Below are 60948 nucleotides of genomic sequence, written 5' to 3' on the forward strand. Positions count from 1 at the left end.
CATGTATGTGTGTGTGTGAAGATATCATAATTAAATGTGAATGTACAAGATGGTGGTCTGTGTGTAAATACAATGCATAATCTGAGTGGTTTTTCTTTCAGCTAAAAAAAGGGACCTTGAAGACCTATGTTAACTTGTTGAAAAGGGCTCAAATATGCCCCCTTTAAGTGCCCCCACAAACCTTAATGCAATGCACACTTGCTAAGTAGAGAACTATTGACTATGTTTCTCACTAAACAATGCATACGTATTTGTCAGTAAGAAAACATCTGAATAATTTTCAATGGTGTATATACGTGGATTATGATCAGAGTACTCACAGTAATTTAATCTGCCTATTTTTTATAATATCATCACAAAATTGTATGAATACATGTGCCATCTCATAATTAGAAAATTAGATCATTGGTGTGCAAATAAATGTAGCAACTGATCAAACCCAAGTTGTAACTGAGGGGTACAATTCCCTGACTGTATTGTTAGATATGATACTTACTACCACTACCTCTTGTACTTTAGACTCTGGCCACCCAGTACTAGGTATAAATAATTATGATAAACACTCCCACCTGATGAAACGGATCCAACACAAATGTACCAAGTCGAAAGTCTGCGTTTAATAATAATACATAGCAAAAGGTATGTACAACGATCACTTAATTACATTTATGATTTGAAATAGTATGCACTTTTATGGCAAATGAGTATTCGTAGGTAGATCAATATCGAATGTCCAATCTCTGATTGCGCAGGAAGCAAATATACAACCTGGAATATTTAGGGAACAATAGCAATGATACTTGAATGATTATATAGCTGGATACACTAGGGGAAGGTTCCGACTGCTTGTAGGACAGCTGGAGGGGGGGGGTAGAGTCTGGCTGTATCCCGTCTGGCCGAGGGTATCCTGGGAGAGCCCACAGTCGTGCGACCCGGTGCCCAGCGATCCTCGATCCACAGATGAAAGCAGTTGGACTCTCTGTGGCCGGCGTCCTCCGGTCCACGATGGAGAGACGTGAGGCGACCTCGTCGTGTAGAGCGTCTTCTCACCTGTCGTCCTCTCCGGGGGGGGGGTATTTCCAACACACCGCAGTGTTGGCCTTTATCCATAGAATAATCAAAGTACTCAAAGCATAATCCAAGCCGGGGAAGGCTAGCCGTCGTCGGTAGAATAATCCAATATACAGGTCCACTCGCTCTTTGGCCTGGAGCTCCTCGGGTGCAGCTTCACGTGGGGTCAACCACCCTGGATAAGCGTCCAGCTGATGCCCGAAACGATGGGGGTGCTGATTACTATAGAACTCTTACCGCACGAGGCACTACATATGAATAGATTATTATTAGCTTAATAGAATACGTCCAACTCGACGATATAGTGCCAAATATGACTATTCAAATATTAATATACACGATGTCTCAATGCCGATACTGGGCCGAATTGGCCTTACTGCCCACACGTGGTTCGCGGGGAGGCTTTTGCGTCTGTCACTCTGTTGGAGGGTAAGGAACTGGACTAAAAGAAAGCTCTACTTTAATAGCGCAGTATATATACGCACTATGAACAAATAGTACCATTAGTGGTGCGGTAGACATATTCCTACGCGGAACTAGGACTTGTCCATACATGTTGAGCGGTACGATTGAACCTGGTCTGAGGGGTATGGCGACCTGGCACCAAGGTCTCGTCCAATGGTAGAATGGAGACTATTATGGGATGTTCAGTAGACTAGAAGGGATATTCAATGCATATTGTACAAGGAATATACAAGGGATATCAGGGGATATACAAATACAATTAAATATATATATATAAATAAATATATATATTCGGTTTAATCTGATCCTTCAGAACAGCCGCCCCCTAATTGGTCCCAACCCAATTAGTTAAGCAGAGACAGATTAACCGCACTGTCTACCACTCAAGGGTTCGCTGTAAGGGTCAGTCAACTCACAAAGTCATAGGGTCATGGTCATCATCGATTGTGTCTGGGAGTCGGGGCAGTTCTATGAGCCTCGCCACAGGACGGGTGTAAATGCGCCCCTGGACGAGTACTTCAGCTGCTCGGACCTTGCCATCGGCACCGGTGATCACTTTGCTTACGCGGCCAGCCGGCCACATAGCTCTGGGTAGTGACTGGTCAATAATCATGACGACTGTTCCTTCCGTCAAATTGTCTCTCTCTTTTACCCACTTCTGGCGGGTCTGTAGAGACGGTAGGTAGTGCAGTAGGAAACTGCTCCAAAACTTGTCGGCTAATACTTGGCTGTACCTCCACATTCGTCGGCCGTTCGCTTCTTCAGGCCGGTACATTGTCTGGGGTAACGCGGGATCTAGCCGCCCCATCAGGAGGGTGTTGGGGGTGACTGGGTCGACATCTGCTACATCACTGGAGACGTAACCGAGGGGCTTTGAGTTCAATACTCCCTCAATCTCCGTGAGGACTGTCATTAGGACTTCTTCCGCCACAGTCTGGGCCCCAAGTACTGCGTACAGGGCTGTCTTTATAGAACGTACTTCTCGTTCCCAAGTTCCACCGAAGTGGGGTGCGTTTGGGGGGTTGAATTGGAAGTCAATCTGGGCCGGAGCGAGGTGGGTCTTAAGTTCTGGGCCCATAGCTTGGAAGCTCTCCCTCAGCTCTCTTTCTCCGCCTTTGAAGTTTGTCCCGTGATCGGACAATAATGTAGACGGTTTTCCTTTCCGTGATGTGAATCTTCGGAAGGCCATAAGGAATGAGTCTGCGCTCATGGTCGGAAGGAGCTCGATATGTATCGCTCTGGTGGTCATGCATTTGAATACAATACCCCACCGCTTCTCGGTGCCTCTTCCTTTCTTTATGTGCAGCGGGCCAAAACAGTCCATGCCTGTTGAGTGGAATGGCTTGTCGCCGAGTCGGAGGCGACATGGAGGTAGGTCAGCCATCCGTGGTATGCTGGGCTGCGCGCGCCACTTTCGGCAGTCTAGACAGGTTCGCTGGAAGCGTCGCACCGCCTCTCTTCCTTGAAGTATCCAGTAACGACGTCTGATTTCCGCGAAGACTCTCTCTGCTCCTGCGTGGTGTACATCCTCGTTGTATTTCTTTATAATCAGCTCTGTGACCTTGTGTCGGCTGTTCAATACGATCGGGTACTTAATGTCATCCGGTAAATTGGGGGCTCTCCGCAGGCGACCACCCACTCTGATGAGGGTATGTGTGTCACTCTCGGGGGCCAGATGAATCAATCTGCTGTCTGATGGGACGGGCTTTCCTCCCTGTAGACAGTCTAGTTCATCGGGGAACGAGTCTCTCTGGGCTCGTTGCAGTAGAAGCAGTTCTGCTTCCTCGTAGTCAGCTGCTGACATATCAGCGGGGGACTTAATTTCTGGGTGGTGCCGCAGGAATGTCCGTTGCTGCGCACTCTCTATGGTAATGCAATCGTCTATGTTGGGGTCTGCGGAGACAACAGTGCTCAATCCACAGAACATGGGTTTCTTATTCTCAGCCTCCTCGTCACTTGCTTCCCTCGGGGTGGGCGTGGGCCAATCTCCTTCCGGGAGCTTGAGGAATGCTGGTCCGTCACTGTAGATGTTATGACGGGTTAAGTCATCTAGGGACATTCCCCGGGTGATGACGTCAGCTGGGTTGTGTTTTGTATCAACATAGCGCCAGTTTGCTTCTCCGGTTAACTCTCCGGTTAACTCTTGAATCTCAGTGACTCTGACTCCCACGAAGACTTTGTATTTGCATGAATCCGATTTGATCCAGGCGAGTACTGTCGTGGAATCTGACCACAGGATTGTTCTATGCACCGGAATGGTGAGCTCACGTTGGATGAGCGTGGCTAGATGCGCTCCTGCGAGGGCTGCGCAGAGCTCTAGACGTGGGATAGACTGTTGCTTGCGTGGGGCTATTCTCGAGCGGGCGAGGATGAATGCTGTGTAGATCTCTCCCCCCTCTTCTTGGGCCCGCAAGTAGGCTACTGATCCGTAGGCGACCTCGGAGGCGTCACTGAAGACGTGTAAATCCATTTTACATGTCTCTGGCCTCACCGTGGGTGGGAAGTAGCTTCGGCGTATATTAACGCCTGGGAGTGAGTGGAGTTCCATCTCCCACTCTCTCCAGGTGGATGCAAGGTGTGCGGGAATGGGGTCGTCCCAGCCCTGGTCCTTGTCCCACAATGCTCGTACAATCATCTTTGCCCTGGTGGTGTACGGTAGTATACATCCTAACGGGTCATATTGTCGGGCGAGTGTTCTGTACACACTCCGTCTGGTGGTCGGTATTGCCGTCGACCTTCCCTGCTCCGTGGTCAGGGGTTTGTGTCTATAGTGGAGCGAATCTGTTTTGAAGCGCCACACTAGTCCTAGTGTCATCTCTTGGGCTTCTCCTGGGATTGTGGCCATCCAGGTCTCGCTGCTCGCTGCCTTGTCCTCGGAGGAGAGGCTGCGCAGTACGTGCGGATCGCTGCTGGCCCACTGCCTGAGATCAAAGCCGCCTTTGATCAGAGAGGCGCGGAGTTTAAGTAGGAGAGCCTCGGCTTCTTCCTGGGTCGAGACGCTTTGTAGACAGTTATCTACGTAGAAGCTGTTCTTCACACTGTGTCGGACCTCTTCGTCCGCTGCTGGGTCCTCTGCGACATGTCTCTGTAGTGCAAATGTAGCACAGCATGGGCTGCATGTAGTTCCGAAAGGGAGGACTTCCCATTGGTAGATGGCTGGGTGCTCATCTCCTGGCCTCTCTCTCCATAGGAACCGCAACAGGGGCTTGTCCTCCTCTACTAATCTCACCTGCAGGAACATCCCTTTGATATCCCCGCTGATAGCCACCTTGTCCTGGCGGAAGCGGAGTAGTACGCCTAGTAGGGAGGGGCCGAGTGTAGGACCGGGCAATAGCTCTTTATTCAGATTTTGGGATCCGATCTGGTAGCTGCAGTTAAACACGATGCGGTCTTTGCCGTTGTGATGAACCTTGTGGTGGGGCACGTACCACGATTCAGTCGTCTGGTCGGCCTCTTTAATGTCAATCTTTGTGACGTGTCCCGCTGTGATGAGCTTCTCAATCTCAGCGCGGTATACGCTTTCTTGGGCGGGGTCCTTGGCTAAGCGCCGCTCTGTGTTTAGTAGGTACCGCTCTGTGGCGTCTTTCTTTGCGTGAAAGGTAGGCATCCCTTCCCGCCGCAGGAGTGGCGTGGCGTATCTCAACACGCCGCTGACTGGGACTCTCTTTGTTCCCGTCTCGAGGAGGTTAATGGCGTAGATGTCGTCTTTAGAGCGAATGTCTTTCTTTTCGTTCTTAAAGGGCATTTGTTCTAAGGTCCATAGCCTCTCTACATGCTGCAGGAGTGCGGTGTCTCCCTCTGTGACTCGGGAGTGGAGACAGCTGGTGGCTGTGGTTCGGTTGAGAGATTTGGCGAGTGGGCCTTGGAGAGTCCATCCTAGGCGGGTCTCGACTGCTGCAGGACAGCCTCTGGGTCCGGTATGAACCCGGTCTATCGGGACAATGAGGTCTGCATGGTCGGAGCCTATCAACAGTGTCGGGGTAGCACCGTCTATGAGTGGGATCGGTAGCTTGCGTAGATGTACATATTTCTCCATCAGCTTGGCTACGGGGTATGTGTACCGCGAGAGTCCTATTTCTTGGCTGGTGAAAGTGTCTGTAATCCTGTACCGTCGCTCGGGCTGGCCGCTTGCTGCGATAGAGAATGAGACATTCTCGCCCTTTATCGTTTTCAAATCTCTTCTTATTGTCCGAATTGTCATTTGGTTTTCGCTCCCCCGCAGCCCTAGCTGGGCCGCAGCGGACGCGAGCAGAAGGGTCTTCTCTGACCCGTCATCAAGGACGGCGTAAGTGTCCATGACTTTATTCTGGTAGCTCAATGTCACACGGACTACCTTTAAGAGCACTCTGGCTCCGCTGCTGCTGGCGGGGTCGATGTACATGACGCTTGCTTTGCTGCTTGATGGTGCGGGTGGAGGCCGCCGTCTGTTACTGTCGTGGAGTATGTCCAGATGGGCTCCATCGCACCGACTGCACCTTTTCTTTAAGCGGCATTCGGCTGCCATGTGTGATCGCGCACAGCGAAAACAGCGTCTGTTGGACTTTATCCATTGACTCGCTTCCTCCGCATTCATCTTGGGGAATGAGTCATATTGTGACAGCCAGTGTTCTTTCTCACAGTAGGGGCACACTATCTTCCACTTCTCCTTTCTTGAGGGGGTACTGTGGCTCCTACTGCTTGGCACTGACTCCGATTGGTGCATGACAGTCACCGATCTTCTTCCATCATTTAGTCTCCTGGTTCCTTCTCTGGAGCCAGGGGTGCTCCGTCCGAATGTATCTAGCCGTAAGCTGCTGACTTCTCTCGCCAGGAAGTCGGCTAAATCGAGGAGGTTCGGTTCGGGGCCATTAGGGTCTCGGTGGTCTCTCTGCCGCCTAAAGCGCTCCTGTCGGGCGGGCGGTAGCTTCTCCAAGATCCTCTCTACATTTGAGTTGGCGTATAGTTCATGCCTACCCTTTTCCCTCTGCGCTCCCAGCATCCCTACTAGGGACTGCACTCTGATGGACAGGTCGTCCAGTGCTCGATTGTCTGTTGCTGGGGGTAGGCGGTCGATGTGCCTGATCTCCTGGATCACGTAATCCCATATACGTCCATATCTCTGGTCCAACGCTACCAGCGCTGCGGTGTATGGGGTCGTGGAAGTGGCGTAGGCGAGCGCTATGTTGTGCGCGGGGGGTACCTTTAAATGCTTCAGTAGTATCGCGTATTTATGGCGTTCATCAATGACATCCACCAACATTGTCTCCAGACACATGCGGAGCTCCGTATACTGGGCCCGGTTCTCCTGGGTCTGGTACCATAGGTGTGCCAATGTATGACGCGGATTGTTGATACATCGGCGAGCGTTGGGGGAGAGGCCTCCTAGGCGAGTCTCCTCCTGCTCCTTGGCGTGGGCTGGTACCGGCTGTGTACCATGGCCCGCTGGTCCAGGTGCTGTTCCTCGGTGCAGGTCGTGCGTCGTGCTCACCCGTGAATAGCGTCGGGGGTCTGTAGCGCAGCTCCGCGGGGGTATAGCCTGGGCTGTACTGGACCTCTTGGTCCGGTAGAGTACTGTGCTGTCGTCGGGCGTGGTTCTCCTCCTCTTCCTCTTCGTCTTCCGTTAGGTCATCCAGGGCTTGTAGTCTCTGATTTAGCCTCTCCGCAGTGTATGCTGCTCCTTCCCGGTGGCTGGGTCTCGCTTGGACCTGTTGGGGAAGGGGGTCTGCGGGGGGTATAAACCTCGTCTGTTGGTCAAGTTCAGGGTCGCTTACTCGGCTAGGGGATGCCGCCCTGGAGTGATGTCTAGACGAGTTCCTGGAGCCTCTGGTGGAGGGAGGGGGTGTTGTCCTTCTGATCAGCTGTTCTATTAGTTGCGCTTGTGCTCTGTCGCGCTCGGCTTCGCGCTTGGTGAGATCCGATTCTCTCTGGGCACCGGTGGCGGCGCGCTGGGCGTCGGCCCGGTCTCTTGCCACATTCTCTTCCATCTGAATGCGTCTTATTTCCAGGCGTATGTGCTCTTCTTCGCTCCGTTGCTGTATCTGCAATCGATCGCGTTCACCCTGGAGTCTATCGCGTTCAGTAGAGGCTTTCAGGCTGACGAGGAATGCCTGCTGTAGTGTCCTCTCTGCCTCGCTGGGAGAAGACGGTTGTATAGGGGAGCCGTCCCTTGGGGTACTCCGTGCGGAGTCTTGGAGCTCTATCTCCACGGTGCTCTCCTCATCTTCTTCCGTGCCGAGTTCTCTCTCGGTAGTGTTGTCTTCCTCCCGGGACTCGTCGGGGACTACTTCTTCGGTATTGGCGGGGTGTAAAGTCATGTCTGGTTCCCCCTGGTCCCCACCGTGAGCTGGGTCAGTTACGTTAGAACCCATAGGGGCCTCTATGGTCGGGGTAGCCTGGTCGTTAGGGTTAGACATAATTTTACTTTCTAGTTTTACCGCGTTTACTGTTGGTAGAAGACTAGGTTGTTGACTGACAGCGTAAGCCTCTAGGTACTGGGGGAGCTGTCGTTTGCGCCGCGGGCGTTGTTGGTTAGGAGGATCGTTTCGTGGAGTGTTCATCATAGGCCATTTTAATATTAATAACACTATATTAATATTACACTGATTACCCTCCGGCTCGAAGGACCAATTGTAACTGAGGGGTACAATTCCCTGACTGTATTGTTAGATATGATACTTACTACCACTACCTCTTGTACTTTAGACTCTGGCCACCCAGTACTAGGTATAAATAATTATGATAAACACTCCCACCTGATGAAACGGATCCAACACAAATGTACCAAGTCGAAAGTCTGCGTTTAATAATAATACATAGCAAAAGGTATGTACAACGATCACTTAATTACATTTATGATTTGAAATAGTATGCACTTTTATGGCAAATGAGTATTCGTAGGTAGATCAATATCGAATGTCCAATCTCTGATTGCGCAGGAAGCAAATATACAACCTGGAATATTTAGGGAACAATAGCAATGATACTTGAATGATTATATAGCTGGATACACTAGGGGAAGGTTCCGACTGCTTGTAGGACAGCTGGAGGGGGGGGGGTAGAGTCTGGCTGTATCCCGTCTGGCCGAGGGTATCCTGGGAGAGCCCACAGTCGTGCGACCCGGTGCCCAGCGATCCTCGATCACGCGATCTCCGGTCCACGATGGAGAGACGTGAGGCGACCTCGTCGTGTAGAGCGTCTTCTCACCTGTCGTCCTCTCCGGGGGGGGGGGGGTATTTCCAACACACCGCAGTGTTGGCCTTTATCCATAGAATAATCAAAGTACTCAAAGCATAATCCAAGCCGGGGAAGGCTAGCCGTCGTCGGTAGAATAATCCAATATACAGGTCCACTCGCTCTTTGGCCTGGAGCTCCTCGGGTGCAGCTTCACGTGGGGTCAACCACCCTGGATAAGCGTCCAGCTGATGCCCGAAACGATGGGGGTGCTGATTACTATAGAACTCTTACCGCACGAGGCACTACATATGAATAGACTATTATTAGCTTAATAGAATACGTCCAACTCGACGATATAGTGCCAAATATGACTATTCAAATATTAATATACACGATGTCTCAATGCCGATACTGGGCCGAATTGGCCTTACTGCCCACACGTGGTTCGCGGGGAGGCTTTTGCGTCTGTCACTCTGTTGGAGGGTAAGGAACTGGACTAAAAGAAAGCTCTACTTTAATAGCGCAGTATATATACGCACTATGAACAAATAGTACCATTAGTGGTGCGGTAGACATATTCCTACGCGGAACTAGGACTTGTCCATACATGTTGAGCGGTACGATTGAACCTGGTCTGAGGGGTATGGCGACCTGGCACCAAGGTCTCGTCCAATGGTAGAATGGAGACTATTATGGGATGTTCAGTAGACTAGAAGGGATATTCAATGCATATTGTACAAGGAATATACAAGGGATATCAGGGGATATACAAATACAATTAAATATATATATATAAATAAATATATATATTCGGTTTAATCTGATCCTTCAGAACACAAGTGATTAATACTTGAGAGAAACATTGTATGTGCTGATATTAGTATTTTGTTAACCATGGTTATGGGGGGAAAAAGTGTTGGTATTTTTTAACTACATTATATGTAAATAAATGATATTTAGCAGCTGCCAAGTTAGGGGGTTATCTTTTTGATTAATTCCACAACTAATTTTGTCATATAAGCGATCACCCGAGTACAGTAGAATCACCACCTGAGACCATAAGGCCAATTATATAAGAACATTGGGTCTCATTCCCGAAAATTTTTCAAAGATATATTCTGGAAGATTTATCTTGGAATCACTGAGACATAATCTATGACAAGTACACTCTGAGTCCTGAACGTGCTGGAGATATGTCTTAAGTGGCTGAAACGGTCGCAGAAATTATATGATCTGATATCTGCTTGGAGAATGGCATTCTGTTGTAAACTCCAAAGCGCGTTCCCGTTCAGGTCATTTGCATACAAACTACGCCCCCGACAGTCCTTATAAAGCAACTGGTGACGCAGCTGTGTGAAATGGAATGGTGGAAGTGCTTTGAGAGCCGCATGATTACGAAACCTAGCGTCAGTCAGAGAGCGTCTCCGAGAAATGCGGCTAGGTTTCATAATCACGCCTGCGCCCATCAACCCCCTCCAATGTACAGTAAATGACCAAGTATGGTTTTGTCAATATTCCAATGTACAGTTTTGCTTGTACAGTGTAAGTCTACCACCCCTCCTACCCAACCTCCTCCAACATTTTCTACATCAAATGTACTCTCTTTTCTGGACTCTTTTTGTATCACAAACAGTACTGTATTTGCAAATCTGGTATGTCATAAATGTATAGATGTAGCAGTACTGTCTATCTGTGTCGTGTGTGTCATGTTATGATGAATTGAAAATGGGGGACCCTGATGTAAACAAGACGAAATTCTTTCTCTGGTCTGCATCCCCTTATGTAATTGAGCTGTACTGTACTGTACCCATTCTGCAATCTGTTAATAAAGTTTTCAATCAATCAATCAATCAATCAAACAAAGGTCTGTCCCATTGTATACCAATCAATGGGATACATTGCATGTTGACCTGCATTCTTTCAAATGTATATAATTAATCATTAAAACAGATGTGTAACAAATAAGAAATGCAAATTCCACAGAAGGCATTAAATTATTATTATTTTCAATAATTTCACAATAATTGCATAATTGTGCTTGAATATCTGAGTAATTAAAGTAATTATACATTTGTCCAAAATAGCTGGTTCAGATATGGTTAATCCAGCTGCCCTGTGATCAGATGAATCCATATTATTTATTTTTCCGACATCAAATGCGTAATTTCTTATCGTACAAATATTGTCATATTTATTTTAATTATGATCAAGTAATTAATTCCAAGGAGGCCTGTAGCGTTAACATGACGGAATCACTATGAGAACACAGTCTGTCAAGTTATAATAACATTTTAAATTAGTCAATCAATCATGAGATTTGATCGTGGGCTGAGAGCATATTTAAGTGTGCTCCTCAGCACTCTTAGATCTGCTCTCAAATAAGATCTCAGGAAAATTTGAGGACTCCCACTCCCAGCCCTAATATGTCTTAAATAGGCCGAAATCTGGCTAAGACTAAATATTTTGTCGTAACTTCGTTCGAGAATGAGACCCATTGATCTTTCTCAGATACACCAATCTTTGTCAGAGGGTTTTTCCCATCCAGAGGTAATTAATGACTAAACACGGTAAATGCAGTGATACTGAAGATCACAGAAGAAAACATGCGGTTTGGTTGGAATGTTAAGTAAGAATGTTGTCCAACCGCATCCCCACATTATCACTCCTACCTTTACCCGCAGGCACCTCGTCATCATCTGGTTGCATAAAATTATGAAAGAAGGCAGCAACTCACAAAAAAACACCATACACACCATTTGACAGGAAAAGCACAGACATTTCTATTACTGTATGCCGTTTACTATATATGACTTAATTCACATGAGAGATTGCAATACACACAAATCAAAGTGAAACCCTGAACAGAAATATCTACCCCTCATCTGTCTATTTATTCTCTAAAGATAATTTCCTATAGCAATTATCTATACAATTGAATACATACATCAGACACTGACAGAAAAAACCCACATTTCAAGAATTCCTGAAATGACATAAGACAATCTGCCAAAAAAGATGATTGAGCTTCAATCACCTGCTTGCTTCTGCATACCAATCAATCCTGGAAGAGTAGTCTTGACATTGATAGAACACATGACAGCTAGAGTAAAGGAATGTGTTGGCATAGAAAGACGATATCTCTTGGAGTAGGAGTTCTCCTTAGCCCCCATAATTGGGCCCTCTGAAATTAGTGTAAACCTGAAGACAGATGCCTTTCACACACTCGACTACTGTACATAATACTCCTCACTCAGGTAGTATGTAGGTTCAATTTAAAATGTTACATTTGCTGGCCTGCATACAGTAGCTATGTCCATAATAATAATGTCCATGTAATTTCTCAATTTGAAACAACTTTGGTCCAGAAAATAGCTGATGTTTATTTTGAAGAGGATGCTTGGATAAGGTTACGAGTCTGTGTTTTATACGTACAGGAGAAACACATTATTATCTTCTTTAGTTATATTCCACCATGAACATTACTTAGTTTTTATGGACATGAGAGGTGGGGGAAACACTGATGGCTGCTAATACATGGAGGTCAAGGATCTACTCTAAGGAACGTTTTCAGACTTTATGGTGGATGTGTAAAGAAGATGCTTACAAGAAAAACAGTGCTATTGTTTTTCCACATTTATTTACTTATATTCTCAAACCTTTCATTATTAGGTTGATGAAGTTTCACATAATTTGTCAAAATAACCACTTAGATGATTATGAAAATATAATGATTTAGTGGTTAAGTTTGCCTTACCATTAAAAGGAAAATACTGCCATTATAAAGTATTTGCCTCATCTGATAGAAGCCTATTAGCTTACAAAGACACCTGCTTCAGTTTGTTTATTTAGCAGTAGTATCGGCTATACTACTATTACTACTAATACTAATCGTTGCAAGGTAAACACATTTTTGTGTTTACCATTGACAGTAAACTTCAAAAGTACTTCAAAATCCATCGAAAACAATATGAATAAATTGCATGCATCTTGGGAGCATTAATAATTGGGAGCAATGTTTGTCGACACAATGGGCGGAACTTAAGTTGTTTGGGATTGATAGAAACTATTTGTTAGCTATACTGGAGATGGACAAAACACTTGGTAATGCTAATATTTAATATATTTGCTAATATATTATATTCAGGCTGCATTCGAAAGGACATGATCTGGGGATATTTCTGAAACTTACCTTGCCCTTTTGGGGCCTGTTTTGGATCTGGTTGCATTGTAGCGTCTTCAATTACAGGCCAAATAAGATAATTCTGTATTGCTTTGCAACTGAAACACAAATGTATTGACAGTATAATAGATGTATTGTGAACATACAACAGTCAAGTTTACTGTAATTGACAGTTGACATTGCCTTCCATTGAAATGACATTGCAAATCTTAAAATGTTTCATGTGATTTTTGTGATGCATGTTACATGTCAGAAGTCCATGTACTGTAGATGATGGGGAAAAGGAAGTTGTTACACCCCCCCCCCCCCATTTTTATGATCAATTAAAAAAAATGAAATTGCAAAATTGATTCAAAGAGATGCTTGGCCTACAAGTGGGAGATGCAAGCTTTGTTCACCTGCATGTTTCTTTAAAAATGGAAAACTTCCACCCAGCAGCTTGATGACACAAAACCCACTAAGCATACTGTACAGTATGTGTGGAAATGCATTATGTATATCTACCTGTATATACAGTTATCATTGACCAGCAGTTTTTTGTGCCCTCTAATAGTTAACAGGGTTGAAATTGTGCATAATTTTCATGCATCTTAAAGGGGAACTATTTAGCTATTTCTTTCACTATTTGGGCAATTTTACACTATTCCTGTGAGTCTATGGAACACATCTGTAGGTTTTTTTTCAATTAAATTCATTGTTTTGTATTTTTAATCAAGTACTTTGGTGCACCACTTTCTGCTCTGCCAGATTCCAAGCTGTTTTTGGCTGGGCTCCGCCCATACTCGCAATGCGCTTTGAGTGACAGTCACCTCCACTGGCAGATAACTTTTGGGGAGAGAGAGATAGAGAGAGAGAGGGAGAGACAGAGAGAGGGAGAGAGAGATAGAGAGGGAGAGAGAGAGAGGACTGCTCCGAGTGCGCGCATGTACGTGTGTGCGGCTCGAGTCGTGAGTGTGTGTCAAATGCAGGGGGAGAGACAGAGGAGAGATCGCTCCGTATTAGCCTCTCTCTCTCTCCCTCTCTCTATCTGTCTCTCTTTTTCTCTCTTTTGGGGAAGTGCAAGTGTCTGACAGGGAAACCGCTTCCACATTATTTCCACTTGCTCTGTTTTGGTCATAACTTCAATGTTACACTAACTTCCTCGAATTGTTGATTGTGGACGGTGGCTACAACCACAGAAGGAGCTGAGGTTATGCAGATTAGCAGCGCATTACTACGTAGCAGTGTTTCCCACAGGATTTTGTGAGACTGTGCCCCTCTAGGGGGGTCCGGGGACATGCATCAGATATGCATCAATCTGGTGCACTTTGAGAGCAAAATAAAGAGGCTAGATCTATGATGAACTTTGTGCTCAAAACACAAAATCGACTAGACTAGTGCTTACCTATCCTCTCCTTGAAGCACCCCAGCCGTTCATTGTATTTGTTAAATTCCACCACCAGCACACCTGATTCATCTTAACTAGCCCTTTATTAGTTGAATCAGGTGTGCTGGTGGTGGAATTGAACAAATACATGGAACGGCTGGGGTGCCTCGAGGAGAGGTTTGGGAACCACTGGACTAGAGCATACATTTGAGCCATCAAAGAAATTAAGAAAAAGTGGTTACCTGTGTTGAACTGGTTTATTTTTTAGAAAATAAAAATATATACTGGATTACTATTACGACTACTACCACTGCCAATACTACTGATACATCCCTATTGGCAAACTTTATATTTAAAAAAATAGTAAAGAAAAATTATGGGAAACACTGTACGTAGGATAGCGAGTCAATTCTGAATGGCTTAGTTCACTGGGGGAGGATCTTGTCTCATCTGAACTGGAGGAATGAGACTGAATGAGAATGTCACATCTAGTCAGTGTTGGTACAACCCCACATTGCTAGAAAGCAATGCAAACCACTGGAAAAGGCCATTTATAAGATAGTTCCCATTTAAATCTTGGTGTCAGGAATTTGCGAACCAGCCAAACAATGTGGATAACTCCTGTCCTTCAAGTTTCCCAGCATGTGACACCATGTGGTTACTGTACGGCATCACTCCCTCTAAGCAGAGTGCCTTGACTTGCTGGGTGAGTGACCCAGGCAGACATGCTGAGATTGTAAATGGGAAATGTGAAACGGGTTTATAGTACTCTGCCTAACTACTGAGTCAACTGGCTAGCAGTTTAATTGCTATAGACCCAAACATATAGAGCAATTTAGGATTACAGTAACTTTCTAAACCGATGTATGTCTCTGTTTATCCCTTGTTGTTTGCCGCCATCTCTTTCAGTGACATCCTGGTAAGTGAGGATTCAACTAATTAACTTGAGGATTCATCTAGACTAGAGTGTGAATATCTAAATCAATGTAAGTGAGCAAGAAAGTGTTCAAGTGAATGAATGTACAATATGTGTACTTGATATATATATATATATACAAATATATATCCCCCCCCCCTGTACTAATATTAGATAGAGTAGTGGCAGGCTTGTTTGCTATTCAATATGTTTGGGCAATGATGTGTAACATATGTTCAATCTGGAATAGCACATTCAGTCCAGACCTTTGTTCAGATTGTTGTAAAATGTTGTTTCCTCTAGATGAAATCTGTTCCTATTTTCTAATTTTCACCATAAATATAACGCAAGTTATACGGCCGACTAAACAACAGCAGGTTAATTTACCTTGGACTGAAGAAATATCAAATATAAATAAAAATGGAAGTGTTGTTTTTCACCAATAGCCACAGTTTGGAGGCAGTGAAATGTCGCTGAAATAGATTATACGCCATAACTACGACGCACTGATCACTATCATGCTGTTAATTTGAAACTTATTGAAACTATACTGGAAGCTATTTATTGTTTCACGTCACACTGCCATTTGCTTGGTCACAATGTGCTATGTTAGGAATAGGTGTAAAACTATTCTTTTTGACAAATAATGTCATTAGGATTGAGCAAAAAAACACTGGTGTTTGGAGAGGCAGTATTTACTTGATTTGATATAATCACTACCAACATTAGCAGCATTGCCACTTGGGTAAACAATACGAGTGCTCACAAAGTAAAGATAATTATCTTTGTCTAACAGATTGGCCTCTCTGTATGGTAGTAGCACATGTCTACTTTGTATAATCTTTTCACATAAATGGCTCATTGTCACTGGCACCAGTCTATAATATTAATACAACACTATTGATAATAGTGCTTCTATGCACCAAGAGTGACAGGTGGTTGCCAAGCAGTGAGCAAAGCACAAATAACATATGTCTTTGTATTTTACTATAGAAAATGTCAGTACAAGGTGTGTGGTTATCGAAAAATAATTTGCAGAGGCAAATAATGTGGCTTAGCCCACACGTCATGCATGGCTTTTTGATAACTGCCCACCTTGTTGTATTATCACTTATTTACGTTTTCACTCATTATTATTATTTGTATTATCATTATTATTATTATTGCTGTTATTATTATTATTATTATTATTATTATTATTACTACTACTGTTGTTGTTGTTGTTGTTGTTGTTACAGATGGTGCTATTCTATACTTCTAGTGTCTTAGTAAGTTAGTATATATTATTCATGATGACAACACTGAACACTTGAGAATGGAAAATTTAAGCAGACTGAGGTTAAATATAACCTTCTCAGCTCAGTTATACAGTATTTGACCTTTTCAAACTATAACCATTAAATGTTGATGTGTTGATTTGATTTATCACATATGCAGTAATGCTAAACTGAAAGTAAATACAGTTATATGATTCTCTTTGACTTGATCCTATGCTGTCTTACCATTACCATACTGAATTACCAACAGCTGAATGAGTTTAATAGGTCACATGCCTCGTAAAAATAATACTATCACTATCACAATCTTTAACATCAGTTATATTGCATAATCTTGAAACGTATTATTTTATTTTGATTTAATTTAGACTTTATTCATCATTGCATGAGTATTGTATATATACATGGGAGGAACAGCATAATACGTTGAAATCAAGTTTTTTAAATTATTTCCAGTGACTAAATGAGCTACTTTAGGCATGATTCAACTATTATACAGGTAGAATTTCAGCAGAATATCTGAGGAAAATGAATGCAAATCTTAAAATGTTTTGATGGTCTTGGTGTATCACCTCTGTCTGTGCAGTCTACTGTGATTAAAAATGTCACCCGTTATACCGGCATATCGCCCACTTCACTAGTATTAATGTGGTGCTTTTTCATACCTCTAGTCACAAACATTTTGAGCAAATTGACACCATGTCATTACATTTGTCTGTAAGAGATGCAGATGATGGTTTCAGATGATGAGCCATATTTTACAACCTGACCATATTTCACAAGGTCCCTTGGAATAGCTAAATCAGTTTCTGTCTTAAACATCAGAATGAAAGATATTCTGGGTTCAATCAGTCAGACACTACTTACTTCTCAATTCGACGTTCTCTAGATCCAGATCTTCTCCTTCAGCTTGAACTCTTCTCACTATCCTATATTTCAGCCCGCACCGCTTTTTGTTAGGTCATAAAGTATTAAGAGGATACGTAGAAACCCTTACATGGTGGAAATCCATTTAGTAAAAAATTGTGTTGCAGCGATGATGAGGGGCGGAGGTTCTTCATACGTCATCCCTATAAAACCGATCACTTCACAGTTGGCATTCGAGATACATTATATCCTTGGATAATCGGATGCAGTCAATAGTTTCCAACAAGCAATTCACAGTATAATACTGTACCAATATCAGATACCTATATCAACATTGGCATTCCATTAAAATGAAATAAAACCATGACATTTCCCATCACAACTTTCCCTCAGTATATAGTAGTAGTAGTAGTAGTAGTAGTAGTAGTAGTAGTAGTAGTAGTATTAGTAGTAGTAGTAGTAGTAGTAGTAGTAGTAGTAGTAGTAGTAGTGATAGTAGTAGTAGTAGTATTAGTAGTAGTAGTAGTAGTAGTAGTAGTAGTAGTAGTAGTAGTATTAGTAGTAGTAGTAGTAGTAGTAGTAGTAGTAGTAGTAGTAGTAGTAGTAGTAGTAGTAGTAGTAATAGTAGTATAGTAGTTTTATTCAGTCATCACCACAATATAATATGCACAATCATTTAACAATATTTGATTTGGCAGTGACTGAAAAGGTACAGATTGAAGCATAATACTTATGCATGTCCTATATATTCTTAACAAAATTAAGACTCCAAAACAGTATTCTAAAAGAAAATAATGTTGTAGTGTAAAATTATGGCTTTACAATAGCCATATAATGCACTTTTCTGGGAATTGGCTAAGAAATGACTCTATGAGTGATCCACAGGAGCTCCAGTAATATGATCACTCCACAACTTTGTTTATTCTGCCCTACAAAGGCTAACCATAGTAACTGCCGTTTTGGTCAAACTTGAGTTATGACTGAAATTGAACCTTTGGATATCTGTTTTATCTTGTGACAGAATGTCCTGGTCCAATCGTGTTCTGTTCTAGAGACGCCTTGGTTTCCCTGAGCTCTGTAGATTGTACCGGGCCAAGTCAAACTGCAGTGTGCAAGTATAGTTGCAGTCACAGAAGATGCAGTCCCAGTAGTAGTAATAACTAGGGATGGGTACCGAATTCGGTACTTTTAAAGGTACTTACCGAAACACGTCTGTACTACCGAGTATCGATTAACGTGAGAAACACTTTTTTTTTTTTTACACTTTTTTCTTTTCATTTCAACGTTCACACGCACAATATACGCTTACCTAGGATTTGACTTGATTCAACAACAAAGCAGTCGGGGCAATGGCAAGCCGAAAACGGTCGAAAATGTACTTATTTGAAGTTTGGATTTTTTTTTCACGACTGAGGTAGGTAAATTATATTTTTAGAGACTAAAGTACCGAAAAAAGGTACCGTTGGGTACCGGTATCGATTCACCGGTACCGTATCGGTTCAAATGTGAAAGGTACCCATCCCTAGTAATAACAGGCTGGTTATCTTTGAGAAGCTAACACTAGTAGTAGCTATAGCTTGCGAGACAGGACTAGTCAGCGCATCAGAGTTCTATTAGCGGCACACTGGCAGTTGTCCAAAACAGATTTCTCTCTTTCTTTCTGGCTGACTTTCTCTCTTTCTCGCCTTCTTTAATTCGCTACATGTGCTTTCACCTCCCTTGAATAAATAATGTTCATATTTTAGATGTTACTGGGAGCAGATGGTACACCTATAACCAGATATTAAATTTTTTTTTTACTACTCTTTCAACTTAGAAAATGCAGACTTATATAAATAAAACAATTAAATACAAATGGTATGCTGTAAGATTAATCAAAACTGTTTTCCTTATACTGAATAGGCATTACAATTGTAGTTACTGCACCTTTACTTTGTATTACCTATAACTATATATAATTAAAGTAATGCAAAGGTAGAGTGCAGTATTTGGTTTTTAGGCATAACAATTACTCAATGAATACATATTTAATAAGTGCATTACCACCTTTCTACCTTAGGCTGGATACAATTTTTTTTTTTCAGTTTCAATGTTGGCATAGTTACTGCGGTTAGCCTTTGTAGTGCAGTATTGGTCTATAAACTTCAAGATGAGACATATTATGAAGTACGGTAAACTAATCTCTGGTTGATGCTGGTTACTCATGCTACTTCAAAAGTATTAACCATCCAATTTCTTTAGAGGATTCTCCAAAGAAAGTGAACAGGGTTGGAAAGAATTCAGTGAGTCACCCTGCTTCTATCCTATGGCCTCATAAAAAGATAGTTGTGCCCTGCAGCTTGGTCTGCCCGTCAACACGAGGGGTTTAATTTCACATTGAAAGAAGAAGACCAGGCATGACTGACATGCCCAGACAGTTTGAGTAGCGCCAATAGCCACCTTGGCCTCATAAAAGACAACGCTGTGACCTAACAGGTGGAAAAGCCTAAAGACAACGAGAGGAGAACAAACACAAACATCACCCTCTGACCTGACAGAAGTAATAGGGTAATCACACTTCTATAAAATACATGGACAATACATAAACACCTGCACAAAATATCCCAGTATAAAGGATGTTGTTATATCAGAGACACAGAGGAAGCAAGACGTTGGCTACTTCCATCATCAGCTCTAGAAAAATAAGCAGACCAGAGATCTCCGAAATGAATGGAGTGGGACGTTAAATTGCCAGTAAAATTAGAGGAGGCTCATTTGATTGAACAACATATTTGCTATATGTTTAGGATCTCAAAAACATATTGACATTTTACACTTTTTTAAAGATTTTAAATAAAATAAGTTTTATTTACAATTTAGAAATTGACATTCCTGATATTTAAATGTACAATATGTCATTTTCTCTCACTCAAAATAATAACAAAATATGGCGTTTGATGACGTCGTGAAGGAGCACGTGATTGATCATGGAAGTTGTCTTCATTGTTAAAATGCACTGCACTTTTCTTTTTAGCTAGAATGATAATTCAAATTAGCCTGACATGGTTTGAAAACTACTGGCAGACTGGGGTACATCACCCAAATCACAACATTTATAAGTAGCTCAAAAGTGTTAGCACATCAAAGCTAATCCTAACTGTTTCATGTAAGTGGATTGCAAATCCTAGCGCCATACTCCGGGAGATATAGTTAAATAAAAACACAGATTTGGGTGATCTTAACCAAGTTTATTAGTTAGGGATTAGTCAACCAGTAGGGTTAGATATGGTAGTTTATTGCAAAATTTTAGTTTTTGAATGGAAAATTTAATTATAGCTAATTCCGCTAAAAGGGAGCTGTCAATCAAGCGTGATCTGATCACACCCCTAAAGAGCCAATCGCCCAATCACAGCACAATATCAAAGGCCTGGCAGTTCGTCACACTATAGGGTGGGTTAAGGGGATATGATGCGATTGAGAGGGGACCACAGTACCAAAAAGGAAAGCAAAAGAAGAAGAAAACCACAGAACATGCTCTATGTTCTTGGTTGAATTTGCGGATTTATCTGGGTTTGAACATTGTTGGAAACATTTGGGATAATGTGAGTACACAATTCAACAAAATATATAACAGGTCTAGTCGTTTTTAGACATTTTAATGCAGAAATGTTACATATTATATAGCTTTAAGCAGTTGATTGCTCAATAGACAATTGTGGGTGTGCACATAATTTGTGCGTCAAGATGTGTTGATTTTTCAGTGAGGACATTGCCTCCCATAAATTTTTTCTGTTGATTTCCATCTTCCTACTCTAAGCACTTTGGTTTTATTTCATGTAAATGGTATGTTCATTTGAGGTAACACTATTTGTCTAATCAGGCTACATGTTATAAGGCCACAACTCGTTTTAATATATAAGTCAAAGTATAAATAATATCAAGGTCTTGTATATGTCAGATTTTTAAATGTGAGCAGGAGGATGTGAGTAAACTTCTATGTATTTCTCAATGTCTCTGGGTTTTTTTTAGTGGTCGTTTGACTGAAAATGCTAAACGAGCTAATTCTATATCTACAGGCTATATGATCTACTCTCAGAAGATTTATTTGAGAGCTGAAGTGGATATATTTGGAAAAGCAATGAAAACTATATGTATACTTGGCTCATGAGGGAATGTATAACTGAGATTAGCATGGTGATATGAGCTAGTGGACCCATGCTGAGTCTGCCCCTCCTGCTGGGACATTGACAGCCTCTCCCTTTCTCCCCTGCTCTGCCATGGACATTAACCCCCCCTTCTCTCTCGTAGTCCCTCTCTCTCTCTGTCTGTTCTCTGTCTGTCTGTCTGCTCTCTCTCTCTCTCTCTCTCTCTCTCTCTCTCTCTCTCTCTCTCTCTCTCTCTCTCTCTCTCTCTCTCTCACTCTCCTCTCTCTCTCACACTCCCGTTTTTGTTTTACCTGTTTAGTTTAGTTTAGTGTTTTACTGTCTAGCTCTAGTTCTTTGTATTTTGTTCCATGTCCTGTTCCTTAGTTGTAGTCCTTTCAGTTCATGATGTACTGTAGTTCCCTGTACTCCCAGCTGTTTCATTACAATCACCCCGCTGTCTCGTTTCTCATTTGCCCTTTTGTATTTGAGTTCCTTTGTTCCTCTTCACTGTGCTTGTCCATTGTATACTGTTGTCAACGTTTTTCTGTTTGGGGTCTTATGGATTATGTCGATGTAAGTTTATCCCTAGACTTTGTCACACTTGCCTCTGAAGAAACCTCTAGACTTTTTTGTCTCTAGTTTTATCCCTTTTTCATGCATGTTGTATTTTAGATTTTTGCTTTGAATAAACACCCTTGGAAACTCCCACTTCTGTCCTGCTCTGCATGCATGGTAATCATATCATAGGTGCCAAACCCAGACATTAGAGATACAAATATTATTTGTATCTCTAATGTCTGGGTGTGGCACCTTTGACATTGCCACTGAGTTCATTCTTGTGAGTCAGGTCAGAATATTTGTGATAATATTAATGCTGAGGCTGAACTGAATGATAACGAAGTGATAAAAAAAACACTGCACAAAAATTCCAATTTGTTGATTTATTGCTGTTGTCCAAAGAGCATTCCCCCATCTAACTTTTGCGAGAACATTTTGAAATAAATATTTGTATTAGATACAGTATGTACTGTATTAGGTACAGTTTTGACTCTTTGACCTGGTCATGAATACATAATTTATGGTTATAGGATAACTAAAATAATATAATTTAACCAAACAAAATACAATAATAAAGTTGTGCCAGATCTAGAATTTCTTCGACCGGAACTTATAACAATAATACACACACAGTCTACATAGCCTATGTAATAAACATTATACTTGCAAACTCCATACTCTGTTGTAAATACACCTGTAGTGAGAGGAAAAAGCTGTGCCTTTAAAGCAAGTCTTCATGCTTGTTCAATCTGTGGAGAAATAACAAGGACATGACGAATACCATGAAGAAGTTGACTGTCTAATTCAAATGTATTCACATAATGAATGTCAATTTAATTAAAACCTTACCTCTAACCACAAGTTTAGTGGAGCACTCTGCCCTGCCAAAGGAGTTGACGGCAACTACTTTGTATTCGCCACTGTCCTTGGGTTGGACTCTGAGGATGTACATGGAGCATACGCCGACTGCGTTGGTGATGTAGTAGTTGCTGTCCGAGTCGATGCTGACATCATTAAGGGACCATGTGACGGTGGGTGTTGGGAATCCTCGGATGGCACAAGTCATGAAGAGCTGGTAGCCTTTAGGTGGTGTGTGAACTTTCAGCGGGACCAGGACAGATGGGGGTCTCTCAAAACTGATCTCTCCTAGGTTACTTCCAGATGATACAATTTTAACTATACAGGGGAAAATTCAACAAGAGAAAATCAAAAATTATGATTGATGTACTGTCTGTAAGTGATCTCTTGTCATTGCTTGAGAGTGCAGGATCTATCGTACATAGTAAGTAAGTAATTCACTTAAGTACTTCAATGGGTACATACCAAAGTATGAGTAAGGAAATATAATGAATTTAATTGAATTCAAACAAAGAACCAATACGTCCATTCAGAAAAGGTTAATTTGAGGTTTTCTGTTGATTTAAAATAGTGTTTACTGTCGAGTACATTCATAGTAAAACAAAAAAGAGAGAAATGACAAAAAAATTGCACTTTCAGACAATATACACAGTAATATTAAGACTTGAATTAATTTGTATTGATTATACAATTGCAATAAAGTTGGTGGTTGACAATATTTGAAAATGAATGGTTTTACATGGTTTCAATTGCCAATAGTTTGGCTCCATTTCCTGTTCAAACTCAACCCACATCTTGAACGTAACCCACCTCTGTTGCTGTTGATGCCCCATGTAGGAGAGACTGATGGCTCAGAGGGGCCCATGTCATTCTTGGCATAGACACGGAAGTGGTACTCTCTCCCAGCGTTAATGTTGATGGCAGTGTATGTATTGGTGAAGAGGCGGTCTCCCACGGTTTTCCAGTTCCGTGTCTCTGAGTCATGTTGAGCTACCGCATAAAACAGGCGGTCATCCAACTCCTGGTCAGGAGAGGGGGCCCAGGATACCACCACTTTGCCTTGAACTGTCTGCTCCAGTGCCACTGGACCTGGGCTCTTGGGTTCATCTAGGACATAAGCACATTATGAAGACCTATGTAGAAAGCTTGTAAAATACCCCCCTGCAGGATTCTTGTATGTATTATATGGTAATTATAAGTAATGCTTCACTAGTTTATATGGTGACTCTTTGTAGGTAGCTCTATGTCACATGTGTTGGGGGCACGTGTAGTCTTTTACCAACAGGGAATATGTCCCAAAAAAATAAAAAAGTATAATCTAAACAAATCTAATAGAATTGTAATCATCTAAATGTGGTTACTTCACGTCATTCATTAGTGGATTCATTAGTGGATCTTCAATATAATTACACTATAAGGGAGGAGTGGGCATGGTTCTGCTAGAAGGGATTCTGATTTCAGTTCTCTGAGGTGTCGTTCGGTATGCAGAGCACCTTTCCCATATGAGCTCAGCATCAAAAGCTATAGAGCTATAAGCCATACTTTCAAATGAACCTCCGTTGTTTTGTCTAGAGGAGCGCCGTTTAATCCACCTGTGTCCTTCCAAGATAGTAGTCATACAAGTGTAGCGAGTGTAGCGTGAACATTCAAACATCCACCGTGACCTCGTACTTTCCTGTTGTGATGCCTGTGCACAAGCGTGCCCCTTTGAACCAGAGGTAAAAGATGCATTTGATCTAATCCTGACCCATATAACTCAGACACTCTTGGCTATATGTTCCTCCTCCTGCATCTCCAGCGGATGTGTTGGCAGAGCGCCATTCCCACGTGTGAGCGCCGGAGGATTTGATCCACTCGAGAGGGATTTAAGCTCTGTCTATTGGTATTAAATATAAATCTCTCCTCGTGTCGCTGTTACATTATTACGTTTTGCCTGGAAGGCTCCCCGGCGGCGTGTAGTTTTAGGCATAAATAGGCGTAACACGATTGGCACAGAGGTGGCCATCAGATCGCGGAACCCGAACGAGGAACTGCAAGTGTGTTGGTAAAAGACTACACGTGTTGGGGGCATACTACTGTATAAATGACGCAACGCATTGGGAAACTTAAATGGAATACAGTATGTGTATGTCAAATAGTAAAGTGGCTGTATTCATGTAAAATAGCTGTATGAAAATGGCCATATTCATATCGGATTAGAAAAAATTAAACACATACTCTTTTTATTTAGGATATGAGATATTGTGTGTTGCCAATAATACCTGTATTATGATAATATACAAAACAAATAATAAAATCACACGCTGTACACAGCAAGGCTACAGTGGTTCTGTCTGCAACATTATTGTGCTTACCTGTGACTCTGACCTCAATGTCGAAGGAAGTTTCACCCTCTGAGTTTTTAGCTTTAATGGTGTAGATGGCTGAATCAGAGCGTGTTGCATTTGGGATCACGAGCTGAGACATTCCTTCTGTATTGACGATTGTTACCCAGGGAGATACTGTATCATCATCTTTCAACCAAGTAATCGTTGGTGGAGGCTCAGCCTAAAGATATAAATATTAGATATAATCACATATAAAGCTTGTATCATCACCTCAATGTAAAACCATGTCAAAAGAAAAATCTCTTTATGATAATATGTCTGGAAATGGAGACCAAAACATGGAATGTGAAATATACTTGCATTTAATCTCAATTTACGTGTGTGTTAAATTGTAGATTAAAATATTGACTTTTAAGTTTTATTAATTTATGTTTATCGTTGGTATGGATAAAAAATTCTTGAAGGTTTTGACTGCAGATGCAAACTATGCTTTTTGGAATGTTTGCATCTAACTGCAAGTATTGTATTAGTTTGGTTTACATTCCAAGTTAAAACAAGCATTTTAGAGTTTTAAAATAAAATAAGATGCCTCCCCCTGGATACGATTTGGAGAAAGGATGTCCCGGAGTTGGATGTAGATTTTGATTGGGATACAGTCTGGGAGAATGTCCGGCTATCCTCACGCAACCCAGATCACCAACAGATTCATAAAAATTTTGTTCACAGAACTTATCTGACCCCTAGACGATTTTTGTTTTGTGTTTTTTGTATATGTTGTGGGATCACTGCACGGCACCAGCTGGACCATCAAGACCTCCTGATTTTACAGTTTTGAGATCATCAATACATTCCCTGAGATCCATAGATGTCCCTAGAATCTGATACCAAGAACATGCAAATGAACCATATTAAAAAAAAGTCTGTAGATGTGTATTCTACGTTCTTATGGAATGAATGAGATAAAAAAATCTATTTATTTTGTTATTAATTAATTTTGAGTTAATTTTCACAACGCGATAATTTGCGGTGTAATTAATTAATCTAATTAACACGATAAACTGACAGCCCTACATTATATCTATTCTTTTAATTTTTTCATTTAATTATTAGGTGTTTCGTTTCATGTAAAAAAATAAAATAAAAAAAAATAATAATAAGATGCATGTGTTTAGTTATCACATTCTGTCAGTCAACACGTCAAAAGTTGATCAAGTAATTTGGTAAAAGGACAACTGTTAGAAAGAAGAGGTTGGGCCTTTAAGATAGTATGACAGAATTAGGAGAAGTGAGGAGAACTCATTTGGAGTTTGTAGATATCTGGTCCATACTGTACCTCATAGTTTATTATATCTGGTCCATACTGTACCTCATAGTTTATTTTGACACGCACAGAATTCCCAGCTCTGACAACCATGAAGTCCTCCGGGTCTTTAAAACAGGGTTTCACTGGATACACACACACAGACACACACACGCACGCACGCACGCACGCACGCACGCACGCACGCACGCACGCACGCACGCACGCACGCACGCACGCACACACACACACACACACACACACACACACACACACACACACACACACACACACACACACACACACACACACACACACACACACACACACACACACACACACACACACACACACACACACACACACACACACACACACCAATATTCAGAGAAGTGCAACAAACCATCTTGATATGATACAACTGAATAGTAAATTGATAGCACTTCACTTTAGGGAGCACATGGATACCTACTGTAGTAAACTACAAGTTAACAAAGCATAGGATCTCATATTAATTAACTAATAATTCACTTTTAGAATTACAGGTAAGCAGGCAGAAAATTGGATTTGAAGGTTAAATGGACAGTTCATGGACAGAATTGGGGAGCAAAGTAAAAGCCATTATGTAAGGATTCTCTGCACTGAGACTGGTTTGGTCTGATTCAATGGTTCATTATTCAGTAGTTATTACTAGGTATATTACTTAATAGGAATAGATGAGTCATTCCACCAATCCAGTCCGATTTGGACTTTGGGATTATTTTTTTACCAATGGGTATTACTTTTCTGAACACCCCTCAAGATGAATGACATATTTAACTTCCAGAAAAATATATTTTCCCATCTCAGGCATGACATCTCTATTATTTTTGGTCATTATTGTATGATATGGACACCATTATTCTTCAACCCCGTTATGGACACTCTGGAAGCTCTCTGAATAAGATTAAAACATGTATTTGTGCTAAAGTCAACATTTCTATAATAATTAGATGTCCTTCACACCATTTCTATAATTGCTCGTCTAAAAATTACGTAAAATCCTACACTTTTGCTATTCTGAACCCTGAAATTTGCCTTTTTTTGACAGCGGCCGCAAGCTTTTTCATCAGAAATGTGATTTGACCTCAGATTTTGAACTAAAATCGTTTGCTCTAAACGTTTCAGACAAAATTATTCAAAAGTTGAATTTGTTTTTCATAAACTTAAAGAAATAATTAATAAACATGTAGCTGTAACAGGGTTGAGTCTAGGGTAACATGTGAGCACACACACACACAGCAACATGCACATTACAATTAATATGTATGTGGCATAGGCATGTTGAAAAAGCTCAATAATTAATTTAACTATTATTGTATAACTTCAAAATCAGTGTTAAAATCACAACCCCGTTACATTCAAACGTTACATTCAAATATAACGGGGTTGAGTGTAACAGGGTTGTGATTTTTTGCACAAAATGGTTGCTACTCCACATGTGGTGAATACCAGGAGAGCACATGGCATGCATGATATTAAGAAAGCATCTAAAAAATTTTAATAACAAAGATCATATTCACAAGTAATAGTTTGCTATATTTTTTTCAAGTAACGGTGTTGAGTAATTATGCTTGACTACCATAATATTACATGATAAATGACTGAAAACATAGTACAATGAGGTAGCTATTGCCTGTTCCGCGTGATTACATATGCACGCCGCATTTCTCTGAGACGCTCTCTGATTGGCCGACGCCTGTTTCTACACTGGTTAAGTTTAGGCAGTCTTCGAAGTTGGTTAAGGTTAGAGTTTGTCTTAGAGCGTGACGGCAAGTTCTTTCGACGGTTAAGCTTAGGCACTCTTTCGAAGTTTGTTAAGGTTAGAGCTTGTCTTAGAGCATGGCGATAGAACGCCAGGTAGTTTGCAGGCTGTTTGACGAGGAAATGGGCAAAGACACAGCTCGTCGCGGATTGGGCAAACGTGTCAGTGGCCAATCAGAGAGTGTCAGTCAGTGCCAATCAGAGAGCGTCTCCGAGAAATGCGGCGTGCATATGTAATCACGTGCCTGTTCCTGGTGTTGTGTTTTCCAAAAGACTTCAAAGTTGTCACTTCCTGTTTCACATGCTTCTATGGATTGAACCATTATTTTTGTGGGGGGGAGAATGCTCAGTGTAACGGGGTTGAGGGTTACTGAGGGACTGACTGAATAATGTTATTTTAATGAATAATTATTCATTTATTTTGAAATAAATCATTACGAGCATTAACAGCACAGATGGATGTGTATGTTCATGGAAAAAAGTATGGACTTTTTACAAATTTTCTTGGTCATATCCCAAATACATTTTCATGAAATGCCACGAGGGACATGTCAAAATACATGGTGTCAACTGAAATAATAACATAATGCATAATAAAAAAAATTACATTCATGCAATGTTTTTACACTTTATTAAAGAGGACATTGCAACTGAAATAAATAGCATTTCAAAGCACATTTTGGTAACTGATTAGATAAAAGACACTTAAAAACATCAGAGGGACTCAAATCGGACCGGATTGGTGGAATGACTCAGATACATGTTATTCTACTGTAGTAGCAATCACAAATTGGATGACTTGCCAGTTGGCAGTTGCCTATCACTTTTACAAGCTCTCAGTCATCCATTACACAGTTTGTACAGCAGAGGGCGCAATCACCATTTTATATAGAATACATTTTGTTGATATAACATCATCCCTTCAAAAACTCCTTATCATGGTTGTATGGAATCGTGAACCCTAAATTGTGTATTGAATCGTATCATGAGATGAGCGCATTGTGCCATTCATAATACTTAAGTACATTATTATTGTGCTCCCTAAAGAACAGTGTTACTGGTAAACTACACACTGAGTGATCCCGATTACTTACGGTTAGGATTCTTTGCACACACCATCACAGAGGGAGGGCTTAGATCTCCGGCTCCAGACTTGTTGATGGCTGAAACCCTGAATTCATACTCGGATCCCTCTGTGACATCTTTAACTGCATACGTTTCACCTGGAGATGTATGACAAGACATTTTTATTTTGTACATGTTTTACGTTTTATAACCTATAACACTACGTCAGGGCATATCATTAACTGGAGAAGAGAGTAATGTTTGAATCACTACAGCAAAAACTATTTCAGGAGGTGCCTAGCTTCCATCTTCCTGAAATCAAAATTATACAATTATGCTGTTGTTCCAACACACCTTCTATAGGCTCAATCAGCTGATTCAAGGCAACCCATTGAATTGTGTCCTTTTTACGTTTCTCGAGCTGGTAACCAATGATTGGTTCTCCTCTGTCATCCAATGGAGCCGTCCAGGTCAGGTTGATGCACGTCTTAGTGGCACTGACCACCGTGGGAGTCCCAGGTGGACCAGAGAGTACTGAGGGACAAAGGGAAGGGCAGTGAACATAATACCCCCCTCTCTCTTTGATACAGTGGTAGCCATTGTACCAGATCACTCACCCTGCAACTATTCTACATTATTGCTACATTTTCCAAATAATATATCTCATCTCATTCATTTGCACAAGGTCGATTTTCGCCAGTCAGTTTTAAGAGGTTTACTTTATTTATTTATTTATTTTTGTTTTGCATCTTATTTTATTCATCTTATTTATCTTACTGTTTTTTTTTTTTATAAGCGGTCCACTCCTGCTCTACTGTTTTATTATGACTTCAGTGCTATCCACAGTCCAGGAGGGGTCCCACAGGGAAAGCATTTCACTGTAATGCATATGTGACAAATATACTTCAAACTTGAACAACAAACGTGTTGGAGCTGTGCGCAGCATGTAAAAAGCAGACCTCCTACAATGGCTACATCTGTATAAAGTGAGAAGAGAATTCTAGAAACCTGTCAAGGGGCAATTTAATTGATTACAAACACCATTAAAGAAATGTACACGAGGCCCGCTAAGGAACACAAGAATGTTTTTGTGTTTTGTTTTGTCTCATTTAGCTTACTCAGTATGCCAGCCATAATGCCATCAGTTGTTTCCAGGACATCGCTGAGTCCCTCTGGGTTTTCTGCGAAAATCTGGTAGTTGTACTTCTTGCCATGAATCACATTCCTGTCCCTGTAAGTAGTCCTGTCTGCAGAGACATCTCCAAGCTTTGACCATAGGCTATGGCCTACTTGCTGCCTCTGTATGATATAGTTGGTGACTGGAGAGCCACCGTCATCTTTAGGGGGGTTCCACTTTATTTCAATTACAGTAGAGGTGGTCTCAAGAACCTCCACTGGACCTTCTGGTGGACTTGGTCTGTCTGTAAGGGAAACATGGTACTAAAGTTTAAATCTTGTTACACGGTGTAACCTGCTTTATCTTACAAATGCATTTGGTATATAAGGATCACATTTTTTTTTGCCCAATAAATAATTAATCATTCCTTTTCCAAGTTTTCTGAATTTCTTTTCTCACAAGATTTCTTACATTTCTAACCAGATTTCTCCCATTTTCTTACCAAGGACGATGAGTTGAGATATGGCCTCCACAGTCCCAAATTGGTTTTTGAGTTGGAGCCTGATCCCCCCAGTGTCTGACCTCAGGCAGTCTCTGAGTATCAGTCGTGTGTGATTGGGCTCCCTCACAATCTTAGCTCCTCCTCCATCCTTCAACTCAACGCCATTGTGAAACCATATGACCTCCAAGTTCTCCTGAGGTGGAAAGGGCATCTTGAAAGTAGCGTTCTGGCCCACTCTCACTATCACAGGCTTTGAGAACTTGTGAAGGTCATCAGGGTCAAATTCAGGTACATCTATGAGACACAAACCACAGAGGAATTAGGGATGCAAACTAGTTTAGAGATCCCCTCCATATGTTTTTAAACCCTTATACAATTTCTATATTGAATAACAATTTATTATATATATATCCCAACAAAATTTCATCAAAGTGTTAAGAAAACGACTGAAAATGGCTTAGCAGCATCTCTATACTTGTACCCTTATTTAGAATGCAAGGAACAATGAATATACAAATTGTCAACAATCACCCATTGATGTTTACCAGGAATTTCAAGTTGGCAGCTTATATTCTTTCATACTCACTTTCTGTGTATGCTAAAGGTATTAAGTTACCACGTATTGAACCATGATAGGTTCAACCTATTAGTGACATCACACATGAAACTTGGATTTTAGGGTAGTACAGAGAAGCTCTCTCTCTCCATGGGAATAATGTAAAGAAGGGGCTCTGGTGACAAGATTTGCATAAATAATTGCATAGTCAAAGTCATGCATCCATGAGTTAACCTTAAAAAATAAAGAAAAGTTTAGTAGAGGGGAATTTCAATACATTTTGATGAAATAGTATCTTATTTTGAATACATTTAATTTAATTTAAGGCTTTTGTCTCATTGGCAAAAAATTATACTCTTCAGTAATCTAACCAGCCAAAATACCTATGGTCAAATAGATTACAGACATACCTCCAACTGTGAGCTTTCCTTGTGTACTTTGGCCTCCTGACTCAAAGCGGTACAATCCAGAGTCGTCATCTTTGCTATTTTCAATTGTCAACTTATGAGTGATTGCATCTTTGGTTAGTTTATGCCTGGGTTTGATGGTTATCTGAAAAGACAAAAGCAAAAAATTATATTTTATGATAAAGTGTTATGTTACAAAGAGTATGATGCAAGTATGGAGTGTAGTAATGCCTTACCTGCTCTCCATCTTTGAACCAGGCCCCATCAATATCAATGTTCATCGTAACGGTCATTTCAACTGTCTTGTCACGGGTAGCAAAACTATCAGAGAGTCCACTGGTAATACTAGGATCTTCTGTTGAAGATTAAATAAAAAAGTTACTCTCTGCTTGACATTTTCAAAGATAATTGTTGCTAGTTCAAGGCTGTAAGCTAATTCGGGATTGAAAGTAATAATACAATTCATTCCTAATACATAACAGTATCTTTCTTCTCTGATTTGTAATTGTTGAAAATAGTTAAAATAGGCCTATTTATTGTGTTTTAGAAGTAAATCACATTTTATGAAGGAAAATTGCTGATGTTATATTGTTTATAATTGTTGCTATAGTTCAGGACTGACATACTGTAGTGTACAGTACTTTTCTTTACTGATTTGTACTTTATCACCTTATATATTTTGTTTTGGTAAAACACTGTGTAAAGGATTTGAGCTGCAATCCATGTATGAAAGGTGCTATATAAATACAGTTATTATTATTAAAGTAGTGCTTAAGAACTGACCTTAATAGGCATAATTCCTGCATTGTATTAAACGTATGAATTCAGATAACAAACTAAGCTAAATCTGCTATTACAACCATGTGTTCACAATTTAAACAGCTAAATCCACAATCACACTGATGTGTTTTAATTGCTATACAGTGCACCAAGTCAGTGTAATCTGGTCATGTAGTTTATGCTTAGTGCAAGATCATGATAACCAAGCAAGCACAGTGATAAGCAGCAGACACATCTTTACACACTCTGTAAACAAATGTGCACACAAAAGACATTTCAAGTGTAAGCAATGCATCCTTGTGTGGGGAGGTGTTAATTAATGTACAGTACTTGTAAATACAAACTCATATCTGCACACTGTTTATTGAAGTAATTTTTGTTCCATACTTTCTTTTGTTGTTCCATACTTTTTCATCCATGGAAGGGGCATGGTAAGAGGGAGTATATTATAATCAATATCAGGATTAAGTCAGGTTATAAGCAATATGCCTACATTCATGTTATTAGCCATTACTATTTAGTAATATGACTCATTGAGGTTAACGCACAGTATATATTAGAGGCTCTATTAATTATATATTATTCAAAGGCAGCATTCAGTAATATTATTATACTCATAAACGTATGGCTTACCAACAGCAACTGCAACTGGTAGTTCTTTGGGTTTCTCTATAAAATAATCAATTCATTGTTGTAATGATAAATGCAAATGAGATAGACATGTGTTGACAAGTAAACATGCTCTTCAAAGTACTCCACATTAGACAAATACATTTAAAGCTACAGTGTGGAATGGTAGGTAAAGTAATTTCCTAAAGTAAAGTTATTTTCCATCTCTAAATATGTACAATAATGCAGTACACTGAAACAAAATACAAGACACACATAATACACTGAGCATATAGCATTGTTGGTTGAGTTTGTTTGAAACTAAATTCTGATCTATCAACTCCCTCAACCAATCCCTTGTCATGCTAAAGTGATTGGTTGTAATGGTAGTAAATGCAAAAAAATTCAAGAAAACAGTAGACAAGACAATGCAAGCAATCGCACAATGAATGGATTACACTATATATAGAATATAATGACGATGAGTCAGGACCTCAGCAATTATATACCTCTACATTAGAATCTACATTAGGCTGCGGCAGACTACTGTTAGTAGCAGTCCATGGACAAACATATTCCTCTTTCAATATGTTTGTATATAGTTTATCTATCTAACAAACAGATTCTCAGTTATGGGTATACACGCTGACATCTGAAGCCATTGTATTTCAAATGGCTTTCGTTTGTTACTTCCATCTATTCACAGGCGTCACTAAGTTTCTTACCAACCACAACCTGTGGAGCCGAGCCGGCTACACTCACTGCTGGTCCGTTTTTGCCTATTAACCATCAAGACCAATCAGTGGCTGCCATATTAACATTAAATACAAATATTTAACATTGTCAATGATTTCAAATAATGATAATTCCTGGGAAAGCAAAACATTTGTTTGAAATAGTGTAAATGTTGTTACAGATGAAACCAATATTAAATGTAAGCTAATAAACTGGACCATGTAGCCTACATGTACTGGAAACACCTAGAAAGAGAAAACATAATGCAAATTTGCGTTACATAACGCAAAATCAGATTTAACACTTAGACAGTTTTCTCTCACACACACACACACACACACACACACACGCACGCATGCACGCACGCATACACACACACACACACGCACACACACACACACACACACATTTTCATAACAACAAAACATTTTGGGGCATTTTATATCAACATACCTTCTGTTAAAAAAATGCAACTGGAAAAACATGCTTTCATTGTACTGCATCTTTATGTTTCTTACCACCACCAACCACAACCTGTGGTTCTGAGCCATCACTCACTGCTAGTCCATCTACGCCTATTAACCATCATTCATGACCAACCAGTGACTGCCAGTTTCCTTGACATGAATTAAGGCTAGTTCTAGACACACACACACACACACACACACACACACACACACACACACACACACACACACGCACACGCACACATACACACACACGCACGCACGCACGCACGCACGCACGCACGCACGCACACACACACACACACACACACACACACACACACACACACACACACACACACACTGGTCATTCTCTATTACTAAGCTACCACTCCCACTACTTCCCTGCTCAGGACCTCACCAATGGTATTTTGTTATACCTTGATGAAGAAGCTATATCAAAGATCTACATTAGGCTATGGCAGACTACTGTTAGTAGCAGTCTATGGACAAACATATTCCTCTTTCAATATGTTTGTATATACTTTATCAAACAAACAAATTCTCAGTTATGGGTATACACGCTGACTTTTGAAGCCATTATATTTCAAATGGCTTTCATTTAGTTTGTTACTTCCATCTATTCACAGGTTAACGTATCACTTAAGTTTCTTACCAACCACAACCTGTGGAGCCGAGCCGGCTACACTCACTGCTGGTCCGTTTTTACCTATTAACCATCAAGACCAATCAGTGGCTGCCATATTAACATTAAATACAAATATTTAACATTGTCAATGATTTCAAATAATGATCATTCATAATATTTAAATTCCTGGAAAGCAAGTCATTTGTTTGAAATAGTGTAAATATTGTTACAGATGAAACAAGCTAATAAACTGGACCATGTAGCCTACATGTACTGGAAACACCTAAAAAGAGAAAACATAACAGGCAAATTACAGCATGATATCACACATCATGTATGATGTTAGTATACATGTGTGTGTTCTATATACAGTAAATAACGACTCAACAAATGGATATTTCCCAACAATATTCACATTTTCAATGGCTTTATCAGATTTAACACTTAGCCAGTTTTCACACACACCTACACACGCACGCACGCACACAACTCACAACAATCTCACAACAACAAAACATTTCTAACATTTTGGGTATCAACTATACCTTCTATTAAAAAAATGCAACAAGATTGAAAAACATGCTTTCATTGTACTTTATTTTTAATTCAATTTTTTTTGGGCTTTCTGTATTAAAAATGTTCACCCATCCCAATTGAGTCGTTATGCCAATTCCATTCCTGCTCGTTGTGCACATTGCCCCACTGTCGGCCTGGAGAGGGTGTATAACTACCACATGCCTCCTCCGATACATGTGGAGTCGCCAGCCGCTTCTTTTCACCTGACAGCGAGGAGTTTCACTGGGGGAATGTAACGCGTGCGGAGGTTCACACTATTTCCCCCAGATCCCCTCCCTGCTGAACAGGCGCCCCGACCGACCAGTAGGAGTCACAGTTTACAACGACCAGGACACATACCCCACCGGCTTCCCACCCGCTAACACTGCCAATTGTGTTAGGAGGGACGACTGACCAAGCCGGAGGTACCGCTGACAGCTGGATTAGATCCCAGAGTCTGCGGTGGTAGGCGAGTGCTTAGTTCACTGCGCTACCCAGCCGCACCTGCATCTTTATGTTTCTTACCACCACCAACCACAACCTGTGGATCTGAGCCATCTACACTCACTGCTAGTTCATCTACGCCTATTAACCACCAAGACCAATCAGTGACTACCAGTTTCCTTGACATGAATTAAGGCTAGTTCTAGACACACACACACACACACACACACACACACATTGGTCATTCTCTATTGAAAAAGCCTAGGATGAAGGTTAACGCTTGTTTACTAAGCTACCACCCCACTACTTCCCTGCTCAGGACCTCACCAATGGTATAACTGTTATACCTTGATGAAGAAGCTATATCAAAGATCTACATTAGGCTATGGCAGATTACTGTTAGTAACAGTCTATGGACAAACATATTCCTCTTTCAATATGTTTGTATATACTTTATCTATCAAACAAACAAATTCTCAGTTATGGGTATACACGCTGACTTTTGAAGCCATTATATTTCAAATGGCTTTCATTTAGTTTGTTACTTCCATCTATTCACAGGTTAACGTATCACTTAAGTTTCTTACCAACCACAACCTGTGGAGCCGAGCCGGCTACACTCACTGCTGGTCCGTTTTTACCTATTAACCATCAAGACCAATCAGTGGCTGCCATATTAACATTAAATACAAATATGTTAATGTTTTTATAATGAACATTATCATTTATAATGATGATTAATGTTTAAATTCCTGGAAAGAAGACCATTTGTTTTTTAGTTACACGTTAATATTAACTCATTGAACGCCAAAAACGAATACACTCGTTTTTAAATTATTATATATATATTTTTTATTATTATTATACTAAACAGTCAGCCGGACCTTGTTGTGTGATCCTGGTACCTCTGAGTGAATTCGAATTGAAATGACGATCGAATCCCGATAGGTGGCAGTGTCGCCTACCTTTTGACCTGGGCTAGTTTACTGTGGGGGGGGGGGGGGGGGGTTGCTCACTCACTGCTGGGCATGCAATGGCGAGCGAACTATTCACTTATGGATGATAAGGTGGGTTTTCACCAGACTACATTGGACTCAGCACTTCTGGTAAATCATAAAAATACTATAGTCAAACCGGCCGAGCATGTAACATTATCTGTTGCCGAGTTGAGAGCACCCCAGACTAGAGCCAACTAATGTTCGGCAATGGCGATCGCCTAGAGCGAACTATTGGAGATTATTATGAAGAGGACAAACGGTGATGATCCATCCATAACATAAGGTGCGTTTTCACCAGACTGTTGGATTCTAGTATTTTCAAACAGGCTGTTTTCTCCAGACTAGAGCCAACTAACGTTTGGCAATGGCGATCGCCTAGAGCCAACTAACGCTATTTATTTAAATTGTTCCTGTTCTGACTCAGACACTTCGGAGCAAGAGTGGACAGGGTTTTGGTGAACCTGCCTGACAAAGGTAACGTCTATTTTACCGAACCCCATCATAAAACATGCATTTGTGATGATCCCAGCGTCAGAAAACGAGTCCGCGAGGGACCCCCCCCCATGGTGGCTTTGTGAATAGAACCATTCTATGTATGGTCATGTTTACCTTTGACCTGGAAATATAGGTGTCAGGCGAGCAACCCGCACAAAATGCGCATGCTGCACAGAAAACACGTAATATCTCGCATTCCAGGAAACAAGACTGGATTATTTTGAAACGGGACAGGTTTTAGCCTGGGATTGCGCAGGGACGAAGGTATGTAGAAATAAACTGTTTGTTCCCTGTTGGAGTAAAATATTGCCTTTCAAATGAGAAATACTATTGTCTCCATATAGCTATAATATAGAATACCGGTATACGATGGGTATGCAAACATCATGAAAATGGTCAAAAACACTGGCACCAGGGAGTACAGATGGAAAAACAGCGTGGCAGTCAACGAGTTAAGCTACCCATGTAGCCTACACATCCTGTAAAGGCTTAGATCTAGATAGACATACTGTAGCCTAGATAACGATTCAACAAATTTCAAATATTTCCAATCAATTCAATACATTTGTAATGGTATTGGATTTAACACAGCCAGTTTCCTTGACTTTAATTAAAGGGGAACTATCTTATAAATGGCCTTTTTGAGTGTTTAGCATTGTTTCCTAGCTATGTGAACTTATATTAATATGATCTATGTCTCAAAATTCTCATATTGGCGCATTCTTCCAATTCTCCTCTCACAATATTCACCCTCACTGAACTGAGTCATTTGAAAATGTGATGATTTGTGATGTCAGAAAGACACCGCTGCATGTTAATGTTGAGATACAAGATGAGCTGCACACAGTTCTGCTGCCCAGGCTCAAAACGGCTCGAGATCTTGAGGTAGAAAAATGCTGTTTTTGAGGACTTGATTAGAAATACAAAACAATGAATAAAAAATATATATATATTACAGAGGTGTTCCATAGACTCACAGGAATTGTGTAAAAGTGCCCAAATAGTGAAAGAAATAGTAAAATAGTTCCCCTTTAAGTCTTTGACATACACACACAATTTTGTCATTCTCTATTGAAAAAGCTTAGGAGAACGCCTAATCCTTGTCTAGTAACCTAGAACCTTATTTGATAAACCCGGTGATCAGTGTTCTTACCTTTTTCGGGTGCAGGAGGTGGAGGTGCGGCTGCAGCTGCCTCTTTGACAGCTTGAATCTGTACTTTTACCTCCTCTCTCTGTATCTCTAGTTTGACTTGCTGCTCTTGGGCGACCTTCGTCAGGTCTATTCCAGATCCTCCTGCCCTGGTTGTTTTTCTTGGTGCCTTTTTTCCCTTTTCTGCGGTTTTGTCAGCTTAATAGAAGATAAGAAGACAGAAGATTAAAAATAGGTGCACATTAACCACCTATGATGTATCCATGACAAAAAACTGCAAATATGTGTGTGGAAATTTATCTAAATCCCATTATCAACCATTATCCATATCATTATCAATATACAGTAACTTTTTCAAATGTATCTTTTGTTTGAGTGATGTATTATCTTACCTTCAACAATAAGAAAAGCATTACAAGATTTTATTCCTGCACAGCATGAATAAATGCCTTTGTCCAATAATAAGCAGTCTTTGACCACCAGCCTGTGAATGAGCTTGTCTTCTGAAACCTCTATATCATATTTATCTCCTTGTTCCAGCGGTAAGCTCTTGCCAAACCACAATATTTTGGAGAAAGGGTTTGACAAGACACACTCAAAGACAGCATCTTCTCTCTCCGTTGCTTTGGCTTCCTGAAGTTTGACCAAGAAATCCACCACGGGAACTGAAAAACACCAATGTTTTTTATGGTCAAAGAAAATAGGTTTGTCAACTCAAAAGAAAATTATATTGAAAATGTGTATTTTTTTGTTGAGTTTACTGATGACCTAATTTACATGATGTCCACTTTTGCCTTTTAACTATTCGTAATTGGGTATATACAATACAAAACAGTTGTGGAATAAAAGTTATTCTAACGTCCTCAATCAGAAAGGTTAATAAGAGTAATGTACCTGCCATATGTTGCACAACTTACTTTTGAAGTCAGTGGAGAACACATTTACACCTTCAACATCAACCTGGTACAGTCCTGCATCATCTGGTAGAAGGTCGGTAATGCTAAAAATAAATTTTCTTCCCACATTCTGAAGGTTGTGCTTCATCTTATCTCCCAGCTCCTTGGTGTATGGGACCATCTCACCGTCCTGTGTGAGACAAAGATAGTACTTAATTAATTACAATAATACAAAAAATGTAGATATGTAATAATAATATATATATATATATATATATTAGATTTATGTAGTGCTTTTCCAAATGCTCAAAGATACTTTACAAAACAAACAATACAATACAATAACATTTTGAGAAAATATTAAAAAAATATAAAAAAAGTGACAGGATAGAGTTCATGGGTTGAAAGAAATGGTAAAAAGGTGGGTTTTGAGGGCTTTTTTAAATGATGAGAGTATGCATGACAGATATGGTTGGGAAGGGCATTCCAGAGGGTGGGGGCAGCTGCAGCGAAGGCCCTGCCGCCCCATGTCCGGAGCTTAGTTCTGATGGGTTGGAGGAGGTTAGCATCTGCGGACCTGAGGCAGCGTGTGGTGGAGAAGGAGGTCAGAGAGGTAGGAGGGGGCCAGGTTGTTGAGGGCTTTGAAGGTGATGAGTAGATTTTTTTACTGAACCCTGTACATGATGGGGAGCCAGTGGAGATCGTGGAGGATGGGGGTGATGTGGTCGGAGTGGCGGGTGGAGGTGAGCATGCGAGCAGCAGAGTTTTGGATGTATTGTAGTTTTTTGAGGATTTTGGTGGATGTGCCATAGAGAATGCTGTTGCAGTAGTCCAGTCGGGATGTGAAGTGCGTGGGTCAGTGTTTCGGCAGCAGAGAAGGATAGTGAGGGGCGTAGACGGGCAATGTTCCTGAGGTGGAAGAAGGCGGTTTTAGTGATCTGGTTGACATGCAGGAGGAAGGAAAGGGTGGGGTCGAGAATGATACCTAGGTTGCGGACGTGGGTGAGGGGGGGGGGTGTGTGACAATGGAGCCGTCAATGTTGACTGAAAAATCCTGGGTGGGGCGGGTCAGGGAATTTGAGCGAATATAACGTTAGCCGCTATCTAAGCTAAACTAGCCAAGGTTAGAAAGGGGTGCCGCAGTGCCGCAGCTATTGGAGTAAGGGGGAGCGGGGCTCTCTCTCCATCCCTCTCTCTACTTGTTCAATTAAGGAGCCCTGTGTGCGTGTGTGTGCGCACGCGGAAAATACCAGATGACATGAGTTTGATAGTATTTACTGAGGATTGCCAGATAATGTTGATATTTAAATGTTAAAAAAATAATACAAAATAAATGTACATGATCATGCAACATAAAAAAAAATTGTAGGAACGGTTTGGGAGAGGGAGGTAGGGAGGGGTTTTAGATTGTGTGTTGTGAAGTTTAGACTTCAGAGAGAGAGATAGTACAAATTTAACTCTGGCCTCTTTAAGTGTGTATTCTTCAACGTAATAGCTTATCTACTTGAAATGTACTGAAAGAAATGTATATATATGTGACACAAAAATGCGTATTTTTTTTGGCCGGTAAGAAATATGCTTGGCAGGTAGAATTTTCCCATCTACCTGCCACTGGCCAGTGAGTCAAAAAGTTAATTTCGTGCCCTGACTACACAGTCCACATGTACACTGTTCGCATTCCATCTTCCCAATCAAAGATACAAAATGAGGAATGTGTAGACCCAACCACTAATTGCTTATTTGATGCAATTGACCTATCTCAAACTCCACCATCTTCTTTTGATCCTCCAATCTGTTGCTTTCCTCGGATCAGGAAATGAGGGCGGAGCTTGAGAGGTCAATTATACATGGTTGAGTCTACACTGTCCTCATTCCAACAGCTTTAACGGACATGAAGTTAGTCATGGAAAAGCCAGAAGGCAATGTATAACTCAAACTTAGGGGAGGGGAGAAGGACTACTCATTTAGGGTTAGAGGGAGTTAAATTTGGACTTAGAAATAATCATGTACACTAAACAACAGATTTATACTTGGTACTGTATTAGCTACATGACTGGTATGGTGTGTATTGTAGGTACATCTTTTCTCAAATGTGTTATTTTTTTGTCAGACCAACCTTGTACAGAAATATTCTGCTGCTTGGTTCAAGGAGATCCAGGTCCATTTCAAAGGTAGCACAGCCCGATGCATTGACTTCAATATGCTTTAGATTAGTCAGGTTTCGGACGTACTGGGTTGAAAATAAGAATGTGAAGCAAAGTGATGAGACTGTGAACAGTACCTTTATCATTGATTCATATCATCATTGAATACAATGGGTATTTTTCTTTGTGACAAATAACAAACCACTGCTTGCTCCTCCTCCCTTTCTTGCTTCATCTCATTTAGTTTCTTCAGCATCCAGCGGAAATCAGTGACTCCAAATTCTGCACAGATACTCTCATAGTCTTTCTTGTCAGCACTCATCAAGATCTCCCAGAATTTAGGATCTATCTCCCCAGACTTAGTTTCCTCATTTTTGGGACGAACTTTACTAGAAATTTGAATAATAAGTTATCAGTTTAATATCCATGTAAAATAGGAAAGGACAATCTAAATGTAGAGAACACATAAGTACAGGGAAATATAGAATAGCACACCTTTTCCTTAGAATCTTAAATTTGCCATCCTTGGTTTCACTTTCAGCTGCTTGTTGTTGTATGGCTTTTTCCTTGTGGAAACCAACTGAAAGTAGGAAAGAGGATTTGTCAGCCAGCCCACTGTGCATAAATCATACAATGCATTAATAACTTACAAGGAATGGCATGCGGTGGTTACTGTAACAGGTGTGATGCAGCTCCATAGGAATTTCACATTATCTGTACAATTTGTGAGTGAATGTTTGAGTGGTTGTTCAGGTGGATTGGGTCTGCACTATGGCAGCTCTGCACTGTGTCAGTTGTCCTAAGAAAGCTCGATCATATTGGTTATTTTAACTTGTGTTTCTTGTGTTGCTCTCATTCACAACACATTTCATACAGTACCTTCAATAATATTCATGACCACTGTAACAAAAGCTTTTCCATGTTCATTCGTGGCATGGCATTTGTACGTGTCGGCTTGGTCAGATGCAACATTTGGCATCTGGAAGAAAACAAAAAACTCTTAAAACTAGATTTTCGCTGTCTGTGCCCAACAGCAAAGGATATCCCCAAACACAAATTATGGGACTGTGTTTGTTAACCTTAACTGCATTTCCATACATTGGATATGGTTGTAGCTGAAAACGTCTTATAATTCCAATGTGCCCAATTACATCTTCATGGTGAGAGGTCAAGGGACCCCATTTTAATTGGGCTTACAGATGTTTTCCATGTCCGAATTCCTCAAGGTATCTAAATACCTATATGTTCACACTAGCCTAAAACTGAGCTTGCGAGAGTCTCCAAAGGATACGTCATCTTACAAATAAATTATATGGTTTTGGAAAAGTTAAGTGATATGATAAATGGCCACTGAAAAACGGGTTATTTGTCTACTGGGCATGAATGAACATTTAAGGTACAATGGAAATGGGTATGCCTTGACCCTGTTCAGACAGCTAAAAGCATTATACACCTGGTTCACTGGCTTTCACCAATCATTATACACATGGTTCACTGGCTTTCACCAAGCGTTATACACCTGGTTCACTGGCTTTCACCAATCATTATACACATGGTTCACTGGCTTTCACCAAGCATTATACACATGGTTCACTGGCTTTCACCAAGTGTTATACACCTGGTTCACTGGCTTTCACCAATCATTATACACATGGTTCACTGGCTTTCACCAAGCATTATACACATGGTTCACTGGCTTTCACCAAGTGTTATACACCTGGTTCACTGGCTTTCACCAATCATTATACACATGGTTCACTGGCTTTCACCAAGCATTATACACATGGTTCACTGGCTTTCACTAAGCACAACATACACAACATAGTATACTATATTATTATTATAGTATCACTTGCCTCAAAGGTATGCTCATTAGAAACAGGGTCATATTTGGTCTGGTATCTTGACGTGTCAGAAACATCTCCATTATTTCTAGTCCAATGTACAGTTGGGGTTGGATCTCCAATTACAATGGCTTTAAAGAATGCCAATTTGCCTGTAAAATGAGACACACATTCAGTACACACACACACACACACACACACACACACACACACACACACACACACACACACACACACACACACACACACACACACACACACACACACACACACACACACACACACACACACACACACACACACACACACACACACACACACACACACACACACACAAACACACCCACACATGAATGCACACTCACAAACACAAAGTAACTTCAATCACAATATATCCATGCCACAATACCCAAATTGAAACCAGAAAAGAACAATGCATTCAGTAAATGATTATGCAAATTGTTGATAGCTACTGTAGGCTGTTATTGTTTTTGTAGTTTTTGCAGTGAGGGGCAAGCTACTTGTAGCTAGCTATACTGCCCAACACTGCCAGTGATGGGCAAAGTAGCTTCAAAGTAGCTAGCTACTTTTCCCATCACTGGCAGTAAGTAGCTTCAAAGTAGCTAGCTACTTTGCCCATCACTGGATGTATGTTGTGGCAGACACAAGCAGAAGAGAAATGTTTCAAACCGGTTTCTGGTTATCTTAACACTACTATAAGAAGGTATAAAAAGGACAATAATGTTTAATTTACAGGTCTTCTGGGAAATAATAATGTGAGGATGGTTTATTTACTATTCATGGTTTCCTGGACCTTTGTGCTGCTATAACGTGGCTCACTGACATTTGTGATGTTGCATTTAAACCCGGCACATTTGGTTTGAATGGCCCTTATTCCCTAGAGGGGGTTTACTTGGAATTAGGGAGGTGCAGCAGCCCTATTTGTGGTTTTTACATGTTCTTCAATAGGCTTGATTCATCCCGCAATGGTTTATAATAAGTGCAGGAGTCCGTAGGTCACATGCCAGGTATGGTATGTATACCAGCATTCTCCCAAATGAACCGTTACTCATTAGACTCAGGATGAAGTTGTGTATAATTATTAGGCCTACCCTCTTTGATGGTCAAAGCGATGGGCTTGCGGGTGAAATCGGGATGGCTTTTCCCTTCAGGCAGTGTCTCGACAAACTGGGTGATCATAACTCCAGCGACCTTCGATTTCTTCTTGATCCCCACTGGTGAAATTAGGAAAAAAAAAAATATATAGCAACAATGCCTTTTGTGAAAACACATCATCCCCAACCTTTAATATTGAAAAATGTCATTTGATTAAGTTATCACCCACACCAATCATGCTAAACACATTCTAATACATGACATATTAGAACGTTTCATGTTATTCCATGATAGCATTCTTCAAAGTGATGGATACTGTATCTCTATAGTAAATAATTCCTATCACTTAAAAGAACACGCCAACATTTTGGGAAATTATCTTATCGTCTTCTCCAGAGAGAGACAAGAACATAGATACCAGTCTCCTCTCTGTGCGTTCAGTAGAAAGCTATCTGGCTGCATGTTAGCCTAGCTTAGCACAATGAATGGAAGTGGACATGACCGGTTAGCCTTCGGGAAAGTTGTTAGTTGGACAATGCCTAGGCTAACCGTCATGTCCGCTTCCATTCATTGTGCTAAGCTAGGCTAACATGCAGCCAGATTTGGGCAAGATTTAGCATTTCCCCCGATGAGCTTGTGTGTCCATGCCTGTATTTCTTCAATACTGTGAACTGATATTTAGTAGTAGTCCCACATAACCATATGCATTTCATCAATTCATCAGACCAGCATAACGTAATCCGCCCTGTTTTGTGATCGCCACACAGTTTTTTGGGGGGAACACAACTTCGGTAGTAAATGGGGGTTTGGCAGCATTTTCTCACAAACTCTCAGTGTGATATAAATTGTCCAGGTATAGGGAAATGGTGTTTCAAACAATGTAAGTGTCCTGCCGACAGTTTCTATACAAGCCAAATACAATAGGGAGGTGTAGTGGTTACGTCATTGGTGTTTCCCGCACGGTCCACCCTCCTTGAAATTGCCATGTATTTCCAATGGACCCATTTCTAAATCGTCTCGTTTAAAACAAATAAAGCATGAACATTGGCATGGTGTACCTTTCTGTGTGTATTCATCCACAATCTATAGATCAACATGAAAAAAATGGCAATTAATCGTAAAAGTTGCAAAATAACAACGTTTATGTTTTCGTTCACTGAGGAACTACACTCACTTTGGCGCTGCTGGCTGACCACAGTGTAGACTCCTGGCTGTATTAGGCGACAGCACTGAACGACAGGCGTTCTACTGCTAAGTGTAGTTATTTTTTAACAAAAAAAAAAACCTTATAACTAACTTTAACTGATGGAAGGGAACTCATTTTGTGCAAAAATGGAAAGCTTTCCAATGTTCATGAGGCAGAATTATTACAATAGCCGATAATACATTTTCCCAATGATAAATCCCTATACGGGTGGACTGCGTGGGATCAATAGGAATGGTGTCTTGTGTTTTCCACCAAAATTAGGTGCGGGCACAAACAAAGCCAAAGTACCCGGATGTGATGGTCTGATGTATACTGTGACCAGATATGTGGTAGTGCTGTAGGCCCACATATCCACGCACGAAAAACTGTACGTTCTTACTGTATATGCAACCATCCATTGCATATGAATTCTTCATGCCTTGGTGAGGAGAAATAACATTTATCATATCTGTGACCAGATATGTGGTAGTGCTGTAGGCCCACATATCCACGCACGAAAAACTGTACGTTCTCATATGCAACCATCCATTGCATATGAATTCTTCATGCCTTGGTGAGGAGCAATAACATTTTGATGACCATTGTTGTTTCCTAAGCCTACCTTCGTGATGCTCTGCGTCAGGACCTGATAAGCCACAATTTGGGGAGCGGATACAAGTTGGATTAGATAAACAAAATTAAATACTTTAGGTTATCCATTCAAACATGAGCTGATGATAGCTCAGGGAGGGCTGATGAACACACTGGATGTGTGTGTCATTGATGCATAGAAATGCACAAAATTGTATGCAAGAGGCCCCAAATATATTTTATTTACCGATAACTGCAACATGCCATTTCACCATTGAAATTGTACCAGCTAGTGTTTAGTGTCACTAAGTTGCATTTTGATAAATCATAACATGATTTGCAGACGCGCTTGAGACATCAGGTTTTCTTTTTTCATCCTTTATTTAACCAGGGTAACCACATTGATATTTTCACCTCTTTTTCAAGTGGGACCTGGCCAAGAAGGCAGCATACAGAAAATGTTCACATATAGAACAACATTAAAACAAACTCAAATAAAAACAAGATAGTGAGAGCACACAAATACTAAAACATAGAGGAATATTTCTTCACATTTCTATGAAAACAGACAATATTAAAAACATCACTCCATGGCAAGAATTGGTGTCCAATTCTTGCATTGATCAATTCCAATGAGGGACTCTCACTCTAGCTTCAAATGAAAAGGCCACAAGAGTCAAGAGACGTCATAAAACGTATGTGTACATGCCATACGTTTTTCATTCTTTGGGCAGAACTATTTATGACCCCCAGGCTATAGCATGCCACAGACATAATGTGCTCCAGTTATTCATGGCATAGTAATTATGTTTAGCTGTCAATATATTTTCCTTGTGCATCCATGCTGACACAATTGGGTCATCAGTAGTGTGAACAGATATGTGAGAGAACATATCTACGCACGAAGATCCGTACGTTGATGTATGCAAAGACAGTTGGTTGCATATTTAGTTCTTCATACCTTGGTGAGGAGGAACAAAACCCAATCATGACCTTTGTCATGATTTGCCCAGCTGACAGTCATTTCTATCCATCATCAATCCTGTGAACAGATATGTAGTAGTGCTGTAGGCTCACATATCCGCGCACGAAAAACCGTACGTTCTTACAGTATATGCAATGATCCATTGCATATGAATTCTTCATGCCTTGGTGAGGAGAAACAACATTGTTATTGACCTGCGTTGTTGTTTCCTAAGCCTACCTTCGAACAGCTCTGCGTCAGGACCTGATAAGGCACAATTTGGGGAGCGGATAAAAGTTAGATTAGATTAAAAAAAAATAATAATTAGGTTATCTATTGAAACATGAGCTGATGATAGCTCAAGGAGGGCTGATTAACACACTGCATGTGTGTGTCATTGATGCATAGAAATGTACAAAACTGTATGCAAGAGGCCTCAAAGATCATACATATATTATTTACCAATAACTGCAACAAGCCAGTTGTTGGTAATGGGGACTATGTAGCAAATTTCCACCATATGGCTCATCTATACAGAACATTTAGGCTGTGTGACGTTTAGGCCAAATGGCTGAAAGGTTTGACAGACTAAGCTAACCATCATGCTAAACAACACATACTAATACAGTGTATATTAGAATGTTTACATTATTATTAATGGCATAGTAATTATGTTTAACTGTCAATATATTTTCCTTGTGCATCCATGCCAACACAATTGGGTCATCAGTAGTGTGAACAGATATGTGAGAGAACATATCTACGCACGCACATCCGTACGTTGATGTATGCAAAGACAGATGGTTGCATATTTAGTTCTTCATACCTTGGTGAGGAGGAACAAAACCCAATCATGACCTTTGTCATGATTCGCCCAGCTTACAATCATTTCTATCATCAATACTGTGAACAGATAATGTAGTAGTGCTGTAGGCCCACATATCCACACGAATAACCCTACATTCTTATGCAATCATCCATTGCATATGAATTCCTCATGCCTTGTTGAGGAGCAACAACAGTGTTATTGACCTGCATTGTTGTTTCCTAAGCCTACCTTCGAACAGCTCTGCGTCAGGACCTGATAAGGCACAATTTGGGGAGCGGGTAAAAGTTGGATTAGATAAACTAAATTCAATATTTTAGGCTATCCATTCAAACATGAGCTGATGATAGCTCAAGGAGGGCTAATAGACACACTGCATGTGTGTGTCATTGATGCATATAAATTCATAAAATATTATGCAGTGTGTCTTTTATCTACAGGTATACTGCGAACAGATATGTAGTAGTGCTGTAGGCCCACATATCCACACACAAATAACCGTATGTTCTTATATGCAATCATCCATTGCATATGAATTATTCATGCCTTGTTGAGGAGAAATTCAATTGTTGACCTGCACTGTTGCCTTAGCCTTAGCCTAACATCTCTGCGATAGGACAGTTTGGGGAGCGGATACAAGTTTGATTAGATAAATATTATTTTTTAATTTAAGTTATTCATCCAAACATGTGTGTCATTGATGCATAGAAATGCAAAAAAAATTATGCAAGTGGCTCCACAGATTATATGTGTTTTATTTGCCAGTAACTGCAACAAGTCAATTGAATACCTCAGACAAAGAACTATATAAGTCCGTTTTAAGTTTTCAGAGGAACAATGTTTTCAAACTTAAGAATTATCTTAAGATAGCAAGTTACGTTTCAAAACAGAACATATGGTTCTTGGGTTCAATTGACCTATCTCAAACTCTGTCCTCTTTGCTTGATCCTCCACTCACAACTGTTTCTCTGACAAACTTGAGCAGTTAACAGTTGTGATTGGAGAAGCAAGAGAAGAGAGCAGGGTTTGAGATAGGTCCTAGTTTAAGCCAGATGGCTGAAAGGTTTGACAGACTAAGCTAGGGATGCTCTGATCGATCGGCCTCTGATGAAGCCAGATGAAGCAAAACACGCGAGACAATTTCTCTATGCGCAGCAAGAGGAGCTTGCTAAACTGGCTTCACGGATCTGACAGTTCTACCAGGTGTCTGAACAAGGACACACTGTCATAGATGCAAAGCATTCTGGCATAGAGGGTGCTTAAGGTTGGCTCTGTGTTCATACCATGGTCATGGTCAATCATTTGCAATCATAAATCAAAACTCTGTAAACACAGCAGCACATATATCACATATCTACATGATCTCTATCTCTCCCTCTTCAGCTGACTATTCCTTCTGACTCCTCTCTCTCACTCACTTGATGGAAGTGTAATAATTAGGGGTGTAAAGGTACACGTATCCGTACCAAACCGTTTCAGTACTGGACCTTAGGTTCAGTACGGCTGTGTACCGAACGAATATAACAGTATGTTAACCACAACGACCGCCCACCAGGGGCTGTTTTATTTCACAATGTAATATAATTATTATTATTTAAAAAAAAATTCAAGTCTATTATTCATTTCAATATAGAATATTCGTTGACAGCCCTACAAGTACAATTAGTTACTGCACACTACATCACCCCTGAGTGGAACATGGAAAGACAAACTTTTCCCCACTGTACCGGAAACCCGTACCGAACCGTGACTTCAAAACCGAGGTACGTACCGAACCGTGGTTTTTGTGTACCGTTACACCCCTAGTAATAATGCTAGTGGGATGCTGAGTGGCTAAGTGTGAGTGACTGAATCAGTGACTGATTGAATGAACGAGTGAGAAAGTTCGTGAAATTGCCGGTCATGGAGTTGCTTCGCTAGCCTGGAAGCCAGCCTGGAATTTTATCAATCGATATCGATTATTAAAATATATCGCGATAATTATCATTATCGTTTTATCGCCCAGCCCTAGGTGGGAGTACTTGCCTTGACACACAAGCTCCTTCAGCCAATCAGCATAACAAAAGTAATACAGTCAGAAGAACGGCAAAAACATATTTTCTGCCAAAAAAGTTCATACTATTGTTCTTGTTTAATTGTTGTTATTTGTTTAATTGTTGAGTCTATTTCCGCTATAATTGGCTGTGTTTATTCTACTAATGTTAACATTACCGGTCATTGCTTCGGGGGGCATCATTACTGTTTTACCAGCGGCGGCCTGTATCTCACATCAACCATGGGAATCAATCGTGGCTGCGTTCCACTGGGGGACAGAACAGCAGTTAGAACGCCGGCCCTGATTGGCTTCAATTGCATTGAAATAGATTATTTTTGGTGAGAATGACTGGCTTCCAGGCTTGTGCTTTGCATCTAAAAAGACAATACATATGCAATTTGCAAGGTGTGTTCCAATGAAACCCCTGTGATGATTTGTAGCAGCCGATACTGCTTCTAGTGAGTCAAAAAATCCTAATCAGAGCATCCCTAGACTAAGCTAAGCTAACCATCATGATAAAAAAACACATTCTAATACAGTGTATATTAGAATGTTTGAGATTATCATTCATGGTATATTAATTGTTTAGCTGCTGATATATTTTCCTTGTCCATCCATGCCAACATGATTGGGTCATCAGTGAACAGATATGTGAGAGAACATACCTGCGCACGTAAATCTGTACGTTGATATATGCAAAGACTATCTATTGCATATTTAGCTTTTCATACCTTGGTGAGGAGGAACAAAACCCAATCATGACCTCTGTCATGATTCGCCCAGCTTACAGTCATTTCTATCCATCATCAGTACTGTGGACAGATAATTAGTAGTGCCGTTGGCACACTTATTTACTTTACCAGCCTATATTCATTTCTATCCAACATCTCTGGATCAGGACCTGCTCATTACAGGAGCATACAAAGGATTTGTCAGCAGGTCAGCGATATTGACTGGACTTTGTTATTAGGAAGTACAATAATGAAGAATACACAGTAGCACTAATATACAGTTACATAACCAAACTGTGTGTAGTTATGTTACATGTAATACATCTATTTGAGTTTAAGTTGTCACTTGAAACTTGAAGTTTGGCTAAAAGTGACAGCCCCCAATAAAAGGAGGATGACCCTGTGTGATCTAACAGTCCATCTGGGCCATGTGATCTAGCATCTAACATGTGAAAATCTCCCTCTCTCGTCAACCCCATATTTCACCCTTTTATTTATATGGGGTCTGACTGGAATATATGATTGCCTACCCTTTTTCAGAATGTCTCCAGTTCTTCTATTGTTTTTATTTGCTAAAATATATATTGATTGAAGCTGACTTGCTTTGCCAGGCTGCCATGGGTTATAGCCCTCTAGTCTCTGTGTTCTCTCCTGTAGGTCTCGTATTTTAAATGTCATGAGCTTTGATCTCTGAAATGAACTTTAGTGGTCAGTCTCAGGAAACATCTTGGAAGAACTGTGTTTGCTTTACTGAGGTCTTCTTTCATCTGTTGAGTTGATATAATCTGGGCATTTGCATGTGTCCACCAGACAATTTGTCACGATCCTCAAAGTTTTCCCTTGAGTTCTCTTTGGGTTGCTAACTTGCTACCAATATTAGAGCCCATCCCCTTGTACACAAATAACTTCATACTGAATCCAGAGAACTTTGAAATAGGGATGTCCCGATCAGAATCAGAGCTGATCACAGCATATTATGATTGATCGGTGTTGATTGGTATCAGTTATATTAAGCCCAATCAAATTCCAATCTTCCATTTTTTTTTTATAATAATAATAATAATAATAATATATATATGAAAACCATTATGGGAAAGCTGTAATGTAGGCAATTTCTTTCTTTAAGCAGAGCTATTCAATTACCAAGCATATCTTATTGGATTGGTTTTACTAAATCTAATAATATTATTAAATATATTATACTTGAAGTGTGTACTATGCAGCTGTATTATCTAGTAAACTACAAATATTGGATCAGGACTCAGTATTGACAGATACTCAATATTGAATGACTCAAAAATGATTTGGACATCCCTATGTTGAAACATGATGTTGAACTAGTGAATTGTCAACAAAATGCCACATTAATCAAAGTAACAATGACTCTAGATTTGCTTGATGTTGGTTGGTGATGGTTCTAACAACAACATAATGGTATTCTCAATAGAAGGACTGGTAGTACTGTATATAGTATCTACAAGTCAAACCGTTCAAGAACATACAGTATTTACATACATCCAACATTTTTAGATATAGCTACATATTCTGGAATCTGGAGGCTACATTTTCACAGCAGACATTTGAACTTGGGTATACAGATGGGTAGACCTCTAATTAAAATAATCTCCTCAACTATTTTCAACTGTAATCCCAATTTAAGGAAAGTGGAAGAAATAGTTGAGGAAATAGTGTTATTTGTGTGTATATAGTGGTGATATTCTCATAATCTTTTATATATATTTTTTTAAATACTGCTCAATGGCTTGCAATCACTATGCTATTTGAAATGTGTTATTGCTTTGTGGTATCATAGCATTGTGGCTGTATTATATCACCACCATTTACGTATTTTTTTTAACTCCATGGTAAGAAGGTGTCCAATTCTTTCATTGATCAATTCCAATGAGGGACTCTGCTTCAAATCAAAAGGCTTCAAGAGACGACATAAAACCTATTCATTCGTTGGGGGGGCTATTTATATGACCCCCTATACTCCCTATAGCATGCCACCGACATTGTACTCCAGTGAGCACCCATTCTAGTTATTCCTGGCATAGTAATTATGTTTAGCTGTCAATATATATTCCTTGTGTGCATCCATGCTATTCCTCCTTGGTTCTTCATGTGATTTTAACTAAACCTTGTGTGGCATCTTGTGACCATCATTTTTAAAAGTTGTATGACGACTTAGCCAAACAATTTGACGAGGTTAGGGGCATGGTAAAAAGGTGTCTTTGAGGATTTGGGGTGTTTTGGGAATATACCGGATGTCAGCCACCAATGGCATACAGTAAGTCTATTTTGCATTTTCTAGTAAAAAATACAGCTAGGAGATATAATGGGAATATTTTTTAACTGGTTAAAACTATCCCAGTCATCATTATCTTGGTCACTTTTAGCAATCAAGTCATATTGACAATAACATATTGCCAACTATAATAAATAGATACTGTAGGTGGTTGGTTACAAATACAGTATAATGCAATGCATTACAACAGTTAGGGCCTACTGAAAATTATTATATATATATTTTTTTATCTACTTTTTCTCCTCCTTTTTTCTGTGATTTTTCTCCCCATCCCAATTTACCTCTCGTGCCAATTCTCCCTCCCCTGTCCTGATCGTTGCTCGCATATGCCCCCCACTGGCCGGTTGTAGGGAGGATAGAAGCCTTGCATCACATGTCCCCTCCGATACATGTGGAGGCAGTCTGTCACATCTTTTCACCTGCCAGTGCGGACTCTCATTTGGCGAGGAGTAACGCCCCAACCGACCTGTAGGAGTTGCTGTTCACAACGACCAGACTACCACCCTTCGACTTCCCACCCGCTAACTCTGCCAATTGAGTTAGTATGACGGCCGGCCCAAGCCGGAGGCAACGCCGATAGCCGGATTCGAACGCGGTGTCTCTTGCGTTGGTGACGAGCGCAATGTCCGCTGCGCCACCCAGCCGCAGGCCTACTGAAAGTTTAATATAAAAATGTAAGTATAACATTCCACTTTTCCCATTGGCTCAAGCTATTGCAGGTTTAGAACTGTAGGTAAGTTATAAATTACTGTATGTGGTTCAACCGCTTTATCCCATTAGTTTACCCATCTATGACAAATCAAAATATCTACTGTGAAAAGGGCCTATATGGGCCTCTAACTGGCACCAGTATAAGTGGAAGCGGATGAGAATACTCTTACCTTGGCCGCCAGCCGTCTCCGTCCCATTTGACCTTTTAACCACCATCTTGGGGTCTTTGGTTACTGGATTGACTCAGCAAATATTTCCTCAACGGAGCTGTAATAAACGAAGGAAGAGGTTACTTGAATTCTATTCTGGTGATCACCTCCAAACGACAGGACTGCCGTGAACGTAGTTATTTTTACTTTCAGAACTAGCCAGGAATTGATGATCTAATGCTGTCTTTGACACTGTGTTTTGTCGTGACCTGTCATTGGTGGTGATTTAACTGATTCTGTGTGCAGTGAGAACATAGATATATGTGGCTGTGTGTGTCAGCAAGTCTATCATGCCTACTCATGGCTGCCGGTGATATTCTGCACAAGTCACTTAAAATGCTGTTGGTACAATGTCATTTTATGCTTATTATTGTGTGGTATCTACCAGACTCTTGTTAAGGTGCATTGTTTCCAACTAAGTTCATACTGTTTCCTTTTTGGCTAAGATTGTATTAATGATCTGCCAGTTCCTCTTGTGCAACAGGATCTCTGTGTGCTCAAGACAGTCTTTCATTACAAAGGTGAAGACAGTCTTTCATTACCCAGATGGGGTGTGATTCATGTATCCGTTTATAAAAATAGATTGATAATGGATGCAATTTTGATGGAGTTCACACAAGCTTAAGAGATTTGTTTGTTTGTTTAGTAAGACTATACTGGCCAATAGGAGCATCTTCACTTTACAATTTTTTTTTACTAAAAAAAAAGTGGGATAGGTTTATTTAATAAGATATTACAAGAGAAAGGGTCACTTTAAAGGAAACAAAACATAACTGTATGTTCTGTACAGTATAGTTATAGCTAGGATAGTTTAGTATACAGTACATAGTATATCTGTATATTGTATAGGATATTGTATAGTAGTGTACATAGGACCCATTACCTTTTAATTCGTAAGCTTAGCATTGTATTGTATTGTATTTTATCTTAGTACTTTTGTATAATTTCTTTTTATTATCTATTCTATTTTATTCTATTATTATATTGTATTTTTTGCACAATCGAAGGCGGGCATGGCCACCTTCATTTCACTATATGTCTTGTGTATGTATGTGACGAATAAACCTCTTGAATCTTGAATCATATTAACAGAGAAATGTTTATAGAAATGGACACAGTATCAAGATGTTGACATTGTTGTCATAGCTGTAGGTGTAGGTGACATCATTTGGCTTTCAGCAAGAAACTCTATCCCCTGTGTTTCTGTCCCATAGCCTACTCTGAGTGTGCCCTAATGGTGTCTTTAATCATGTGGTCTCAAGCTCTGGGTTGTGGGCAATATGTCTGCTTTAGGAATGTGATGTTGACAAGGTTTGTGTTGTCTCTGTACTTGTTGAAGCATCCATCTGCATCAGGCATGCAGTGTACACTACAGAGACAGTCCTATGTTTGGATTGCTATTTTGAAGATTATTTTATATTATCATGGAACAGTTGAATACACACTTGAATAATGTACATTATACTGTATCTTTGTTGATATTGTACAAAATCATAATGTTATGTCACTGCCATGATGAAGACAAGAATAAAAAAAACTGGATTTTAACATGACTTTATTCTGGGCCTGTAAAATAATATAGTTTATAATAACAGTTTATCATAATACTGTATGACAAAGTAAAATATTTTATTGCTATACTGTAGTAGAGACAATTAATATCTAATGAAGGTTGGGCAACAACATTCAACATACAAATTGACATCACACTACTGTAGGTTTTGTTGACCTAATACAGTGTTTAATCTCTTGGAAAGTACTGATAGAATTTCACCAAATAAACGGGCCTGCAATTTAGCAAAACATTTCTTTTGATAGTTGCTCCCAGATGCACATTGTAACAGTTTGTAATACTGCATTCATCACTAACTGAAACAGACAGAGGTCAGTCAGGTTCATTTCACAATATTTGGTAAACAGGTAGAGCATGGGTGTAGTTATGCTCATTTATTTAATGTGGCAGTCAGCATGGAGAGCACATTATGTCTCCACTAAATGACAGCCATAAGGCATCTTGCCATATTATATATAATATTCAGTTACAACCATAATGGTGGGGGGCCTTTACATTCCTGAAGGCGTCTATACTTTTACCAACGCGTTCATGTTTCCGGGTTCCCGTTTTGCACTCTGATTGGCCACTGACCTACGCTAGTACGCCCCCCTCGTAAGTAGAGAGTCGGCGCTGCACTCAACCGATTAATTCAACAGGAAGCGATTTGCGAGTACAATACACCATCACGCCAGAGTGGATAAAGAAATGCTCCAGAAATGAATATGCATAGGGAAAGGCTTAATGAGTCAGCGCGAGAGCGCACACACAAAAGCACACAAGTTTCAAGTTTCAAGTTTCTTTAATAGTTGTCATACAGAAGTACAGAATACTTTCATACAAAATGCTTCTTACTGTTACGCTCCAGAGACTGTGCTAGACAAGATAGTATCAAACATAGTATACGTGTAATTTAGAAGAAGAAAAAGAGGTCACAGTGTTCGGTATAGACATATGTACAATGTTCTGAGTTACCATATAATATACAATACTATGCAGTGTACTAATGTACAGTACTATCTAGTGCAAAGCAGAAATGGGATGATGTACAATTTAGGTACAATTTACAGTAAGGTGTACGAGTTGTAGTGCAATCCTTCATCAATAAATATAAAGTGTGGGGAGTGGGTGCTACAGTGTGTTTGTTTAAAGTGGGTGTGTGCTATAAAGTGTGTGGAGTGGGTGCTACAGTGTGTTTGTTTAAGTGAGTGTGTGCGTGTGGATGTGTGTGCTATGTGCGTTTGGTGGTTGTTGTTGTGTAGTGTTCATTCATTGTTCGTTTAGCAGCCTGATGGCCTGGGGATAGAAGCTTCTTCTGAGTCTTTCTGTGCTCGCCTTGAGACTCCGGTATCGCTTGCCTGACCGCAGCAGTTCAAAGAGGCAGTTGTTCGGGTGACTGGAGTCTTTAATGATTCTCTTAGCCTTGCCCTTGCAACGCTTGTTGTAAATGTTCTGGAGGGTGGGAAAGAAAGGATGACGCGTGATCTGATTTACCAAAGCCACTATCAGAATGAGCCTTGTAGCCACCTTTAAATTGCGTGTAACAGTGATCTAGGATGTTACCGCCTCTGGTGTTGCAAGTCACATGCTGATAGAAGTCAGGTAATACCTTTCTCAGATTGGCGCTGTTGAAATCTCCCAGCACCAAAATGGCGGCGTTAACGTTCGTCGCTTGTATTCTATTTACCTCGTCGTGGAGTCTGGAGAGCGCGGCGTTGTTGCTGGCTTGCGGTGGAATATACACTCCGATCAGGATGATCGCCGTTAACTCCCTCGGGAGGAAGAAAGGACGGCACTTGATGGTTATATACTCCAGGTCTGGGCAGCAGTGGTTGGATAATTCCTTCACGTTAGTTGGATCGCTCCAATTTTTGTTAAACATGAAGGCAATACCTCCTCCACGTTGTTTACCGGACTCTGCTGATCTATCCTTGCGATGGATAAAGAAGTGATCGGCTGGTTGAATTGCGTGGTCTGGAACCTCCGGCGTGAGCCACGTTTCCGTGAAGCAGAGAACGTTGCAGTCCCTAACGTCTCTTTGGTATTGAATCCTTGCTCGGATGTCATCCAGTTTATTGTCAATTGATTGTACATTGGCATTGGTACATTGATTGTACATTGGCATTGGATATTGACATGAACATTGACATTGGATTGTACACACGCATGATATCTGATTTATTAATGCCAAATAATGGACGACGACCGCAATTGGCACTTGAAAAGTGTAAATGATGGATTAGTCAGTAACAATTCATGACAGCTTGTATAGCTAAACTGTTTAGTGCCCTGCCTGTGGACTATATGGTCCCCGGTTTGAATCTCTTGCTTACTTATTTTTTTTTTCGTAACGTTAAATAATCTATCCACTCTGGTGTCCCAAAAAGGACAATAACACCACCTTATGCATACTGCACCTTATGTGAATACTGTGATACTGTGAATACTGTATATTTCAGTTGGTTAGATAGTCAATTCTATTGACTTATTTGTTTACACTGCTTGTGTTGTTTTCACTACCTGTGTACCCCCCCACCCCCATGCTGCTATGATGCCTGAATTACCCCAAGGGGATCAATAAAGGAATATCTTATCTTATCAACCAGAGTGGATAAATTAATTAACGTTACAGAAAAAAAAGAAGTATCCAAGAGATTCGAACCAGGGAACATATGGTCCACAAGCAGGGGACTAACTAGTTGAGCTATACAAGCTGTCATGAATTGTTATTATAAAATACAATATTATAAAATCCTGTCAGGAAGCGTGCCTCAAAGCATGAATGAACCGGCATTTACCGGCATTTCTAAGCACTTTAAACTTACCAGAACTTTAGCGCACATAAAGTCACGCGGAAACAGCTGTTCCTGGAGGCAGTACTGTGATATGCATTTGCATTTCAGCGTCCTGCTACGCTCATAGCGAGGGGGGCGTAGCGTAGGTCAGTGGCCAATCAGAGCGCAAACCGGGAACCCGGAAACACGAACGCGTTGGTAAAAGCATTGGCGCTTCCTGACTACTAAGTTGGCATTTTGACATCTACAGTATGGCTTTCAGATACAAAAGCAGACAAGGGCGTTGTCAGCATTCATAAATTTGCCATGAATCTCATGGAACTCCTATTACGGTATTATACAGTAAATCTGTAATAAACCAAGTATGTATCAGGTAAAAAAATTCCATACCAGTAGAGACTCAATTATGGACCGTTCCCCTGAGTTATGGTGAATTGAGTTCAATGATGACAGTGAACTTCTATTTTTGATATGCTTGACAAGTGATTGATTTATGTCAAAGTAAAAGATGAATAAATAAATATGCATTTTATACTGTATATATATATATATAGTATATGATGTAATTAAGATATAATAAGATTGTGATGTAATATGAATGACATCTGAAGGAAATACAACACGACGCAGTACTGTACAGTATATGATATACTAGGGTGCCCTTCTAGGGTTATTGGCATAGTAAGCTATGTCACATGATATACAGTAGGCCACATAAAACTGATCATCCTATCACAGATGTCATGACATGCCTGTAAATCAGGTTGACATGAAGAGTAAGCCTTACTAAAACATGCTCAAAATAGCCCATTTAACCACTTTCCCTCTTGGACCTCTGTAGTTAATACCAGTGTAAAGCATGTTCTGACAAATAATGAAAATCACACCCCAATACTAAATAATAAAAATAAAGTGTTGATCATTAGTTTAACTTGTCACATCACTGCAAGCTTTAGGCCAGTTTGTGAAAACAGACAAAAAGAATCCCCCCAAAATCTGCTCTACAGGTTTGAAAAGTTTACATATCCCAAAGCACATCTGCAAAGCCTATAGTATTGAAATAAAGTATTTGCTAAACTAATACTACTACTACTACTACTACTACTACTACTACTACTACTACTACTACTACTACTACTACTACTACTACTACTACTACTACTACTACTACTACTACTACTACTACTACTACTAATAATAATAATAATAATAATAATAATAATAATAATAATAATAATAATAATAATAATAATAATAATAATAATAATAATAATAATAATAATAATATTGTGTTGTAAATTGGACATGGATAGAATTAGACGTTTGCCTTCAACAGACTTTTCGAGCTGCACCTCCTTAGGCGTTGAGGCAGTGAAAACAAGCTAGTCTTCTACTGACAAGGCACTTACTCCTCGTTATATTGAGGTCTGTTTTTATGTGACCATTTGCACTGCGTGGTAATGTTGATGCTACCACCTGCTTATGTGTTCAGTGCTGAAAACAGCTCAAGGTTAGTGCAGTATTCAGTGACTGAGCCACCATAAAAATTATTAGAAGCAAGATGCTACCAAAGGCATGTTCAGAAGGTTTGTGGCCAAGACTTATGGATAGCACGACACACGTGTGGTAGCCGAAAGCGGTAGGTTTGCTAAATTCAGCTTATTCTAAGTTAAGAGTAGAGATTCAGTACATGCATAGAATTGATTCTTGATTCAGCACATGCATAGATTTGATTCTTGATTGCTGTTTCCATTACCTTTCCCATTTGACTCCATGGTAAAGGGTTAATTTAATAGGTAAGAAGATAATTACACACACACACCTAGTTAGGAGTAAACATTTTCCAATGCGTTCCATTGTATTATGTCATATGGCCCTTATAATTGCAGAAACTACTGAACAGATAATGGGCTAAACTGTTTTTTGTGTCAAATTGAATGTAGGATGTATCTTCCAGCAGGGTTTAGGACAAAATAGCACAGACACCTGACTGAAATTAGAGTATCATAGGACCTAAATATACTCTATGTTTTCTCTTTTTTTCTAATGGATCCTTTCCAAACTACTTGTGGAAACGATAAACATTAGTACCTAAGTAGTTAATGGTATTTAAAGAGCTTAAATAGTGTATTTAATTTATTTTATTTTATGGAACCAGTACACCAATACCTAGGGATATGCCCTAGGTATATGGATTATGTACTGGATTATGAATATGGATCATATGCCAGCCTTATCTACACTTAAAATTGCTAGTTTTGAAATAAC

The 60948-nt window shown here is 40.3% G+C and overlaps 2 protein-coding genes across 2 annotated transcripts in view; both read right to left on the reverse strand.

The window, feature by feature from the left end:
* LOC311229623 (immunoglobulin-like and fibronectin type III domain-containing protein 1) overlaps positions 1-12914 on the reverse strand; it is a gene marked incomplete at both ends in the record, with an annotated part of 89754 nt that extends 76840 nt beyond the window's left edge. The window contains one exon of the mRNA XM_084315699.1: positions 12878-12914. Within this exon, the coding sequence (XP_084171825.1) occupies positions 12878-12914 (37 nt within the window). The remainder of the gene's footprint in view (positions 1-12877) is intronic.
* A 9806-nt stretch (positions 12915-22720) lies between these two features.
* On the reverse strand, positions 22721-54340 carry LOC311229624 (immunoglobulin-like and fibronectin type III domain-containing protein 1; the record flags this gene model as incomplete). The annotated part of the gene is made up of 23 exons (XM_084315700.1): positions 22721-22725; positions 22826-23152; positions 23645-23941; positions 25189-25381; positions 26528-26607; positions 29359-29487; positions 29684-29863; positions 30448-30750; positions 30949-31242; positions 31915-32056; positions 32148-32209; positions 38776-38970; positions 39165-39437; positions 39690-39858; positions 41785-41898; positions 42015-42201; positions 42308-42392; positions 42692-42791; positions 43669-43808; positions 44769-44891; positions 47754-47777; positions 48571-48594; positions 54295-54340. The coding sequence occupies 23 exons, from the start codon at positions 54338-54340 to the stop codon at positions 22721-22723; spliced, it is 3492 nt and encodes a 1163-aa protein (XP_084171826.1).
* Positions 54341-60948: the final 6608 nt, after the last annotated feature.

Source organism: Notolepis coatsorum (assembly GCF_963971535.1).
Source record: "Notolepis coatsorum genome assembly, chromosome: 6".
NCBI classification, from domain to species: Eukaryota; Metazoa; Chordata; class Actinopteri; order Aulopiformes; family Paralepididae; genus Notolepis; species Notolepis coatsorum.